At 34.5% G+C, this 72,089-nt stretch overlaps 5 protein-coding genes across 7 annotated transcripts in view; 2 read left to right on the top strand and 3 right to left on the bottom strand.

Moving 5' to 3' along the window:
• The window catches only part of LOC132304488 (uncharacterized), a 16,000-nt gene extending 4,210 nt beyond the window's left edge, over positions 1–11,790 (bottom strand). Inside the window, exons 1-8 of one of the 2 annotated variants that reach the window (XM_059802181.1) lie at positions 10,118–11,770; positions 9,108–9,581; positions 8,701–9,002; positions 3,682–4,407; positions 3,323–3,601; positions 2,912–3,073; positions 1,835–2,773; positions 1,520–1,735 (exon numbers count right to left, since the gene is read on the bottom strand). In XM_059802181.1, coding sequence (XP_059658164.1) covers positions 1,520–1,735; positions 1,835–2,773; positions 2,912–3,073; positions 3,323–3,601; positions 3,682–4,407; positions 8,701–9,002; positions 9,108–9,581; positions 10,118–11,489 — 4,470 coding nt within the window. In that variant the 5' untranslated portion in view covers positions 11,490–11,770. Of the gene's footprint in view, positions 1–1,519; positions 1,736–1,834; positions 2,774–2,911; positions 3,074–3,322; positions 3,602–3,681; positions 4,408–8,700; positions 9,003–9,107; positions 9,582–10,117 lie in introns of those variants that run through there. The other variant, XM_059802183.1, reaches the window with a different exon arrangement.
• A 14,778-nt stretch (positions 11,791–26,568) lies between these two features.
• Positions 26,569–27,139, top strand: LOC132302393 (14 kDa proline-rich protein DC2.15-like). Its single transcript, XM_059799224.1, has one exon. The coding sequence runs from the start codon at positions 26,582–26,584 to the stop codon at positions 26,987–26,989; it is 408 nt and encodes a 135-aa protein (XP_059655207.1). The 5' UTR covers positions 26,569–26,581; the 3' UTR covers positions 26,990–27,139.
• A 5,064-nt stretch (positions 27,140–32,203) lies between these two features.
• LOC132304486 (uncharacterized) lies at positions 32,204–36,741 on the top strand. Its single transcript, XM_059802179.1, has 2 exons — positions 32,204–32,532; positions 34,173–36,741. Exons 1-2 carry the CDS (start codon positions 32,470–32,472, stop codon positions 36,453–36,455), a joined length of 2,346 nt encoding a protein of 781 aa, XP_059658162.1. The 5' UTR covers positions 32,204–32,469; the 3' UTR covers positions 36,456–36,741.
• An 849-nt stretch (positions 36,742–37,590) lies between these two features.
• Positions 37,591–45,954, bottom strand: LOC132304487 (uncharacterized). Its single transcript, XM_059802180.1, has 5 exons — positions 45,759–45,954; positions 42,455–42,828; positions 42,281–42,372; positions 41,698–42,171; positions 37,591–38,855 (listed from the first exon to the last, which is right to left on the bottom strand). Exons 2-5 carry the CDS (start codon positions 42,818–42,820, stop codon positions 37,907–37,909), a joined length of 1,881 nt encoding a protein of 626 aa, XP_059658163.1. The 5' UTR covers positions 42,821–42,828; positions 45,759–45,954; the 3' UTR covers positions 37,591–37,906.
• Positions 45,955–50,088: 4,134 nt separating this feature from the next.
• Positions 50,089–62,654, bottom strand: LOC132304485 (uncharacterized). Of its 2 annotated transcripts, XR_009481599.1 has the most exons (6): positions 62,167–62,653; positions 61,952–62,051; positions 61,112–61,211; positions 52,549–52,637; positions 51,470–51,834; positions 50,089–50,323 (listed from the first exon to the last, which is right to left on the bottom strand). XR_009481599.1 is itself a non-coding variant. In XM_059802178.1 (5 exons), the coding sequence occupies exons 1-5, from the start codon at positions 62,354–62,356 to the stop codon at positions 51,528–51,530; spliced, it is 786 nt and encodes a 261-aa protein (XP_059658161.1). In that variant the 5' UTR covers positions 62,357–62,654; the 3' UTR covers positions 51,098–51,527. The 2 variants fall into 2 exon arrangements, 1 of the variants encoding a protein (XP_059658161.1); XM_059802178.1 differs by lacking the exon at positions 50,089–50,323 and having other exon boundaries at positions 51,098–51,834; positions 62,167–62,654.
• Between the last annotated feature and the right edge of the window lie 9,435 nt (positions 62,655–72,089).

Below are 72,089 nucleotides of genomic sequence, written 5' to 3'. Positions count from 1 at the left end.
AGGATAACCACTAGGCTACAACCCTTGGTAAGTTGGAGAAAATTTATCAACCAAAATATAGGACAATACTTAGATCCTCACTAGTGAGGATCTACAATATCCTCACCTCTTATGCGATCCAATAAAAATAAAACACAGTCATCTTTTGTTAACAAGTCAGAAAAATAAAGAAAGAGACAATAAACCGGATCCTACCCGAATGAGATCAGGTAAAGGGGGTTCAACTTCTTTTTTTTTTTTTTTTTTTTTCTAGGGTTCAACGTCTGGTTCTATTATCTCTTTCCAGCACCAACCTTCAACCCTCTCTCTCCACCATCTTCTTCGTCTCAAGTTTCTAGTCCTGGACATCATCATTCAATTGCCAAGAATATTTGAAGGAGGTATGATCTATTTTTTTTGGTTTACACATTTAAGGAGTCCTATGTGTTAGATTTAAGGATTCACATACATATTCACACAAAACTCAAAAACCTGATTTCTCCTAAGATTATGTTCCTCGGTTTTGATAGGATACTGAAACACCTTACCAGTGCCACCACAACATTACCACCCACCCTTCGGCTGGTTTGTGAACCCACACTATCCTGACTGCCACCTCCCCTAGATTGCTAATTCCATGTAAACATAATACTGCACTATATTCAGTGCCTATTTAAAGAAAATGAATAGGTTCCTTTAGGAATAATATAGCAGACTCTTGATTAATTGAGTCCCTTAATTTACAAGTACTACATATCAACATAAAGAGAGAGAAAATTGAGTTCCTTTAGGAAGAAGATGGTGGAGAGAGAGGGCAGAAGGCTGGTGCCGGAAAGAGAGAGAACCAGATGTTGAACCCTAGAAAAAAAATAAAGAGAAAGAACAAAAAAAAAAAAAAAAAAAAAAAGAAAAACTGAACCCTCTTTACTCGATCTCATTCAGGTAGGATCCGTTTTCTGCAAAAGATGACGTGTTTTATTTTTATTGGACCATATAAGAGGTGAGGATATTGTAGATCCTCAAGTACTGTCCCAAAATATATATATATTATCAACCCAAAAAAAAAATTTGCACACAATTTAAAATTAAAAAAAAAAAAAAAAAGCAATGTCCGAGGACCTGGTTCCAGTTGAATTAATCAGCTAAATCAGTTCAACAGTAACTAGTCTTCAAAATAATAATACAGATCCATCTCAACCAAAACATGGTAGTCAAAGTTTGTCCAAATCCAGCAAAATAAATAAAGTACAAATAAAGTCAAAGCCATACTCTTTATCATGTATACATAGTAGAGTAAGAGTTGGGAGTGTTTTGCAAGTGTTGGTCAACAGAATGGAATTTTGAACTAATTTTCAAATTGAGAACATGAAGAGGAAGTGCCACACTTTATCAGGAGTGTTAAGTAAATTTAAGTGAAGCACTTCTTCAAAATTGTCCCAGCTACTTGGCAAAAAGAATGATGCCAATGACAGCTTGTTGAAAATACCTGCAGTATAACTGCTAAAGAACAAAAACACACAGCAACAACAGAAATTTTTACCTTCAACTCATCACGTTTACGGGACTTCAACTGGGAAATTTGTGTCTCTGCATCATGCAGACGATCCTGAAGAACTTTCTTCTCAGAAGCAAGCTTTGCAATTTCATCATCACGTTCTAAGCGAAGCCATTCAAGTTGATTCTCAACTTCTTGCATATGTTCAGAAAGCTCCTTCCTTTCCCGAGCAAAACGTTCCGTCTCAGCCCTCATTTCAGACTGCCATTTCACGAAGGTATCAATTATAACAATCCCCAGAAAGTTAATTAAAAATTACTTTTCTCTTAAACATATCATCAACTAATGCAGAAAAAGTACCTTAAGACGACTGTTAGTAGCCTCAGAATCGCTCAGCCTTTGTGATATATTAGATTTTTCTTTAACCATATTGGAAATTTCAGCTTTGCTTTCTTCACGAATGCGAAGAATTTCATCTTCACTAGCACATAACTGATGCCAAAGAGCTGCCCTATCAACATTTGCAAGTTCAGCAATTTCCCGCATCATGATCAAAACTGGTCTAATAATTTCTTGTTCTTCACAGACCAAGATTACCAAAATTTCCAAATCTAAATCTACCTCTCGACTATTATCCGTTGTGCTGGTGGTGCGATCGACAAGTCTTTTCAGCATTCTCAATCGATAAGACTCATCAGCATACCATTTAAACAACATAGTGTAAAGTAGCTTCACAAATCCTCTCACACGGGGGTCTCTAGAGAGGGTCAATGTCTCAGCAAGACCAAGAATGGAAGTAAAATCATCTTGTTGGACTCTCAGCTGTTCAATGGTTTCTCCCTCTACTACCACATCTGCATGCTGAAAATTTTCAGCAACAAATTGTGAAGCAAAACTAATTCTTCGTGCAAGGCGTCTTTCCAATACCATGGCTACTGATTGAGCCATGATTGCCCCATGAGCTATAGCTCTCTCAAAAGTTTGGGAGGCTTGAACAGCAAGGCAAGGGATAGACAACATCTCAATCAGGAGATAAATATCAGAAAAATGATGACTAGCACGGAAAGCCTGCCCATCCGCAGCATGCAATCTTTCAGAAGTAGGCCCACTTTCACCAAATAGGAAGAGTCCACAAGGCATTACTGAGCAATTTTCATCAAAATCATTGTCGCAATCAATATCTGTCAAAATAGATTCAGCAATATCTGCACAACTATTTACCATTCTGCTTAAGTAGTCAAGCACACAGGGAGACACATCTGTGCCCAGTTTTTTCAGCCTGACACGGACAGATCTAACCTACAAAAAGGAAAAAAGAAGTTATATATCTTCAAAGGAAAGTATTAAATATAATAGAAATACAGCTAAAATTATGAACAAGTTCGAATTGGATTTTCAGAAAAATATATTTTATATATATACACAATATATGCATACAGCTTCTGGAAGATGTTGGCACTGCAATGCAGCTTTAAATATAAAATCCACAGTAGCTGCAAGAGGTTCATCATTCGAATCTGCCAAAAGTTCAAAAGATTGAAATAAAGCACGTTCCCACACTTCACTGCTACATTCCAATTGGCTAAGAGCACCAAAAACCTGAGGGCCAGAAATTCTATAATTAAGATATAAGAAGTGCAAACATGAACTAAATAAACAAACTTTTGTGTGAACATCAAAATAGAATATAATCAAAATTGAGATGGTTCTTCGCTAGATGTTCATATTTTGTTGGAATACAGCTATGGAAGCACCTCCAACAAGAATTTAGCTGCCACCACAACCCAACCCACCCCCCCCCACCAAAAAAAAAAAAAAAAGAGAGAGACAATTTTCAGATTAACTTACAGGTACTCGTAATGCAGGTTCTGCATCAGGCTTTCGAAGGCGATCTAGAAGTGCACAAGCAGCAAGAGAATGCTCTGAATGCTCAACCAATTTGGGCACCAGAGCAACTAGGTCTGGTTGCAGATGCTTAGGAGCTTTATCCAATACAAGAGCAATCTTTTGTGCAGACTGGGGTCTTCGCCTTGGCTCAGGACGACCTTGTGGAACAGCTCCATCAAGTGTTCTCAGTGAGTTCACAATCAATCCCAGGAGTTCCTCAGACTGATCTGGCCATTTAGTCTGAAATTACATTTTCTTCGATATGTCAATAACAGAAAATAAAAGGTAGGAAATGCACCACTTGAAATAATTAACTGCACCTTGGAGCGAAGAGTAGCATTTTCAAATGAACTAGCAGCAGAAGTCGCCGGTGTACAAATAGACTCTCCAGGAACTGCTTTTTCCGGTGTATCAATCCCATTCGTGTCTGAACTTTGTACAGCAGATGCATTGGTGCTGTCATCTATCCCAAAATCCAATCTATTATGTACAAGGAGCTGTGAAGGTTCTGTTGCTCCATTTCCATGATCAGATTCCAATGGACTGGTTGCTCCACTGCCATCTGGAGATGATTTGGAATTTGTATCAGATGAATCATCTTTAGAACTTCCTTCTGAAGGTTGGCAACAGTCAACCATTTTGTCTAAAAGTATATCAATGATTGCCGGATGAAAAACTTTAACTTCCATCAACAAATTCATCAGACTGGGGGGAGTTCCATCAGTCTTTGTAACCTTCTTCCCATCATTACTGCCAGAAATCTTGGCTGGAAGAAGCAAGCGCTTCACTTTAGCAGGGTCATCAAGATAAACACGAAGTCCAGTTAGAAAACCAGCTATTGCACCAGCATCCATGAGAAGCTTCTCTCTCAAAGTGACCTGTGGCTGTGAAGGATTATCTCCATACGTAAGGTGAAAGCCTGCTCTAGAAAGAAGGTTTCTAAAGATGTCTTCTTCATCCCCACTTATCCCTTCACTTTCCTCGGAATCTATGAGTTCATCAGGATCGGTTGTCAGAGCATCTTGGTCATCTTCAGAAGCCAAAACCTGACAACAACAAAAAAAAGGAAATCAAAGTTAAGATGCTGCATGATATCTGTCTGTAATCTGTAAGAAATTGAAAAGTTAGCACGTGTGTCAAGTATTATAGCCACTTTCATGCCTCACTCTATATTTATTCGTACATAACTGAGATATTTATCTTCAGCTTTAGTTTATCCAACATAGTCGAAAGTGGGATTATTTTCAAAAGGTTAACAATGCAAAGTTTCATAATTTTGTGGCCTTAAGTGAGCATCTTCCATATTTGTCAAACTCCACATTGGTTTGGTCATTTGGGTTGAAGATGTTTTTTCTTTTTTTTCCTTTTTTCTTCTTTTATAATAAGTATTTTGGTTGAGGACATGTCATTAATCTTAATCGACCGCATCTCGGGTGCCAATGAATGCCTTTAGTTTCACATGATTTGGGGTTGAAGACATGTCATTAATCTTAATCAACATCTAAATACATATGGCTTATAAGATAATGGTACCATTTTGTTAGGTTAATAGGACTTAGGTTAGAATATTTCGTGAATCAAAACTAGAGTCTGCACTTCTGTTTTTATTGTCGGTTTAATTAGACATTTAAAAATTATTCAAGCATTCATACATTAGGGTTTCGAGATTTTATGATTTGATCGGGGAAATTATAATGGATTTGCATATAGTGTTTTGAGAAGTACCTTTTCTGAAATTTTTCTAAATATCGATCAAGTCGAGGTACGGTCAAGGACAATTGGAGTCATGTCGATCAATCAAAGTGTCTCTCAATCAATTGAGTTGTCCCATAAAGCAGTTTCTTTTTCAGCTTTAAACACTAAAAATCACTTTCCACAACCCTTATTTGTCTATAACTACACCATCATTTGGCAAATCCTAGACATACAGAAAAAATACATAGACCCTTTTTTTTTTGTGTTGTGTGTGTGTTGACCGGGGGGGGGGGGGGGGGGGGGGGGGGGGGTTGGTGGTGTTAGGAATTAGAGTGCATACATATTTTTCTTTTAGCATTCATCAATTGCATTTGATTGGTGACTGTTATATGAGTGTGTTGACATCATGATCGTTGTGTAGCGGATTCAAAAGAGTTCAACACTAGTTATCATTCAATCAAAATTAGATTGGAGTGCCAGTGACTGGAGATCAAATCAGAAGGAGCGGATAGCTTGACGAGAGGATTGTGTGCCTAGAGAGTCGAGTGGAGAGTGTAATGGATCCGTTTGTATCAAGAGGTAGCCAGGGACTAAGTTACAAGGACTTTTCCAAAGCAGGCGAAGCACCCATGTCTAACACACAATACACGGACATGGGTATGGGTATGGGATATGTGTCCGACACTTTTGCTCCTAAAAACAATCCAATAATTCAATTTTATTATATTATTGAATCAAAACAAATGAAATGCTTACATTAGACACTACATTAATAAAAACACATTATTTTACTCTAAACAATATGAATATTTAGCAATGTCCATGCCTCCTGCTTGGAAATTTAAAACACGTACTCAAATCTAGGTAACATAGGCTAGGGGTTCTAGGAATTGGAAACTGTTAACCTAGTGTAAATCTTTCTCATAGAGTATCTGGTTTACCTTGACTAAGTCCTGTGATTTTTTCCGTTAGGGCAAAGTGGTCGAAAATTTAACTACAAGCATGTTCTACCGCTTTCAATATTGTTATAATGGCTTTCAAGCCTCAAATCAACTTTAGAACAACTCCGTACCTATTTTCACTTCAGAACATCAAAGTTCAAACAACAAACAATATCTGCTCAATGGTAAGGAGGAAGGATAAAAGATGCTTCCATCGCTTGTTTGGAAGGGAAGAGAGGGAGGAAAGGATGAAGCATCCCTCCTAGTCCACCTTTTTTATCCGTCCAAAATTGGACAGAAGAGAGGAGGGAAAGAAATAAAATTTGCTCCATAATATGGAATACCATTTTTACCCCTCAATAATTTTCCAAATTACTTATAAAAAAATATAATTTTCCAAATTACTTTGTTAAACCCTACTAATTTGGAATGAAGATTTACTTTTAGTTAGTTTGTATATTGAGTGTATACTGGTAAAAAATATATATAGTCTCTTCTTCCCTTCCTTCCAACCAAACAAAGAAAGTTGTCACCTCATTTATCCTTTCTACCATTCCTTCCCTTCAACCATACAAAAGCGAGTAAAGAGCACTCACTCTAACAGAGTATCGATGGAGTTTTGGGTATTAATGAGATGTATTACACAAAGACAATGGGGGGAAGAGAGATACAAATAACCACGGTTCTTTTTTTTCCAGATTTGGCGAGCATAAAGAATGAAAAGGTTCATGGAAGCTTTAAGCAAAACCAAAATCAAATTAATATAGCACGAAAGTCGCATTTATTCCCCCCAATGTTGTGGGAAATGCTGATTGGGAGTACATCTATTTTTTTATTTTATTTTACTTTTTTCCATGTTTTCTTTAATACTCTGTGACTGTTGTGCTTTAGTTAGATGGACATCACAGTTCAGTTTGACTTAGGCAGTTTTTCTTGAAGGATATCTCATACTTCGGTATTTGCAACTTCTTTTGTCATTTATAAATTCTAGCTTCTAGTCAAGAAAGAGATCAAGGTTACGTTTAAAATCTAAGATCGTAAAAACTGTATACATAAAGATGTTCTTGTTTTGCCATTTAAGGGATTAATGGATATTATAGAAGTAAACTGCTGTTCAGAAGATGAATCTAGACAATGAACTTGGAATGCGAATTTTCTAACTTCCTCCACTTTCAAAAAGAAAATGCAGAAATTTAAAAAGAAATAGATATTTCTTACATGATCACAAGTGAATAGAGAAAGCATATGATAAATACAAAGTCAAGTTAATGAATGTTTTTTTTTTGTGGAGAGTAGCTGCAACTGTATAAATTGACAAGATGAAGGGCCCATTTGAGGCATTGTCAAGGCTCCACTTGTTTCAACGTAAAGTATTTTTTGAGAAATAATTTTTTGTGTTTTCCAATGTTTGGTTGCAATTTATCAAAAAAAATGTTTTACCTGGTAAAATGTTTTCCATCAAAAGTCCAAAAATAGTATACTCTCCTGCTAGCCATAAATCATGTTACTGACTTGTTAGTTGAAGAGTCTCAAGTCTCTCTATTAACTCATCTGACAAAGTCGATGGGCTCAATGAAAGAGTACGGAAGACACAGTAGTTCAACTTCTGTACACTCTCCAACATTACGATTACCAACCACTGGTAATGTTCACCACAATGGGTTCCGGTGACTGCAACCATGGATTTTGGAATGTAACTCCGACAACAATGGACGGTCTCTTCATCCAATACCGCGAGAATGGATTCCAATGACCGCAACCATGGATTTTGGCATATGACTCTGACAACAATGAATGATTTCTTCGTCTGAGAGAAGATCAACCACCGGTAATGACCGCAATTGATTCTGGCATCTGACCCTGACGACAATGGATGGTTTTTTCATCTGAAAGAAGGTCAACTGCCGGAAAGGACCGCAACAATGGATTCCAACAACCGCAACCATGGATTCTGACATCTGACTTCGACAACAATGAATGGTTTCTTCATCTGAGAGAAGATCAACCACGACTTACATACACCACCTGTTTGATAAAATGCCTCACTAAACAATCCTAATTTGTTTTTGCTGTCACCGGACTCTTTTTTTCAGTAGAAAGGATTGGTTTATGTGGATTAGCATTTTTTTCATCAATGAAAGGATTGATTTACGTGGATGGTAACATGGAACCATGTTGCAGCTCAGTATTTACATGAAAATATTTTCAGAAGAAACTATTTTATGTTGAAACAAACGGAGCCTAAAACAAAAATAATTGTTGCCGGAATACTATCACTGAAAGTGACCCATTATAGGACTACAATCAGGAGTTCCTAGGATGTTTTATTTACTTTAGTTTTCTTTTTCTTTTTTTCTTTTTTTTTTTTTTTGTTTTTTGAGAGGTGGTATGAGAGTATGGAAGTGTAAACAGGTGACTAATAGCATATAATATCTACCTTTAACAATAGGAAGTAAGAAAAGGCAAAAAAAAGTGATCGAGAAGACAATATATACACACGCACGCAGAGAATTTGGTATAATATAATGTTGATTAAGAGAAATATAAGATTAAATCAAAAGAAAAAGAAACAACTTATTTCTTGCTTGATTGATAAATTAATGTTTATGGGTGTGTGTAGCCTATTTAGGGCTTTAGATATTTTACCAAGATACACGTGAAGAAAAGGAGGGCCAACCAACCAATTGGCAAATATATACTAACCTCTAGGTCTGAAAACTCAAACCAAGGGCAGCAGTCCAAGATTTCACAAACAAAGACAACCGTATCGCGAACAAGAAATCCCATATCTGCCTCCAGCATATCAGAAACCTTCATGAATTGAAGAACAGAATTATTCCATGTCTTTGTACATATAGAAGACTCCTTCCACACAGTCTTGGCAGGATTTTTCTGATTCGCCACAGCCATCCTGTATCTGACCCAAAAGTTTTTATCAGGATCACTGCCAGCTGATTGATCACTCTCTAAATATATGCATATGGTGTCAAAGGACTCATACACACCTGCTTCACAAAAAAGTCAAACCATCAACCAATTAAGAAAAAAATAACAACTGCAAGCAAAATTCCGGTGGAGAGAGGGCATGATAAAGAGAAGCATCCACCCACCAATCCGAAGTTCGCATCCACCAGCTTGAAAGAATTTGCTAAAGATCTTTCGGGTTTCCATTATTTCCTTGAAGGACAGGAAGTTCTCCACCTTCCATGTAAATGAACTCCTTTTCCCAACTCCGTCTATCTGAGAACCAGCACTGCTCGATTCAGTGTCCTGATCAGTAAAATCCTGCATTATGGATGTCTCTTTCAAAATAAGAACTTCTGCAGAAAATATAACAGTATCCTGTAGAAGAAATCCAGAATCTTGATCAAATAGACTGGTCAGTGTCACAAATTCTCGCCAGCCCCAGTCTTTGGCCACTTTGGAGTAGCGGTTCTGAGATTCCTTCATAACAGATTTGTCCTCCACCCTCTGGTTCAGAACTGACAACCGATGACTCACAAAACAACTCCAATCACTTGAAGTATTTCGTGAATCTGTAACTTCAAGAAAAACTGACAGATGGCATGGTGGCTGAGACTGCCCTGAAACCATCAAGGACAAATGTAATATTCATCAGATTGACTTCCTATGCATGAACTAAAAGAATCTCAACCTAACTCATAAAAATTCAAGCACAAGGGTCAAAATATTAATAATAAGTCATCAATTCACTTTCCAATGCACAACTTAAGCAAACTGTCAGTCCAGTAATAAGTCATCAATTCACTTTCCAATGCACAACTTAAGCAAACTGTCAGTCCAGTTCATTTAATTCCAAGTGCAAGGGGTGATCACAAAAATGATAAATTAATTGCTATTTATTTCTAATAGTGTAGAAATAATTGTTAAGTAATATACAGCCACAAACCAAGCAACTGCTTATCTAGCACAAAACTAATTTTTTAAGTACAAGGATCGGTGTAAAGATGATGAGCCATATGATCAATATCCATTTTCAGTACAAAAGATGTATAGTTTAAAGAGGAATGGTACGAGACATTTTTATATGCATAATTATTAAGCTATAACCATGAAATTCAGTCAACATACAAAAATCTAACTAGGCAATATTGCATACCTCGCGGGTAGACAATAAGGCGACAATCCCGACTGCCAATTTGAAACCTCCTACTCTTGATGCAAAGCCCTGTAATCTTCCTCTTCTTCAAAATATCCTTCAACCTTGTGAAATTCTCAATTCTCCAGGTGAATTTCCCCACATGCCCATCAGACTTTCTTCCACTATTCCCACTCCTTCCTCCAATCAAACCCCCATTCTTGGAAAAGCTACTGAGTTCTTTAATAACATGAAAGGACGTACTAAACACAGCTGTATCATCCACCAAAAATCCCGACTCAGACCCAATAAAATCCAACATCTTCATATAATCATTCCAACCTAAACTAGTATTGTCCCCGCTTTTGTTATCCGCTGCAAACCGCCCATACGAGTCCCGGTGCATGTGATTAAATCCCTTTTGATTCAACACCGACATTCGAAACAAACACCAACAACTTCGATCCATTACCAATGTCTTCTCAGTATCTTTACTCTCTAAACACATTGACAAATAGTCAACCCCATTAACTGAACTCTGATAAACACTAATTCGTAGATTACACTCCCCAGCTGGAAACATCGGGCTCATTATCTTCTGGGTCTTTATCATATCCCTAAATAAGCTAAAATTATGCACTTTCCAAGTAAATTTGCCACTCAAAACATCACCAACAGGCCCGGTCACAACCGATGATGAAATAGAATTCGATTGTAATTCATTATTATCCCGTGTAAAACTAACAGATTCATTCAAAACCAGTATATCAGCAGTAATAAGTAACGAATCATTATTGAACAAAAATCCAGACTTAGGGTCGAGAATCGAACCGGAGGGCGTGAAATCACACCAGCCGTGAGACTTCTTCTTGCTCGAGAATCGGTGCCACGAATCCCGATGAATCGACTTGGAATCGTCGAAGGAATTCACGACTGCGAGGCGGTAGCTGGAGAAGCAGTCCCATTTAGACGAGGAGGTACCTCGAGGGTCCATGATTTGGAGGTAGATTGAGACGTAACCAGGCAACGCTTGGGAGTCACCCTTTGGATACAGCAAGAGTCGGCAATCGTAACCACCGACCTCGAAGTACTTGCTCCACAGTGCCCTAGCTTTCACCTTGGGGAAATTGAAGACACTCCATTTACAAACCGCCCCAAACTCGCCGCGCCGCTCCACCGTCACCGATTCCTGTCCACCCGCGCCGTCTCGGGACACCGCCGGATCCTCCGCCGCCGGTATCGACAACACCGGCTTTCCAGATTGCGTTCTCGCCGTCGACGATGTCACATGTAGGGACGGCTGCGATTGATCTGATGATGATAACGACGAGGATGAGACTGCTTCAGATGATGATAAGCTCTGCGGCTGCTGGTGCTTGTTTTGTTGCTTCATTGTTCCCGTTTTGTTTCTCTCTCTGTATATATCTATCTATATATATGTATATATACTCTGGTTTATTTGATCAATCAACAATGAATAGGTGTGCATTTATATAGAGAGAGAGAAAGAGAGGCAGAGAGAAGAAGGAAAATGGTGAGATGATGTTGGGGGAGGGAGGGCTAAGCTAACAAGAGAGATTTGGACAGTTGGTCCATTCCCAGTTTATGTATTTTTTTTCATTTTTATTTTTTTTTGAAAAATGATTAGTAGACCGACTAGTTGGAGTAAATTACTCCACGTACTCTTTTAATTAACTACATAACAAATAAGAAAATAGAGTTTTGTACCTAATGATATATAATATAAATAATCATTTAAAAATTATTCGACTAAACATTTCCTTACAAGTCTTTGATTCGGTGTGAATGCAATTTTTTTTCATTAATGTATACTGTGTATTTTCAATATTGTTTTTTTGGATTAAATTTCTTGAATTTTTATTTTACTAGTATGTAGTATGGATACTTCTCTATTGGACACTTATCGAATAGTAGCCTGTGGATACATGCAGAGGTTACTAGAAATATTTCTGAAATTTGACTATTTTATTTTCTTGTTGGACAAGACTCAGGTAAGATAAGGATAATAAGTTTTAAACAATTTTAGGATTCAATGTAATTATTATTTTTAGAAAAATGTGATTCAATGCAATTTTAAATATATTATAGGTTAGTTAAAAAATAATATAAATTTTAAGAAAGCCAAAATAACAAATATATTGTTCTAAATTCCAAATTAGTAATTTTATTCATGATTATATAGATATAATGGCAAAAAAATATAAAATATTATATTACTCTGTATTATTATTTTTAAGGTTAATTTAATAAATAAATAAATAAAACATTTTAGGAAAGCCTTAATTACTATAATGTAAACATTAAAAAATAACTCCACCCAAAAACAATTTAGATAAAAGTAATTACAAATATGTCAATTGTTCAAATGGAGACCAAATTACCCCTAGACCCTTACTTCTATTTCCATATCATATCTTTATTTTATAGGCCAATCTAAGAACAATTACTAAGTTCGCTTCACGCTAGTGACAACGACCAAATCGGTGAAATTACAGGGATCCAGTAATGACCTTCACGCCGGCGAAGACAAACCCATCTTAAAAGTTGCTTGTTATATGTTTTACATTATTTAATAAAGGTTTTATATTCCTGCAGTAACTGTTTTATTTTGTTTAAGCACAAAATTTACATTATTCAGTAAAGATTTTATATTTTCAGTAAAGGTTTTACATGCAGTGAACATTTTATATATATAAGTGCGGCGAATGAGATCCATTGATTCCACCGAGTTCCGAGCAAACAACAACCAATAAGCGATAAAGATCAAATCGGTGAAACTATAGAGGCCTAGTTACGACCTTCTCACTGGCGAAAATAACCCCAACGGTGAGCTCTGACCTACAAAGTTCCATTGATTCTGATGGGTTATGAGCAAATAAAAACCAACCTTTAGTGACCAAATCGAACGTTTCAGCTGTTGGGAAACGTGCAAGTTTTAAAAACTTTTCGAGGGATTTTGATTCATAGATCTTGATTCATCACATAGAGACAAGTTTTACGCAAAAATAAAAATATGATGTATCATTCAATTAACAGATTGAATACTTACATCAAAGGTCTGAGTAAACCTTTAAAACTTTCCTCCAAAGTGAATGTTCTCACTTATTGTAGATCCCTTAGCAAGATGCCTTCTTCTTGGATCTCCATCTTCTTGGTAATTGTTTTGCCTTTAGGAATCACTCATAAGCCTCCATGAATGACCTTGGAAAACTAGGCTTGTGGGAGCCTCCATTAGATGAGAACATAATTCCTAATTTTCTAGAGAGAGAAAATAAATTCCTTTTTCCTTCTCATTAAAAATCACCCTCTAAAATATACATAGACCATGTATATTTATAGGCAACATAAAAATAAAGAAAAGGAAACAACAAATCATTCTCCATCTCTAATTCATATGTCTCAAATCTAATATGATTCCAATATCAAGTTGGGCTATGAGTGAGAATCCATTGGGTCTATTATTTTATTGGCTACAATGAATTAATAATTGGCCCAGTCCATGGACCCAATTCAATTAATTCATAAATTAATTTCTACTCCACTAAAAGAAATTAATTGAACTCCAATTAAATAATAAATAACCTCTAAGTCAATATTGCACTTTGACCCCTCTATGCATAATTAGTTATCGGATAAATAAAGCCATCAATCCGACTACTTAATTAATATATCTATTTTGGTACCTCTGATTATTTCTGACTCGATCACAATAAAACATTTGTTTGACAAAAATAATAATTTAAATAAATAAATATATAATAAATCATTTTTGTCTAAAAACACACGAAGGCCTTCGAATTTACTTTGTGATCAACCATAATCAATACAAAATAAATACAAGTAGCAATGATGCAAATATTGAAAATATAACCCTCTAACTATTAATTACATAACTACCCAAAGTGTCGGTCTAAGGATCCCGAAGAATCCGCCGAACAAATCAAAGTAATTATTAATTAATAAAAGAGTCTATACTTTTCTCATGCTTAAGAGTCAAATGCCATGACGGTGATAGGGAGTAATTGCATACGACGGCTCTCACAATATATCTCAACCTAACGCGGATCCAGTTCAAGTCTTAATTAATTATGAGTCCATCCATAATTACCGGCTATGAACAATTTATAATTACTATTTATATATCATGCATTGATTGCCATCACATACATATATATAAATATTTCTTGTAATTACATGGACACTATCAATTTCATAGTGAATCGAAACATAATACATTGAATTCACCAATTATATAAATCATAAATATTTCAGATATGTCAGGAACATATGTCGCTATAATCCAGATAGAAATTTGCTATGCCAGGGCATATAAATCCCAACAGCTCCCACTTGCCCTCATAGCCAATTCAAATTGCACCTAACTCCAATGTTATCCAGATGATGATCAAAATTATTGATCAATGACACCTTTGATAATGGATCAACAAAGTTGTATTCCAATGCAATGTTCTAACTACAAGTGCATTTTCTTGCCGGACAATATCATGTAGAACATGATACTTCCTCTCAGTGTATCTTGTTCCTTTATGGAACCTTGGGTCATTGGTTTGGACTACTTCTGCACTATTGTCACAACATAGCTCAATAGGCAGGCTAGTATACTCCACAACCTCTAAATCAGTGAGATCAAACTAATAGGCTTCCTTTGCCGCCTTTAAGGCTGCAATATATTCCACCTACAGGTTTGAGTCAACAGTTGAAATCTGCTTAACAATCTACCAACTGATCTCCCTTCCATTAAGTGAACATACACTAAGTCATGAACCTCATAGTATCTACTTCTGATTGAAAATCAGAACTAGCATACCTGACTAGAACCATATCATCACATCCATAAATGAATATGATGTCATTGGTTCTCCTTAGGTACTTAATAATATTTTTCACAATAAACCAGTTGTCAAGTCCAGTATTGGACTGATCTCTACTGACTATCCCTACTATGTAGCGGATGTCCTGTTTGGTATAGACCATGGCATATATGAGACTCTTATATGCCGAAACATATTGTTCCAGTCTCATTTGCTCAATCTCCTTTGATAGTCTTGAAAAACTACTTACTAGAGAGAGCCATCCATATCAATAAAGTAAGAACTCATTCTTTGAGTTATGCATACCAAACCTGGTCAAAACTTTATCAATGTAGGATTATTAAAATAAGCCTATTTTCCTTTTAACCTGATCTTGCAAAAGCTTGATCCTAGGAATCTAGCTTCCATCCTGAAAATCCTTCATTTAAAAGTAATTGAACAACTATCTCTTTATTGATGACAAAACTTCCACGTCATTCTAAATGAGTAGGATGTCATTAATATATATAGAATTAGAAAAATAATGACATTCCCTTGTACACTCATGATTTATTCACTAAGAAATCTTCTGGTATCTTTTTGTAGATTAACTTGTCTTCCATAGGAATCACCCTACTAGAAAGTTCTACAAGATCCCAGAATTTATTAGAATACCTAGATTCCAACTCTGATTTTATAGTAACTCACCAAAACGATCTGTATCCACATCGGTTCACGCTTCCGTGTAGCTTACTGGGTCCAACTCATGTTTAACAGGGTTGTCCATAATGGTCTCACCTAAAAACATGATTCTGTCAAATTGGATGATAATCCTCCCACTACATCAATGTACCGATGCAAGAATCTGTGTAGTTGATGATGCTAACGCATCAATAGGGAATTCATATATTATTCTCGATCTCTATAATAAGTGTGTTCACATGTGGTACATCTGGTACTCATACCAAATTCTCTAACATTATGCTACTAGGTATGTGATTCATAATATGATTCTCCTATAGATAAACAGTGAGTGAAAACAATCAACTTTTATCTTTGAGATCATAAAATAATCCATCCTAGTGACATTTAGAGTAGCTATCAAATCTAGCATGCCTATGATCTGCTTCCAACTTACTTGTCTATATCAAGCGCACATGTGCAAGACTACCCCATATGTGCATATGATTCAAACTAATATTTAGTAAAAAACACAGCTCAACGGTATCCTTGAGACAGACTAAGATGGAATGCAGTTAATAATGCGCATCGATGTCATTAACGCTAAACTCTTAAATAAAAGAGATAATGCAGCATAGCTGATCATAGATCTAACCATGTTAAGTGGAATTCTGTTATTCCTATTTGACACCTAAATACATTTAGCGTCAATTACGGAAAACTGGTACATAATACCCTCATTGACCATATAGTCTTTGCACTATCCCAAGAAATACTCATATCCTCGATCAGATCGAAGTGTCTTGATAAGTTTACATAATATGTGTTCCACATCAGTCTTAACCTTCTCAGAAAATACCAAGAGTTTAAGACTTGTGTTGCATCAGATAAACTTATCCAAAACGTGAGTAATCTTGCTTGGATGTTCATAAGACCACACGTGTCAGTGTGTACCGACTCCAATTGTCCTTTATGTCTATTTCATCTGGCTGATTAAGCCCTAAGAGTTATCTATCCTTCAAAACAGGGTTCACAAGTTTGGTTTAGGCTCCCCTGCCTCACTAGGTAATTAACCTTCTTTGACCAATCTTTGAATCTTATTTTGATTGATAACAACCCAAAAATAGACATTAAAAATACAATGAGTCAGGAATAACAATTTTTCTCTTAACATTCAATCTAGAAGATGCAACATTAGTTTCTACATCCTGCAAATCTTAAGAGTTTGTGATTATAGTATATTAACCATCTTTCAATACACCAGAAGCAATCGCATATCTATTTAATTTTATAAAACCAGTTTTACAAAATAACAACACAGTTTTTATAAACCAAAAGTGAAATAAGAATGAGATTGCGTTTCACTTCTGTGCATAAAGATAGTTCTCTAATACTAATATCCTCATACTCTCTAATTTCAGATGTAATACTCCCACTGACTTAACTACAACCTTGGCATCAAGTCAAAAGATAAATATATATCCATATCATCAAGGCTTCTGGATTCCTGAAATCCTTACAATAAATTGCAAACATGTTTAGTGGCTCCAGAATCTATCCATCAGGAATTAATAGACGCAACCACATAACATGGCTCAATGATTAAATATATATTTTCCTATGCCACGTCATTGCTTAAACAGTTCGTCCTTTAGTGTTTTAGTTAGCGACAAAAGAAACAGTTTTCTTCGCCCTCAACATACACTGCCTTATTCCCTTTAACCTTTTTGAATACCCATGTTTTGTGCTAGTCTAGTCCTATTATCATCCTTCTTCTTTGCTTTGCCCGTCCACTTGGGCCTAGAAGAAGATGGTATAGACTAGGTTAGATTGATAGGAACGCCCATACTCTTGATTATCCCTTCATCTGTTACCAATTTTATAAGAATATCAGCGAGTGTGAACTCAAACTGATTCCTTATTTAGTTCACTCTAACAGAGTCGAACGAGTTTGGTAACAAGGCAATAATCATGTCAACTTGAAACTTACCACCCAAGTCAGCCTTATTGATCTCCAGCTAATTTTTAAATAATAAACAATCATTTTTCAAAATTTGATTTCATACTGGAGTTCCTTAGGCTATCTTGATGTTATTCAAGTCTGACATAGTACTTTGGCATACTCTCTATCTAATCTCACCAAAACATCTTATTAAATTTTAACATGATGCTTGAAGAAAATAAAATAATGTAAATGTTAGCTTTGGAGGGTATTCGAGGTAAACTCTAGAATATTGTACCAAGTCATCTCATTTGCCTTATTTCACTTATTCAAAGCATTAATGTTATCTTGGGTATCTTAAAGTAAAAGGATTAGGTTTAGAAGTAGTAAATACATTTGTACCCTTACATTGTGAATTAAAATATCTAAGTTCCTTTCTCAGTCAATATTAATGAGATCCAGTTACATTTAATATGTAAGCAAGCAGATAAACTGGATTAGACATAATTAATCTGAATATAAATGCATTCATACAATATGCAAGGTGAATTATTAATAATGTCATGCATATTTAAAATTAAAATGAGCTTGTTAACCACATAATACAATTAATCTCAATCGAACAAGAGATCATTATCATTATTGGTGAACAATCCCTTTTAATTAATGCGGGTCCCTCAACTCTGTAGCATAATAAATCAACCAATCAATATGTCAATAACTTATCCTGTTGGAGGAGTTCATTATTACTATTATTGAGATTCATTTGCTATTAGGCGAGCACTTCCATTAAAATAATAATATGTGGGTCCCTTAACCACTGCATGAAAAATCGAATAACCAATACGCCAATAATTTATTCGGTTGGTGAAGTTCATTATTGCTATTGGCAGGCAAATCCCATCATTTCCATATCTCTTAAGACAATGCCTTGTCTATCTATATGAAATGATTTCCGATTATGTTTAGCCTTTCTAAAATCACCTAGTATAGACCACTCCGTTGGGGAGCTAACACTATTGATTTTAGATTGAGTGTATAACGTTATTAAAGCTCTAATGAAAAATAAAACATTAAATATCTTGTCATTATAATCTAAACTCTTTAAATCATGCGTAGGGCCTTATTTTTAAAGATCTAATTACAATGATCATTTAATATTATTATTTTTATGAGATAACCATTCTTGTAATATTAAGACTCTTCAAATCATGCGTGGGGCCTTATTTTTGAAGACCTAATTACAATGGTGTTAATAACGAAGGCCATGGGGCAATGTATAAAAATCCCCGCTCCCACTCAATTTTTAATCATCCATAATTAGGGTTTTCATTTTATTCATTTACATGATATAATGCATGCAAAACGTCTTGATTTTAATCCAATTAAATTTAGAAAATATTTGGACTTTAAACGATTCACTAATATTTAATTTGAAGCACACTTTAAAAATAATTTACAAAAAATAATTTTGCGTTTCCCAATAAGTGCCCTCAAATTAATTAGTAATCAGATCCAATTAATTTTCATAACTTAATTAATATAAATCAAGCCATTTAAATAAATATCATTGATCCAATGCATGAATAATAATTAATTAACAATTATATATTCCATGCATTTCATACATCGCATAAATAAATAAATGACAGATAAAGCAAATAAAATGGCCAATGGAATCAGCTTTTAATATTTAACTACTCTAAGTATTCCGGGAAGATCATCCATCGGCTTGCAAACACCCACATAAGGCTGGAACGCACCGGGAGAAGCAAAACACCAATTGGAACGCGCCTGGAGGGCCCCACATGCGCTTGGGGCATGCTGCAGGTGAAGACACGCGCCCCACGCGCTGGCACGCGCCTGGAGCGCGTGGGACGCGCCCTCATGCGTTGGCACGCGCGTGGGGTGCATGGGACGAGCCTCCACGCGCTTGCACGCGTGTGGAGGTCATACAACCTTGGCTGGCGCGTGCAATGCACGCGCTAGCATATGTCACCTCCTGGCGCGTGTTCCTCACGCGCCAGGCTCACCCTCTATGCACCATATCTGATTCCAGCCTCCTCCGACGCCTCTTCTCGCCGCCGGCGATGCTCTGGCCACCGGAAAAACGCCGAAAAATTCCAGAAAAATTCCTAGAAAATTAAATTAAGCCTCAAAAAATTCCAGAAAAATTCTAAAAAATTCGGAAAAATTCCAGAAAATTACTGAAGCATAATTTAACCCTTTTGGACCTTCTTGAAACTTCATAGCATCCTTTGATGAATATTCCATGGCTTTAAAAATATTTACAACTTGAAATACAATGGGAAAATAAATTACATCATTGAACTTTCAAACGGCTAAATCAAAGCCTTAATTACATTCATCCAAAGATAAAATTAAATTAATTTAACCTATAAGCTTCATCCATGGCTCAACCATACATCATCATTCATTCACAATTATTCATACATCATCATGTATCAAGATATATCAACATATTAAATCATACATCAACATACATCAATAAATAAATATATATGCATATCAAAATTGGATTCATGAATGATGAATTTTGATAAAAACATGATCTCTAGTAATGAATCAAACCATGCTCTGATACCACTGTTGGGATTTTGATTCATAGATCTTGATTCATCACATAGAGACAAGTTTTACGCAAAAATAAAAATATGATGTATCATTCAATTAACAGATTGAATACTTACATCAAAGGTCTGAGTAAACCTTTAAAACTTTCCTCCAAAGTGAATGTTCTCACTTATTGTAGATCCCTTAGCAAGATGCCTTCTTCTTGGATCTCCATCTTCTTGGTAATTGTTTTGCCTTTAGGAATCACTCATAAGCCTCCATGAATGACCTTGGAAAACTAGGCTTGTGGGAGCCTCCATTAGATGAGAACATAATTCCTAATTTTCTAGAGAGAGAAAATAAATTCCTTTTTCCTTCTCATTAAAAATCACCCTCTAAAATATACATAGACCATGTATATTTATAGGCAACATAAAAATAAAGAAAAGGAAACAACAAATCCTTCTCCATCTCTAATTCATATGTCTCAAATCTAATATGATTCCAATATCAAGTTGGGCTATGAGTGAGAATCCATTGGGCCTATTATTTTATTGGCTACAATGAATTAATAATTGGCCCAGTCCATGGACCCAATTCAATTAATTCATAAATTAATTTCTACTCCACTAAAAGAAATTAATTGAACTCCAATTAAATAATAAATAACCTCTAAGTCAATATTGCACTTTCACCCCTCTATGCATAATTAGTTATCGGATAAATAAAGCCATCAATCCGACTACTTAATTAATATATCTATTTTGGTACCTCTGATTATTTCTGACTCGATCACAATAAAACATTTGTTTGACAAAAATAATAATTTAAATAAATAAATATATAATAAATCATTTTTGTCTAAAAACACACGAAGGCCTTCGAATTTACTCTGTGATCAACCATAATCAATACAAAATAAATACAAGTAGCAATGATGCAAATATTGAAAATATAACCCTCTAACTATTAATTACATAACTACCCAAAGTGTCGGTCTAAGGATCCCGAAGAATCCGCCGAACAAATCAAAATAATTATTAATTAATAAAAGAGTCTATACTTTTCTCATGCTTAAGAGTCAAATGCCATGACGGTGATAGGGAGTAATTGCATACGACGGTTCTCGCAATATATCTCAACCTAACGCGGATCCAGTTCAAGTCTTAATTAATTATGAGTCCATCCATAATTACCGACTATGAACAATTTATAATTACTATTTATATATCATGCATTGATTGCCATCACATACATATATATAAATATTTCTTGTAATTACATGGACACTATCAATTTCATAGTGAATCGAAACATAATACATTGAATTCACCAATTATATAAATCATAAATATTTCAGATATGTCAGGAACATATGTCACTATAATCCAGATAGGAATTTGCTATGCCAGGGCATATAAATCCCAACATCAGCATCCCAACCCGTGGAGTTACAACGAATAAATCGGTGAAGAGGTATAGTCATCCAACCAGATTGCTCCATTTAAGATCCATTTTGAGAGTTGCTTGATGTATATTTTACATTATTTCAATTACCCGTTTTACTTTGTTTAAGTACAAGTTTTACATTATTCGGTGAAAAAAAATATAACAGTGAGCTTAATTTCGGTGAGCGACTAACAAAGCATAGTAATGGTGTGCCCTTGGTATGAAGAGATAAGGTGAACAGTGACAGAAAAAGTAATAGATTAGTGAAGTAGATTTATGAGATGGAAAGAGAATAATGGTTGTTTAGTAAATTACATAAGGTAATTAGGGGTTATTTGGTCTCCATGTATTTGTAATTACTCTTGCCTAAAATGTATTTTGATAGGGTTATTTTTTAGTGTTAAAAGTCTAGTAATTAAGGTTTCATGAAATTATGAAACATAGAGGGGGTGTAAGTGGAATATAAGCAAACGTCAGGGGATGTAAGTGGAATTAACCCTATTATAAATATTATTGGATATAATGGTAAAAATAATTAAAACTTTATATATATTTTTTTAATGTTAAAACTTTATATTTCCTTCTCTCCTGACTAATATAATAAATTATAAACTTATTTTCTTCACTAAACAAAAAGAAGAAAATACACAATCTCTTACCTATAGATGTCTCATCTATCCGTTCTTCTTTCTTTTCCATCCAATTTTTTTATTTCCTACTGAACAGAGCATTAATCATATTAGGAGTCTAGTAGCAACTGATGCTAGCAAATCTATACAATAGAATTATGCATGGAGAGGGTTGAGACTTGAGATACTCATCTATACTTTTAAATTTGAATAATGTGCAGTTACGAAAAAATTTAGAGCAAATTGTTTCCAAGCTCAACACTTGTTGCCTTTGCATAATTCAATTTTTTTATTTTTGAATATTAGCCTGGTCAATTCAACTTGGCAAAGCTAGGTAACTAGACCTATTAATGAATCGAATTTTAATCTGAATCCGATTCGTATCGAAGCCAATAATTAGGATACGGATTGGAACATTCAATGCGATAACCTATTAGCAATCTGGATTCGATAATCCGTAAGTAAAACAAATCGGATATGGATTGTGGTCAATCTAGTTTGATAATAATTCAATTCGAGATAATATATTATAGGGTAAATTACATTAAACCACCATTTTTTATCTGTGTTTTTCACTAAATCCCCCTTTTCTATTTTTTTTGTCAAAAAACCCCCCTCAACTATTAGAGGGGGGTGATTTAACTAACTTCCGTTAATTAACTATTAAAGGGGGATGAATTAATTCTCAAATATATATATATAGCAAATAAATTTCAAGAAAAAAAAAAAAAAACCTATTGGAAAAAAAAAATCAGGCATTATTTATGGTAGTATCCCTTTAATAAATCTATATAAAATGAAAATCAATAAAAATCAAATAAATGAATGCACAATATAATTCTCAAATATATATATATAGCAAATAAATTTCAAGAAAAAAAAAAAAAAACACCAAGATTTTTTTCCTAAATTAAAAAAAAACTAGATTTATATTAGTCTGAAGGCTAGATGGAAATGAAAATATATTTAAATAATATTTAATGATACATATTATATATACCATTATATTATGATACAAATTATATATAATATTATAATGATGTGTAAATAAAAAAAGTTGAACAAGAAGAAGAGTACATGTTGTTGCAATGGTTTTTTTTCCAATATAAATCTATATTTTTTTCTTGAAATTTATTTGCTCTATATATATATATATTTGAGAATTATATTGTGCATTCATTTATTTGGTTTTTATTGATTTTCATTTTATATAGATTTATTAAAGGGATACTACCAGAAATAATGCCTAATTTTTTTTTTCCAATATAAATTTAGGTTTTTTTTCTTGAAATTTATATATATATATATATATATATATATATATATTTGAGAATTAAATCACCCTCCTCTAATAGTTAGTTAACGAAAGTTAGTTAAATTACCCCCCTCTAATAGTTGAGGGAGGCTTTTTGACAAAAAAATAGAAAATGGGGATTTAGTGAAAAATACAGATAGAAAAGAGGGGTTTAATGTAGTTCACCCTATATTATATAATATGCTATAAATATATATAACTAAAAGGCCTTTGGTCAAGTAATATGACTTTGAGGATGAGGAAGGAGGTTCAGGCTTGAATATGGGCAAAAGGGTGTGTGGATTTGCTTTACTATTAAAAAATAATACTCCCTCCATCCCACAAAAAATGTTATGTTTGAGGAACCGTGACAAAATAGAGAGGGGAGAAGAAGAAAAAAATAATGACAAGTAATATTGTAATGATGCGTAAATATTATAATTATTACTCCCTCCGTCCCACAAAAAATGTCATGTTTGGAGAATCGTGAAGAACAATAAAGAAAGACAAAATAGAGAGGGGAGAAGAAGAAAAAAATAATGATAAGCAATATTATAATGATGCGTAAATATTATAATTATTATAGTAATAATTATAATACAGTAATAATTATAATATTTACGCATCATTACAATATTGCAGTAATAATTATAATATTTACGCATCATTACAATATTGCTTATCATTATTTTTTTCTTCTTCTCCCCTCTCTATTTTGTCTTTCTTTATTGTTCTTCAGGGTTCCCCAAATATGGCATTTTTTGTGGGACGGAGGAAGTAATAATTATAATATTTACGCATCATTACAATATTGCTTATCATTATTTTTTTCTTCTTCTCCCCTCTCTATTTTGTCTTTCTTTATTGTTCTTTTCCCTTCAATAAAAAGTCAAATACCTCATTTATACTCTTATTTATTTATATATTATTTTTCTTCTTCGGGTTTTCTCTATATATATTTTCTAATCATTGTTTGTTAATCTCTCTATACATCGAATTTATTTAACAAAAAAGAAAAAGAAAATTTATTTTCAGATCAGATATTCGATTAATAACAAATGGATATATATTGAATTCTAAATAATCCTTCAATTATTAGATTGAATCGGATCAAACTAACTCTTATCAAATTCTAACCGAATCAAGTCTGCTCCAATCCAAATTTGATCCGTTTACAGGCCTAGTAAAACATCCATAAAGTACAACCATCATTCTATGAAATAGCTTCATTACTTAAAAGACAATTTTACTTGATGGTTATCCCATCAATCTTGCATATTTTGACAATATGACACTTATTTTTTAGATCATAAGATGATTAAGATCCTTCATTAACAAATAAATAAATGGTGACAGGTGTTAAGAATTTATATTGTCAGACATTTCTTTTAAAATATAACATCAACAAATACACACATCTACACAATTGAAAGAAAAAAAGAAGAAATTCACGCAATGCAATTCCCATGAACTCTTGGGTGAAAAGTTCACAAAATCATTGACTCTGGGCTTTAGAGATATACTACTTTAGAGGAATCCAGGAGCCCATCATGCAGACTCCATAAGGCCCAGATTAGCATGGCCCATTCAAAAGTGTCATGTATCCTCAACCTCACACAACCACCATTTTGTGTATGCGTGTGTAAAATTAGCAACCATAGACTCAATACCATACCTTTAATAAAAAAATTCATATATATTATATATATAATTAAAATTATTTTTTTTTTCAAATAAAACTTTACCCTTTGTAAAAAAATTATGATTTTTGAAAATTGACAAATAATATGTATATGTATTTAGTTTTCAAATTTTTATTATAAAATTGGCAAATTCAAAATTTTCTGGTTTTCAATTTGTATTTTGCCAATTTTTAATGTACCAAGTATATGGTAAACATGAAATCATAAGGCAAGTCAAATGTCTGTTATATCTGCATTTAATAGCTGATGGTAGTTTTCCCCTAATAATGATTTTTTTTTTTTTTTCTTTTCCGGTAAGTCAATATATTGTACCTAATAATAATTTTAATGATATCAATTCCACCAAATTTACTATGTTTGGTGGACATGGAATTAGAATTGATGAAATTGAAGAAAAGCAATTCAAAAAATTGAACAAATTTTTTTTTTTCAATTCCAATTCCAATTCCAATACTCTAATTTCATGCTGCCTAAGATATTATAGTCTCCGTAAGGACATTTCTAGCATTAAGATAAGATTATTTGAGAAAATGAGATTATATGAAAAGATTGACAAGTATTATAAATTTAATTTTTTTTATTAGTGTAGGATTGTAATACTCAGATCTTAATGGAAGTTGGGTGTAATTTACTCTCATGTAATACGACGTCTAATTCCTAAGATCGACTTTCGATATTTTTGCAGTCCTATCAATCTTCAATTTTTGGGCCATGTTGCTTCAATAATTGAAATATGAGTCACAAACTAGACAAAGGACAAGACAAGGAAACACAAGGAGGACTTCATAATTCCAGAGTTGTCCCAACAACGAAGCTGGCACCCATTTGTGAGGTCCAAATCAATAAATTGCCTAAATTGATCTTATATGCTCCCTCCTAAGTCCTATCCAAATTAGGCAAATTAGTACTCCATGGTCTGTACCCCATTTTTGGCCTCAAACTCTTGGTTCCATTCCCCTTTAAATCTCTACGATGAGTAGTTCGAAAGTCGAATCAGACTACATTTATATGAGTATAAAAATGACGATAATTTTCAAGCACATCTAACTATTTGTATGTGAATAAAAAATAACGTCATAAATATTATCAGTTTCGAGTCTCTATCACAACCAAGTCTGTTAATGAATTTAGGAATCAATCTATGCCAAGAACACCGGCATGGTCAATTGTGATCTACAGTGACATGACAAAGTACTTGTAGATAACTACTCCACAAGCTTACAAAAATCCAATCCAACTTGTACGCACATTTCATCTTTTTATGTTCTCTTCCACTCAATCAAAATCCCAATGGCCCAATACCCACCTCACGATTTTACTTAAAAAGGGCACCATCCCTTCCATAAGGCCCCATACCCTAAACCAATCTAGCTAGCCAGCCATGATTACCAACAAGCTCTCTGTTGCCATTTTAATCTTCTCCCTTCTCTTTTCCTCAGCATTCTCAACATTCTCTACTGACTGTATCCCATGCATGCCCAAGCCCAAGCCTAAGCCAATGCCACCTCCGAAGGCTCCCCCGGTGAACCCTTTTTGCCCTAGGGACACCCTGAAGCTCGGGGCGTGCGTGGACCTCCTTGGGGGGCTGGTTAACATTGTCGTTGGATCGCCACCTTCGAGCAAATGCTGTGCTTTGCTCGAAGGCTTGGCTGACTTGGAGGCCGCGGCTTGCCTCTGCACGGCCATTAAGGCCAACGTGCTCGGAATTAACTTAAATGTGCCTGTTACACTTAGCTTGCTCCTTAGTGCATGTGAGAAATCCATTCCTCCGGGCTTCCAATGCGGTTAGGATCGAAATGGTGGTTCAAGAAGCCAAGTTGATCAGCACATTGTGTTCTTAACTTATTCAATTGTGTTTTGAATATGTTGTTGCTGTGATTAATCATTCAATTTGTTTGCTTTGTTTTTTTTGTTGATTTGTTGTGATTAATTTGTTCCAATAACCAGGCAAACTTGTTTGCCTTGTTGATGTGTAATTTGTTTCATATATGTTGTTGCTCTGATTAATCATTCAATTATTTTAATAATCCTCTGGATGCTTTGCCTTTTTTGGCCAATTATGATTTGCAAAAAATGTGCGATTGTAACCCATTATTATCATGAAAATTAAACAAATTAACAGGTAAAATTCTTTATTTTTTTAAAATAAAAAAAATTATCAACTCCTCTTCCACGTACAAAACTAATTAGATACCTATCTCATAACATAAAATTTGTCATACTATTATCAAAACACGTGATTTAGTGATATCTTCTCTTATTTCAAAGCTGAAAATAGAGGGTTAAGTCTAAAGAGCATTCAGGAGTTATTTTTCAAAAGAAAAAAAATTACAGTAATTATAATTTAATGTCACATGATTCACATCTTATTGCTATATGTATATATGTATGAAAAATATTAGTTGTTTCTCCATATTTATCCGTAAAATATTTTACATTTATCTTCCAAGACAGAAAAGCAACTCGAAGAACTTCAAATTGACTTTAGATGATACCATTAATCACAAGCCAACTATTTTAGAGAAGAAGAATTAATTCTCCAATTCTATGAGGGCACTGCCAAAGAATTTTTCATGAAGACACTGCAAAGCATAAAACAAATTTTCACTAAGTTTAGACATGGCACTGTGTTATTGAGTAACAAATAATTTAATCAGAGTAGCAACAACCAAATATATATGCAACTTTATAACAATGAATCATTTCATCCCTCTTTAAAGAAAAAGAGGCTCAAAGAAAAATAGTACGAAAAAGAGTTACAAGAATTTTTTTTTTTGTACCTTTTGTATTTCATTATTTGTTTAATTAATCAATTATATTTTGTCATATAAGTAAAAATATTTTATTTTTATAGATCTTATCACTTCGTATATATAATTAATTAGTGATACCACGTCACTAACACTATTAGCGCAATTAAAATTTTCTCATATCCTTAAAAAAAAAAAAATCAAATTGTCTTCAAGTGTCCATGAGACCATGACCCTCTATCTCAGTATAAGAATGCACAATAATTTGGTTGGGTTGGGCCCGTTTGTGCAACCCAATGTTCAGATCAAGTCCAACCATTTTATATACCGTATTAGTTAGGCTTGGGTAGTAGTTTGAACCATAATTTAGTTTGGGTCGGGCATGGAATATTCTAGCCCTTGGACCTAGTAAAAGAACTCCAATACAGTTTTTAAAAATTGGCTCCCTGGATTTGCCATATCATCATTTTTCAAAAGTTACGTTAGCATTTTTAAGAATCACATCAGTATTTTGTAATCTTCAAATTTTAGTTATTGCATGTACTCTGTGCATTTTCACTCTTCAAAAATATTAGAGTTAATTACACTCACACTCCCTGAAGTTTGCCTTATTGAAAGTCAGATGGAAGTTGACTCATTTTTGAACAATAATCACCCCTCAGGTTTGATAAAGTTGACAAAGACACCCCTCCCACATCTAATACATAATGAAATAACATTATTGCCCCTTGACTTGATAATTAACCTATTTTGACCTTGGAATTACATTTTTAACCTTTACTACTCATTTTATTAGACCAAACCACCCTTACCCTTACCTTCATATCATAGACGCCGCTGCCACCACTCCACAACTGCCGCCAATCCCATATACATCCATCACCAAATCCCAGCTTAATCAAGTCCAAATCCACATACAACATACAAAAATAAATTCTATAGACAATATATATATATATATATCCCATATTCAGAGAGAATCAAACACAAATATATATATACACACACACAACAAATTATATCAAGTCAGAGGTCTCTGAAATTTTGGTGGAATTGGGTGCCTGTGTTTCTTTGTATATGTAGATTAGCAATTGTTGATGGTGGTGGCAGTGTGTTGTGGGGTTTGTTTGGGTTTGATGGCATGGTTGAGTATAAATTATTTGAGTTTTTGTGTGGTGGTGGTGGAAATGGAGAAAGGCGGTGGCAATTGACTATGCCCGGGAATAACGTCGACTGCGAATCACACTGCTTACGCTGCAACAATATTGTGACGACGCCCATAAAGATGACGACGTGGGTTGGTGGTTGCGTTCTGAGTTTGTTGGGAAGAAGATGAAGGTACATAGGTGGTGCAACCCCACGCGCATTGACGGTGAGTGGGGGTGTGTGATGCCCCTTCCGGCAAAGGTTGGGGCCCAAAAAAGGGTGATCCAACCCAACAGTTCCATCCCCTTCCCTTAGATGACGACGATGTTCTGAAACCTCCGGCGCCGAAATTCAACTCAATTTGAACTGACTGATTTGGCTCCACATCATACACGTTTGTTGCTCGTCTTCAACACAGATAAGAACGACGATTTGTTACTATTAAGGCGGCGGTTTCATAAGTTGGCCATGGCGGGAGGAGGTGGTAGCGGCCATTGTGGTGAAGGCGTATAGGAGTTTTGAGAAGTGGCGTTAGTAGTGGTGGCCGAGTTTTGGGAGGCGGCAGTGGTAGGTGAGGGTGAGGACTTGTTTGGCTGCAATTTAATACTGCTGAGGGGTATTTTGGTCATTTAACTACTCTGATATTTTAGATTAAGAATTATTATTTTATTGAAGGGCAATAGTGTCATTTTACATCTTTTTAGGGGTTGTTTGGCTGCAATTTCTGATAGGAGGTGTGAGTGTTCAAAAAGAGGCTAACTTTCATCTCGCTGTCAATAGTGTAAACCTAAGAGGGTGTGAGTGTAATTAACCCAAAATATTAATATTTTCATATATTTTAAATTTTTAATAAATTTCTTTTAAAACTTTTTCTTAATGGTTATATTTCTAACGACTATATTACACAAAAAAAAAAAATTAAACAATACAATATTTATTATGAATTATAAAAAAATAAAATAATACAATATGATATGAATTTTTGAAAAAATAATAATAATACAATGCTTTAAAAGCCTTTATACTACTTTTCTCCATTTTTTAAACTTTTTTTTGCCCAAAAAAGCCTTTATGGCAACGGCTCTTTGGTTCAATTATGTTGAAGAAAAAAATATATATACAAAAAATTGGTTTTTGAAAAAAAATTTCACAACCAAACACGCCCTTCAATTAAGTTTGGGCTACAGTATTATTGGGTTACAGTTTTTTGGGCCACAAAAATTAAAAAAGCAGGCGGGCCTGCAGTCACCAACTGAGTCATCCTTTTTGGTTACCCATTCCGCAACCCAAATTTTTGGATCCATCAATTGGAGACTACCTGCATCCCTAAATTAAACCCAAAGTCGTTAAAACTTACACCATTGGACCTCTAAACCTACTTTTAAATTATAGATTTTCTTTTATATATATATATATATATATATATATATATATATATTATAAAGCAAGAAGGATTAAAAGTTAGATTAGTAAGTATAAAGAGTCAAAACCTGGCACTCTTAAAATTTATCGGAGGCACTAATACATTAACAAAAAACATATTTCAAAAAAAGAAAAAAAAGAAAAGAAAAAAAGAAACACACTTATACACTCATAAATAAAAATTACAACTAGGCTATATAAACATATATAAATTAATAAAATATATAAATATATATAATTTTCATTTTCTTTATACAAAGAATGTTCCATCTCATAGATTGGGTAAGAGCACACAATGGGTCCATGACCAAGAAAGGTACAAAATATCTAGACTTAAGCTCTGATATTTTTGTACAAAATAGATATTCTCAAGACTTTAATAAATTTCCATTTTTAAGCTTGTCAATCCAAATTTTATTGTTGGATAATAATCTTAATAATAACCAAATCAAGAATGTTTTCTGAACCACATGAATTATAACTAAATTTGAATACAAGTTTCACGTGAGAAAGCTTTTTAAACATGGTCACACGTGAGTCACAAAAGTGGCCTGGTCTTCCATGGTTAGAACAGTTACACGCGTCAGGCATTCCACCACATGCACCACAATTCTAGCCAGCTCATCCACTAAAGCTTCCATTTTAAGAATTTGATACTTATTATATATTTATATAAGCTGATTAATTCAGTTTATATGGATACTTATCTGAATTTATTTCATCACAATCAGCAACGGAGGTACGATTTTAAGTGAAGAGGGCACACTGTCAGAAAAAAAAAAAAAAAAAAAAAAGCAATACGGAATATCTATATATATATATATATAACAATTATAAAATTTATAAAGACAAATAAGAAGAAAATTATTAAAATATAGGAGGAAAGAAAAATGAGAGAACTTTAATAAGAAATAATTAAAAAGTTTTAATTGAGGAAGAAAAACTTGACTTTTTCTATTATGAAAATTTAAGAAATATGAAGAGTAAAAGAGAGAAAAAAAAAAAAAAAAAATTTTAGGAACTACAAATTTGAGGGGGTACTATATAAATTTTTTCATATATATGAAATTTTTTTTTTTAAATTACCACATATATTATAGATTGTCGGTCAACTCAGGGGGCACGTGTTCCCTAGGCCTTAATTGGCTCCGTCCCTGATCATAATTGATATAGTGACTAAGAAACATAATATATATATATATATATATTTAAAATTTTATGTATTTATTTTTTATTATATAGGATGAAAACAAACTCATGCAGATATATATTTGGATTATATAGAGACTTAAATCATTACTCTTTCTCTTTAAGATATGATAAAATATAACGGATTATATAGAGATTTAAATCATTAGTCTTTTTCTTTTTAAGAGATGATAAAATACGATTTGATTGTAGCTGCTTACATATTTTTTATTGGAATAAAATTATGAGTTACTTGTTAGAGTCATCTAAATAAAAAATTGATCTATGTAGCATTACTTCGATCATAATTATTCTGAAATCAATCCTATTATAAAATTATAATTTTTTAATAATTACTCAATTTATGAAGAGACTACAAATGTTTGGCGGTCGAGATGTTTTAAGTTACCAACACCACCAAAGACTACAAAAAAAATAAAAAATAAAATAAATTATTGAACCAATTTTCTATAAAAATTAATGACAAATCATATATCAAAGAAAAAACGTAGCACAGCGCATTCTACTGTCTTAAAGATGACATTAAGCGCGGCGCAACTTAGCCTGTGTGAACGGTGATGCTAACGTCAACCTATCTATGTTTCCCTCCAATCCAATCCCTTCCCCCACCTTCAAGTCTCTCATTTCTCTATCTACTTTCTCTCTCTACATCTTGTAATTCTACTGATCTGTTGTATTACTGAGTTCGATTTGAATATGTGTGTATATATTTGCGACAGAAAAGATGGTTTGTAGGTAAAAAATGGCGTTGTCAGCTGTTCTGCACGCCAATCTTTCAGCCACATCTTCTCTCCAACAATCCAAGGTACTCTCTCTCTCTCTATATATATGTATGTTTATGTATATAATATATAATACATTTTCTCAGTTTTTATTCTTTTGGGCAAATAACAGACTTCGTGCTGAATCAGAGAACTTGATTGACTTGTTAAAATTTAATGAAAGAATTTGGAAAAAAAAAGAAAGCTATTTCTTGATTCATGTAATGAAGAAGCTTCCTACTGACTAGTGTTTTGCACATCAAGACTTGGGAAAATTGTAATAAAATTTGATGTAAATTGGGATTTTTAGGGTTTTAAGGTAATCTTTGAAAAACAATTTCTGAGTTAGGTTAATCTTTAATTATTTCATTGGACAAAGGGGATTCAGAACTTTATTTTCATTTGCAATTGTTAAACCCTAGGAGTTGCAGGGCTGTCTATGGCTATGTTCTTGAGGGCCTCCGTTGAATTCATGGGCACCATGAGATATACTTTTTTGAGTACTGTGTGTGTGTGTGTGTGTGTGTGTGTGTGTATTTTTGCTTCTTGAACTAGATAAAGAGATAATGGGCTGTTTTAGGTTTTTCATCTCAGCCTTTGAATTGGATTATCCCTGTGTCACTGTTATTGGGGCTTAGTTTGAAAGCCTTTGGAGTTGGATCCTTTTAGATGGTTTTTGGTGACAATTGGGGGTAGCAGCTTTGGAGATAGCCATTGATGACATCCATACTTTCAGTACTAATTATGTTATTGGTTTTTCTTAATATGAAAAAAGGGGTTATTTTGAATCCTATATCTAGATATTGTTGATCATGAGTTCTGCGGATTGAGTAATTTTGCTAGAAGCTGAAATACTACTTAACAAGTCAGCCCATTTATTTCATTTTCGGTTGATGATGTTATCGTTGCTACTAATGCTTTCTATAGCTTGAACTCAGCTTTGCATGACTATCTAATTGCAAAAACCTTGAGAATCTTTTTGTGATGTTGGCAAAATATTTTATGTAGTAGGGTCTGAAGGAGTTATAGGTTCTGCTACTTTCTTCTATTCCTTCTCTTCAATTTACAAATTTTAAGCTCACTCACTGTCTCTGTCTCTCTCTCGTGTATGTGTAGTTCTGTGGATAGACTTCCACAGATCAATGCTTATATCAGCGGGTTTCAATCTCCCACATAGCATGTTAAAGGCCAGATTACTCTCTCCCAATATTGCTGGTATTCATATCTTTTAATTTTTTTTTTTGAAAGGAACACAATTAATTAGAGGGGCTCCGATGCATTCAACAACAAAATTTGACCAAAGTTTCTCGTAGTTGGGACAAGTCTGGAAAAAACAGTTCTGATAATGGTTAAATTTGTTACTGGTTGGCTCTTTTGGAATTTATATTTAAATGTTTTTGCAGATTTAAGCTGGAAAATTTTCAACTCCTAAAATATTAGATGATAAATATTTGGCTCACTCTTTAAGTTCATATATCCTGTCTTCACATTGCTTGCCATTTCCCTTGTCACTCAGCTTCTTTCTTTATGTACACGTCCCTTTTAGCTCCTTTGACTGGTAAACTAGTGCATTTTCCTAAAGGATTAGGTCATTACCATACAAGTAAAATGTTTGTGCATTTGGCTTTATTGGTTTCTTAATAGATATATGATTAGTTTTGAATTGGTGAAATGTTTTCTGCAGTTGTTCTCTCTTAGGCTCAATGGCAAGGAAAAGAGAATAGCTCTTATTACAGCCCCCAAAAGAAAAGGGCATTCCTCATGGATTATTAAATCTGTCTTGGATGACAGGATGTCCAGCTTCAATGGCAATGGGGCAACTGAACCTGCAAGGATTCTTCTGGAGAGGTTGTTTGCCCGGACACAGAAACTGGAACAACAGATGAACAGAGATTCTCGTCTTCCTCAGGATGCTCAATTGGGGCTTAATCTTGGAATCCTGGAGTCTGATCTTCAGGCTGCTCTGGAAGCCCTGCAGAAGAAAGAAGAAGATCTACAAGATGCGGAAAGAAAGGTCCTATTGGAGCACTCTGAATTAAATCGTGCAAAGGAGGAGTTGGAGCGGCAAGAGGAAGAAATAGCAGCTGCTTATTTTAAGCAGGAAAAACTAGAAGAGGAGCTGAAGCAGGCTAATCTTAACTTGGCTTCACAAGCCACACAAATACAAGATCTAAAGTTTCGACTTAAGGAGAAAGATCAGGAAATTTCTGCTGTGCAATCTGCACTTTCTTTGAAAGAAGATGAAATGAGCAAGATGATAAATGAATTCACGAAGATGAGTGAGGAAGCTGCCAATACAGAGTTTGAACTTGAATCCAAGGCTCAGCTCCTGAATGAAGCCAGTGAAATTGTGAAGAAACAAGAAGTTGAGCTTCAAGAACTCCGGCAAACAATCCAAGTGAAAGAAGAAGAGCTAGAAATTTCTGAGGCAGTGCGTAAACTTGAAGAGGAGAAGCTAAACGTTTCTGAGGCCAATTTGGAGAAGCAGACAATGGAGTGGCTTTTAGCACAAGAAGAGTTGAAGAAACTTGCAGAGGAAGCATGTAAGCACGCAGGAGAAGGTAATGAAACTTTAGAGGATTTTAGAAGAGTCAAGAGGCTTCTTGCTGATGTCAGGTCTGAGCTAGTTTCGTCTCAGAAAGCTCTGGCTTCCTCTAGACAGAAAATGCAAGGTCAAGAACAGTTGCTAGAGAAACAACTCATAGAACTTGAAGAACAAAGGAAAAGTATCGTGTCTTACATGACAAATTTGAAAGATGCCCAAATAGAAGTAGAGAGCGAGAGAGTGAAGCTTAGGGTTGCAGAGGCTCGAAACAAGGAGCTTGAGCAAGATTTAAGTTTGGAAAAGGAGCTTATTGAAGAGTTACGGGAGGAATTGAATAAAGAGAGGTCATCTCTGCAACAGGCAACTCAAGAGATGTCTTTTCTCCAAGAGGAGGTAGACAGGAGAGATACTGAATTTGGAGAAACACGCAATCTTCTTCAGGTTAAAGAGTCAGAATTGGTTGAAGCTAGACTGGAGATCCAGCATTTGAAGTCTGAGCAGGCTTCTCTTCTGCTTATGTTAGAGGGGAGAGATTTAGAACTCTTCAATGCAAGGAAGAAAATGGAGGAAGTAAACCAGGAAATTGATGATATAAGGATGCTTATGAGCGGTAAAGAAGACCAGCTTGTTCAAGCGACTTCCATTCTAAAGGAGAAAGAGGAACATGTTCAGGCAATGCGACGTGAGCTGAGAGATTCAAAGCTTAAAATATCTGAAGCCGAAACTGTGGTGGAGCGGATCGTAGAGCTCACTGACAAACTGGTTTTTTCCATGAAGGATGAATATTATGATGGAATGAGCTCGTTTGACAACATGGAACACAAGTTGTTGCATCCGCTGTTCGAAAAACCAACCGATGATTTCAAGTGGCAGAAGAAACAGCTTGAAACCGAACTTGAGTCAACCAGAGAGAGCCTAAGAACGAAAGAAATGGAAGTTGTAGCTGCGCAGAGAGCTCTCACAATCAAAGATGAGGAGCTCAAAATGGTTCTTGGAAAATTAGATGTAAGAGAGAAGGAACTACAGAATATGAAGGAAGAAATCAATCAAGATGCTAATGATCTAAATAAACTTTATGCTTTGGCACAAGAAAGAATTGGTGAGAAAAGTATCGGGGACCTGGCAATTGAGAAGCTCCAATTAGAGGCAGCTCAACTGGAAGTTGAAGCTGCGACTTGTGCCCTTCAAAAACTTGCCACAATGAGTCGAGAGCTTTTGAATAAAGCTAGCTTGAGCATTGAGGCGGATTCTGATTTCACTACCTTCCAGGATAATGACTCTGATCCAAGGGTAATTGTGTTTGACAACAAATGTCTGTGCGAAGTTAAAACAGAAGTTGCCCGGCTTACTGCTTTGTCTGAGCAGCTTGTAAAAGATGCTGGTATTGTAGGTGACACAAACTATATAGAGGTAACTTCTTAAGCTAGTGACCGGTCTGTATAGATGTCTAACCGATTTGTATACTGTTGCAGATAACTTGGAAACAACAAAACCGGTGTGGCAACATCATGTTGTTCAAAATTGTGTCTAGTAGTTACTGTATAATGAGTGATTTTAGATTGTGTTTTTACTTTTACATGTTTTCCACGGTAGGATCTAAAACGAAAGGGTTGTTTTTGTTGTCTCTCCCTATGAGTGATGTTAAACATTGTTTTTACTTCAACATACTTCCACAGAAGGAATCAAAATCAGAGTGTTGTTTTTGTTCTCTCTTCCTTTTCCAAACTGGTTTGATGCTACTGGAAATGTGCTCTCTTGCATTACAGCATTGGCATCTGGTAAAGTTTAGAAACAACTTCAAAACTGAAATATGCAAAATCATTCAGTTGGTTTGCATTGTCATCTATCTTGAGGGGGCTCTCATTGTGAGCTTCTGCTTTCAGCCGTTGGATCAGGAGCGTTTGTCCTTTCACTGCAGTTCGTGTTTTCAACCGTTTGGAGAGTTTTCAGTGCCAACATTACATATCAGTCTGCTACAACTTCACATTGAAAGTTCTATGATTTAGACCAAACTCAACCCAATAAAGTCTTTTCTCAACCATTTGAATTAACAAATTCACCATCACATTGGAAGTTCTATAATTCAAATGAAGAATTTCATACCAAACTCCAACTCGAGCTTGTTCTTTTACCATGTCCAAATTCTTGTTTGTATCATGGCTGTTGCTAATGGCCAATAGCTTGTCTCTGAAAAGCCGTAGTTTTAGCCCTGATTATCCATGTCAAACTGGGCGACCGAACCATAGCTACTACGCGCTTGCCAACCTCAAACTGGAACTGGTATGGAAGACAGAAATCGGAATTTTTTCTAGCATTACACTACATCAGGAACAAATCAAAAGAGAAAGGCGAAAATGGAATAATCGCACCGGATCATCAGTCTGAAAGTAGCTTCGACCTTGATGAGATGGAAAAATGTAAGTAAAGTAGTCCCCTGGAGTACATGAGATTAAACTGTAGGTCAAATTTTACCTAGGAAGTACCCTGAAGAAATCTAATTCATCATCTGTCATGAACTAAACCATGACCCTATCAATGGACTGCTTGATACATCAGATTTATTTGGCTGTAAAAGATATAACATGTTTATAAAATAAACTAAAATTGAAAAACAAATTCACAGTAGGGAAGTCGCTGAATAAGTAGTATATATACAGCTATAAAGGTAATCAAACTAACAGAGTCATATATTTACACCATATAGATAATTGAAGGGTTCTATTCCCTACTCTTTTACCAGAAATAATCTGTCAAATGCCCTAAAAGCTAAGAAGCTAACAACTTCCTTATGCAATTCTGTTTAGATTTCCTTCATTTAGGAAAAAAAATTCGGTTTAGATTTTAGCTTTGGGCATCTGAGTTAGGTTAGATAACTATCGAGTGGCACCTGTACCGACACCATCTCTAAAGATGATATTTGCCACCTTTGGAGGAAGCCATGCTGCGTTTCCATCCATATGTTGAGCATCGCACGCCATTGCAGTGTTCTGTCCCTTTGCCTTTGACCTCCCCACTTTCTTCCCAACAAAGAAGCCTAGCTTCATGGCAGTAAATAGACCCAGTGCAATGACAAGTGGCCTAACAGCCCAGTGAAAATCCTCGAGATGTTCATACTTTTTAACCATGCTGGGACAAGTATTAAAAGAAACCACTTCCACTTCAGCTGGATCAGCCAAGAAGCTGCTGCATTCGTCTCCGAATGTTAATCTACCTGGGAAATTAACAGCAAGGCACCCATTTGGTAGGACCTGACAAATCCTCCCAGTGACCCATTCACCACCTCTTTTTCGAGGCCAATCAAATCGAGGGCTGAATACATTTGATTTCAGCCTCACAAACTGGCCCACACAGTAAGATTCTGCCATCTGGAGTTCTGAAGAATTGCTTTTCCAAAGAGTCTCCACTCCAATAAATCCAACAGCGACGCTTCCATCACGCTGGATGGAATGAAGAATACCCACTGGTGAGTGCTTCTTGTCTTCCAGCTTTACACGTACCCAATCCCCCGCAGCCAAGCCAACGGTGACCCGTTCCAATGTAGATTTATGAACTCTTATTGGATCATGGATGCCATGGACCCTCACCAAAACAAACCCATTTCGATCAGTGTCCTGCTCCAAACCCACTAAGGTCCCTTCAGGGACATCCATGTTTTCAGGTTTGCGTGAGTTTGGTGGCTTTCTGGACCGCACCATGTCACCCACTTGAAGATGATCTTTGGAGAGGAACCATTCAGTGTACCCATTGGAATTCGATTTGTCTGTAATCATTCTACTCCCAAGACCTGTCCAGCCGCCATCACGATAAACTGCATTCTGTGAGCTGCAAGTATGATAACAAATGTTAACACAAATGAAAAGAAATGAACAAATAATATGTAGTTTGTTGCAAAATAATTACAATGTTTGAAGTTGAAAATGTTGTAATAAAAATTGTTCCAGAAGAGTATATGGCCAAAATGAATGTTATACCCTCAGTAAGTCAGTCTTTCTGTATCTAACACTGCTCACACTCTCAATGTGGAAGACTGAAAAGTTTTGCCCTGTAAGGTTGCAGCACAGAGTGCACCTACGCAGATTAATATTTTATGCTTGGAGTTCCCTTCGGGCCACAACAAGAAATGCTGAGCTTGTTAGCTCCATCAGGAGTGATGCAAGGACTCATCAATGTCAGTTTTGCATGCCTATAAGCGCGAAAAAAAAAAAAAAAAAGGACACTTACATACTTTTCTTGGTCTGCCACTTTTGTCTACATAAAGCCAAAGGTTAGGTTAGGTCTGCATCCAGTTCACCCCTCCTAGCACCCTTGATTAAAGGGAACACACTAGGTAATGACCCTTATGACCCTTTTACATGTAAATGTTTACTTCACTAATATAGTAGGATTCTAATGAAAACCAACTTTAACACGTATAATCATTAATTTGTGCTATTATTTACTTACCCCAAAACACAAATTGGTTTGTGGAGAAGTTTCAACTATTAGTAGGTGCATGGGGATCTCTTATAGTCTTGAGGACAGATGCTAATGTAATCCTTATGCAGTTGTGCACTTTCCATGTGTAAGTAAAAGTATCATTGATAATGTGATTAGTAGTAAGTGAATTTTTGTCTTTGGAAACCAATGTTAACAAATGGCAAAAGAGTAAGAGACCATTTTGATTTCTCGGTTCAGTTGCCAAGAATACAATGGGTGTGAAAGAAATAGGAAACTTTAATAAGAATTTAAACCTCCAATGCAACCAAACAGAGCAAGTAGTGAAAAAAATAAAAATAAAAAATATTTATATCCATACCAAGAGTCGAAAGTTCATACCCCTTGAGGTTTTTAAATTCAAAATCATTCTCACAAATGAAAAAGAGCATCTGACTTGAGAGATATCTTGATATAAGATACATCAAACTACATGGCATTATAAATATCAATAAACTTACTGAAATCCTCAAAACATAACCAGAGTCCAAATAGTTCACCATTTTCCAGATTTTTGATGTTGTTCTTTGTAGAGAATTGGTTTAGTAAAATTGAGGAAGAAATGAATGGCGGTGACTAAGAATGTCATTAGGAGAATGATTCTCTTCCTCAAAAGATAAACAATTTGTTTAAGGTGGTGGTTACCTAATTCAGATGTGGCAAAGTCTCACATACTGTCAAAGATTACTAAGAATCAATCGTAATCTCAGTCACACGGAGCAGAAGCGGAATTGAGATAAAGAGAGTGGGATTGAACAGGTATAAAGTTTTTGGAAAGCAGGAGTGTCTTCATATAATGTGTATTTGTACTTATTCTGCATATGGTATAATCATACTAAATTCGTATATATCTTTCTGTAGTAATATGTATCTACAAATAATCAGAATAAAGATTCAGATCGATATTAATATAATAATCAAATGGATTTCAAAATTAAAGATAGAAAAACATTAAGGCTATTATGAAATCAAATGAAAATAGATAGAAAAACATTAAGGCTATTATAAAATCAAATGAAAATAGAACAGGAGTGTCTTCATGTTGTGTGTATTTGTACTTATTCTGCATATGGTATACTGATACTAAATTGTTATATATCTTTCCGTAGTAATATGCATGTACAAATATTCAATATAAAGATAGTTCCATATCAATATAACAATTAAATGGATTTCAAAATTTATTTAAAGATAGAAAGTCATTTAGGCTATTATGAAATCAAATGAAAATAGAACTTTCATATAAATATACTTTACACAACCAAATAGAGAGAAAAAAAAAAAGTTTTGATCATAGTAACCCTTTATGGTTTTTATTTATTGAGGTCAAATAGAAAGATATACAGAGAGAAAGAAACATCTTGATATGGTTTTCATTGATTTAGATAGAGCCTATGATATGGAACCTAGAGATCTAATATGAAAGGTTTTAGAAAAGAAATGAGTAATAAAAGTCATGAGTTCAGAAGTTCGCAAAACGCATTGCAAGTATAGTTAAAAGTATAAAAGTCAGGGGTTAAGAAGTTTAAAAGTGTTGACTCTTATGGGTTACCTCTAGTATGATGCAAGTCTAAGTTACGTGGTTATGAGTAGTAACTCCTAATTCATCATGATTAAAGTCTAGGAGTCATGTGATTATGATTAGGAACTACCATAAGGAAGAGAGAGGGGGGTGGGATTCTTTATTTAATTCATGATGGAATGAACGATTGTCCGATGGAATATTCCTGTGAGGATCCACGAATTAGGAGGGTGTATGTGTCCAATAATAATTGGATGTAGAACTCAGACCTCTATTCATGTTCATACTTATAGGCCTATAAGATTAATAGTTTACTGCTTCTCTAATCATGTAATAGATCATTGTAGAATCAACAGTTCACTGGACAAAAAGTCAAAGGCAATCTTCCTTGAATGGTCAAACTCACATACCATTCACCCATGTAACCACTTCCCCTAATTAGCTGTAGAGAAGTTCATTCCGTGGACATGGAATGAAGTGATAACAAGTAGCAACCTGTCTTTATTTCAGTCAAATTCCAAAATGCAGCCCAATAAGAAAAGCATTCTAATCCAAATGCAAAAGGATGGAAAATGCCCGCACCTACTAAGAAACATAAACAATATATAGAAAAAAAATTCTTTCTATTTCTCAAGCTCTAGAAAGAAAACAAAAAAATAGAAGGGATACCTTTTAAAAGCATGCAAGATGTCTTCCATTAAGGGACGACTCCTTAAGTCATACTCAAAACAACCAATAATGACATGCTCAACTGCAGGAGGAAGGCCACTAGGAATTTGCGGTTTTTCTTGTTTTTTCACAACTAAACGGTATATTTCATCAACAGACTTCCCAAACCAAGGCACAACACCAGTCAACATCTCCAGAATGCTGCAACCAAACCCCCATGAATCGGTCTCAAAGGATATCGGTCCTCTTATTTCTGGTTCCCATTGTTCTGGAGCCATGTAGTTTGGAGTACCAAGTCTTCGAGCCATATTTGAACTTGGTAATGGAATTCCCAGCAGTACATAGGGAATCCCTAATTCTCCAAGAACTGCTCGGTCATTTTCATTCAAAAGGAAATTAAAAGGTTTAAGGTTAAGAACCAGGATATCTTTTGAATGCAGCTTCATAATTCCCTGAGCCATATCAATCCCATACCTGTAAACATCACCATAAAATGAGGATTACATGTCACCTTTCTATTTTATACATTAAAGAAACAAGAAGAAGAAAAGATCTAATCCTATCTGTACAAGACAAATGTCACCTCAAAATATCATGCAGCGATAGCTTGCCCCCTTTAAGGAGTGCCATTTTGTCACCAACTGATCCCTCATAGAATTTCATAACAATGCATATCTGAAGGACATATATAACATTGAGCAATAAGTATGAAAAAAAGACTATACTGTATTATCGTCAAATTTAAAAGAAGACGTACCTTTCCACTTATAATTGAAATGCCGTGCAGCCAACAAATGCCTTCTAATCCTTGGCACTTAGAAAACAGATTATCAAGCTTACCTAATACAGCCTTAATGTTATCCTCCTTAATAGAATGCAACATCTTGATAGCCACTTCATGATACTCTTCATAATCTTCAGTTGTTTGATGATGAGTTGCTAGCCAAACATCACCAAAGGGACCCCTACCAATTCTGTGTCTCAGTTTTATTGTTGCAGGGTCAATCCATGGATTGATCAACTTTGGCGATGCTTCAACATTCCTAGGGTGATCAGGATCACCTTCAACAAGCTCAAACTCAAAGGAAGTCGCTGGTCTATTGCTAACTACTTGTCCAGCCATCCCTCTTTCTGAAACATCATGAACTAAACATTGAATGAACAGTTCAACTAAAGCCAATATCACATAAATCATTATGAAGGAAAACTCAAGCTGATATGAGATGGTTGTTTCAAATGGATCAGGGTTAAGATAATTATTTTTGGAAAAGAGCTCATTAAGTAAGGTGTGAGAATGTCAATTCAGTCTATCTAAGGCATAGGCAGATACAAAACTTTTTAAAATCAGGATTCAAGCATACATGAACTTCTTTCGACATTGAATTCATGCGAGAGAAGATTGCAGAGAGACCACAGTTCATGCATCATGAAAGTTAGCCAGGGTTAAATCAACTTGGAAAAAGATAATTATTCGAAGATGCAATAAAAGGTTGCAGAAACACCGTGCTTTACAAGCTCAAGCATCTCTTACTCAGAGAGTGAGATGCTTTAGCATATGAAGCAGAAAGGACCTGATATCATTCCACATGTTCTCACTGCGACTTGACTTCTCTCAGCTGCAATAGGCACCACTTGCAACAAACACCTTTTGAAATAATTTGGAACTGAACATTCAGATTCTGAATTCCTTTGAACACTAAAAAGAACATTTCTGCAAATGGATCTCACACTTCCAAGGTTGGCCATACATGTAGACTTTAACTAAAAATGTTTCAAATTAAATGCTTAAGACTTGCAGGTGAAGTCAGAGGGTAAGAAAGCTGTTTCTCTGATAACATAGAATTCGTTGAAGCCGCCACCATTCATGAACAATAACTTGTGCTTTTAGAAGAGTCGGTCTTAAAATTTCTCAATTAAACAAGTTAAAAAAGGGGATGAGTAAAGGGAAAGAACTTTGAAAACTGAACAGGGTGAGGCAATGATAGATAACTGAGAGAGATCATATATTCTTAAGATAAACTCTCACAATAAAAAAGGACTAGAAGGCAGTATGCATTATGAGCATGCTCCATACCTAGGGTAAAATTTTCGCATATTTTCAGATCAAAAAGTTTATTCGAGAATTTTTAAGGTAGTTTGTTTTTAGCACAAAGAGTTTGTGGGAGTTGTGGTTTTCATTGCCGTGTTATTGTGATGTTGAGGTGGCAAAATATAATTTTCTATTATTACTCATGACTTAATTGAAAGAGAGTTTTAAAGAAACTATGAATCTCTTGATTCTTGAGGCTATTTTGAATTAAGGCTCATTTGTTTCGAAAATATTTTTCTTTCCCAGGTAAATTTATTTATTTTTTATTTTTTTATTTTCTTGTGTTTGGCAAAGGTCTAGGTTGAGGGGCGTGTAAAAAAATTTGCCGAAAGGTAAGGCTATGTTTGGTATGGTGGGAATGAAAAGAAAAGATAACATTAGTTATAAGGGAAAGGGAAGGGAAGGGAAGGATAATTTTAATCCCCTATAGTGTTTGGTTGATTAATAAAGGAAAAGAAAGGAAAGTATAATAATTATGTTTGGGAAAAGAAAGGAAATGAAGGTATTTTAGTAAATTTACTATTATGCCCTTCTATATTTTAAAAGATAAATTTATGGGGCCTCAAACTTTATAGGCCCAAAAAAAAAAAAAAAAAATTTTAGGGCAAATCATTTCAGCCTCCCCAATCGCCTCCATCTCAATTATCGTTCTCAACTCTGAACTTGCCTCTCTCTCTCTCTCTGTGCAACTGCAAACTACAAAATCTACAAGAATCTGAAGTTCAAAACCCATATATTTGAGCTTATCAATCTGTCTGCAAGAATCAAAAGTTCAACACCTATTACCTATACCAAAACCCATATCGGCATATCATTTCAGATTGTTCAAAAAATCAAAACCCATATCTTTCAGTTTCCATCGCCCGCTGCTCCAGTTTGGGTTCGCCATTCGCAAGCTTCAGCCACTGGCCCGCCTTCTCTCAACTCTCTTGCCCCCCTCTCTCTGCAACTACTAACTTGTATGTGTACATGCCCTAAAATCAAGTGTAATCTTGAGGGTAAAATTGGCATCACAAATGATACATCAAGCCTCACCTTCACTTTCCTTCCATTTCCTCCCATTTTTGGGAGGGTAAGGAAGTTACTGTTTCAACCTATTGATAACCTTCCAAAGCCTTCCCTCTACTTTCCTTTCCTTCCAACTATTTTTGCCAAACACAATTTTTTAATCACCCTCCATCACCTTTCCTTTCCTTTCCTTTCCTCCCTTTTCCATTGCACCAAACTGACCCTGAGTTATTTTTGTTAGGTTTTAATATATATATATTTTTTGGTAAATATTTTATGACAACCAAACACCAAAAAAAAAATATTTTAGATCAAACATTGAGCCTAAATGTATGAAAAGGCTTCAAAATGTAGGGATCAACACGAGAAGTATATACATAGACACATATATTCTCCGGCTGAATTCTTCTGGACCCCAAAAATAATTTTTCTGGTAAAAGCCATTGCCAAGTTCCACTAGAATCACGGCTACCTAATTCACAACTTGGCCAAAACTTTACTCTCACCTCCATACACACAAGTATCAAAATAAATCACTGTTAATTGTGGTTATGTTTCAAAACTTCTAACAAATTAATCATCCAAATCATGTTAAAAGCTCTCAGAAAAAATAATCTCCGTTTACTTTCTGTCACTCTCTAAATTACCAGACTCTAATAAATCAGACAAAGTTCAACCAATACGTACACAGAAACTTCCATAATCAGAAGAAATATAATAATTAAAATCCAAATCCTAATAATATTAATATAAACGAACAGGATTTAATCCCTATTCTGAGTTGCTGAGAAAATTAGAGGAACACGTACACAAATAAGGAATCAGGGTTTGAAATTCTGTTAGTTTCCTCCAGTTTCTCAGCAACCAAACAAATGGTAAGAAATAATACATGAAAAATTCACACAACCGACAAACAGAAAATCATTCAAAATAAAACCAAAATATAAACGGAGAAACACTTAACTGATACGTAGAGAGAGCAATTGAAGGAAATGAACCGATTTGTCGACGAATTGAAAACTGATATGTATATATATGTATATATATATAAATCAAACTAAAATTGATTCATTAATGTTCGTGGGAAGCTGTCAACGAAAGAAAATATCGATGAGAGAAAGCGAGAGAGAAGCGGAGTAACTGCAGACGAAAGAACAGCTAATTTATGATCCAGTTCCGTAGCTTACCATCACTGAGGGTGGGCCCATCAGATTCTCTCCTCATTTACATGAGAGTGGTTATTTCCGCCAATTATTATTAATTTTTTTTTTTAATAATAGAATATATTTATCGAAAAATATATGTGTTTGGATAAATAAGAAAAAATGCAAGGAAAATATAATACCGAAAATAAAATAGTGTTAATTAAACTCTTTTTCATATTTGGATAACAAAGTAGAGGAAAAGAAAACAAAAGGAAAGGAAAGAAAAGATAAGATTATAGTTGATAGAGAATATTGTAGCTCAAGTCAGTCGGGCCAACACGAAATTCAAATAGTTTGAAGTTAGCGTAATGCTATTAACTTTTTAAAGTTCAGTAAGTGGTCGGCTGCTTGGCATGGCACCGAATTAAGAATTAGGTGTGACTCTGATACTAACTATAACGGGTGGATACTTATTTATTTACCCCAAAACTATTAAGTAGTCGTATAAACCCATTAAATTATATTCATAACACTTGACCATTAAATGGGTGCTTCGGTCACCTATTTTTCTTCCTTTGCAAGAAATGCTCCAAATGCTTCAATTCTGAATTGTGTTGAATTTTGCACCAACAATAGTACGTAATTTCTTCTCTTCTTCTTCTTTCTATTTTTAATCATATTAGTAAAAAGAATGTTTTAGAAATGAATTGATTTATTTTTATGAGGGACAAAAACAAACAAGAATTCAGAGGGACAAAGTGGTAATAACAAACTCTCCAATTGTTTTCCATAGTTTCCTCCAATTTTTTGAAGGATAAATAAAACATTAAAGAATGGAAGTAGCCAAGTAGGCTACAATCCAATTTTTTTAGCCAAGGTCAAATGTGTCAAATAATAAATACTATTAAAAACAAGATAATGAAACCATTTTGTTAGTCAATCAATTGTAATAAAAGAGACTTGGGCATATGAGAACATCCATGTCTAGTGATAGGCATGTCTTTGTATCGTGGAATGCTAAAATTTACTCTTAACTAGATCTATAGGGACTGTAATAACATTACAAGCCAAAAAAGAGTTCATGAGATCCAACAGAATGTTCAAAATTTTCATCTCCAAAATATATCAACTTTTGTCTCTAAGGCATAGTCGCGTTGGTAGGTAGGGTAGAGCCAGCATATGCAGAGGGCGCACATGCCCCCGCCTGATATAATATGTATGAATTTTTAAAATTATTTATATATATATAGAAATTTATATATTATACCCCCCTAAAAATATTAAGTTTTTAAAATTCTCTTAACTTTTCATTTTTTTCCTCATTTACTTTTTAAATTTCTTTTACAAAAAAGTCAATTTTTTTTTTTTATTCAATCATACCCTAAAAATATTAAGTTTCCAAAATTTTCTTTAACTTCTTCTTTGTTTTTTTTTCCCCTTCTTCTACTTCTTAAACTTTATCTTTGTTTTTTTTTTTTTGGTACTGTGCCCACCGAATTTAAATCCTGGCTCCGAAGGGATTCGGGAGATAAGTCCTTGAGATATTATTTTCGAATCGCACTCCTGATACACGTACTTTACGAATATATATATATATATATCAACCCTTACCAAGCAAGAACGAGACACGAGTCTTTACTCTAAATTTAACAGAAAAATTAACATTAATGCGATACTTTCACTCAATTATAAAATTATGGGCGAATTGCCAAAAAAAGCCCATTTGACTTTCACCCGTTTGCAAAAAATCCCCTTTATGAATATTTTTAGCAAAAAATCCTCCTCAACTATCCCGAAGGGGTAACTTTAACTAACGCCTGTTTAGTAAATATACACTATTACCAAATTATCCACGCTTTCTTAATATTTTTTGGTGACAGCCTAAAATGAATTTTATTTCCATTTGTTCACGATTGGACTCAATCTTTACAAAAGTTATAGAATCGATTCACTGTTTTACACCAAGTAAATCAAAATAAAAGTAAATAAAATAGGATAAAAAATAAAATAAACTTGACTTATAATATGGTTTCACACTGATAGGATAAAAGTAAATAAAATAAATTTGATTTAATATTCACACACGTGTATAGTATTATAGTATACATGATTCAATTATAATATTGAAACACTCTTTACATTCAACAAGCCCCATAAAAATATATAATTCAATTATAATATTGAAACACTATTGTATGAATAAAACAATAAAAAAATTGTTGACGTGGCGAGAGAGTAAATAATAATAATAAAAAAGTCCTTTACGGTTAAGAGGCAATTTCGTCCAAAAAAATGGCTTAGCAAATCATTTAAATGGACATCAGTTAAAGTCCCCCGTAGGATAGTTTAGGGGAATATTTTGATTCATAAGGGTGGTTTTTTACAAACGGATAAAAGTCAAGGGGTGAATTATTGATGGACACGTGACAGACAACTATGCAATTAAAAAAAATCCTTACGAGATGAGCCCCACATAAAGTTTTCTATATAATTCTCTATTTCTCTTTTTTACATTGCCTTTTCTCTTGATAGGTTTTAAACTTTAAATTTAACCTTAACTTGCTGTGAAAAGCGTCCTAATATTCCTACTTTTTCTCTTTTCTAATCTTTTTGGTCCATTCATGCCCTCTCTCTCTTACTACGAATTTTCGTATTCATTCACACTTTTCTTCTCTCATAATAAATTGGATGACGCTTAATGATCCTATAACCAATTGTTTTTTTTTTTTTTTTTTTTTTTTTTTTTTTTTTTTTTTACGTTAGAATTTACCCTTACAAATCTTAGTATATATTTAATTATAAAGAGTGATCATTCTACTTGCAAGAATTTCCTATTTTATACTATGTCTACTAAAAAATGTGAATTTGAATATGAATAAGTCAAAAACATGAGAAACTAGTATAAAGATTAAATAGACTAGCTATATTATTTATTGAAAAATAAATAATATTGAATACAAAATTTTAATATAAGCAATTTTGCATCTCAAAAGGTTAGAAAAATAATTTTTAAACTTAAATGCACAATACGATAAAGCACACTACAAAATTATGTAATGGAGAGAATCAAGGAGTGGCGTGAAAGTATCAAACAATCTTCAGTCAGTTTCATTTCAGTGTTTGTGCGGCTTGTGCCATCTCTCTCTCTCTCTCTCTATATATATATATATATATGTATGTATGTATAACGTATACAACACATAAGTTGGAAGTTGGAAGTTGGAACAAGTTCTATTCTTTTATATCATTATTCTTCATTTTCTTGATTTGAGGGCATATGCCTTGACAACCTTAAGATACAAAGCTCATAAGTCAAAACTAAACAAGAAAATCAGACTCATATAAAACAGTTTAATATACAATACAATGATTTTATTTTATTTTTCCTAACAATCTTCAACAACAATTTTCCCAATAACATGGGGTACCTTAGAATGCTAAACTTGGATGTCTACAATCAATGACCCTAACTGGTTAGGGCATAAAAGCACAGCTAAGCTATCCTTATTTTTTTTTTTTTTTAAAAACATTAAGAAACACAAACTTTAGAAGAAAGTTTGATTTTCAGGGTTGTCAAGAGAAATAAAATAAAAAAAATCCAAAAACCCATTTTCTCATCCGAATTAAGTTCAAGAGTCCCAAATACCAATTACTAAAATGTCATATAAGCAGAAAGAGGCAACCACATAAGACAAGTTATCTATAATTGTTGCAATGAATGCGGACAACTCTTTTTTCACAAGGAATGGATGGAAAAATGAAATGGTTGGACTATATGAAGCTTATATAACAATATATTGTACCAATATTCAAAAGAATAATGATTTGTGAGTCGAATTGGGCAGTTACTGAATATGGGATTCGGTGATTGCCAAACTCGGTCTGTAAATCACTACTCTATTCAAAATGGTTAATACCTGAAGGAATGCAAATGGAAGTGAAAAACTGGCAAGTTTGCCAATTTCCTCTTGGCCACATTATGACCAAACTTCAGAATGAAAATGGAAAATTTTGGGATTTACCATCAGAATTTGCTAAAAATTCATGCGACTTTATGCTTAACAAGTAACAGTTCTTAAGGTAATGCAACACACAAGCAACTAAAACGATACCAGCTGCATATGCACAAATGATCAACAAGGCAGGAAGTAAGCATTCAAATGAAAGAAATATATATATATATATATACGAAATTCTCTGTGTCACCTCTACCATCAAAGAGTTGTATGGCATACAATTGTACTGATGATAATGAGGATCCAACTGGATGAAGACCTGGTCTGTTACAAATATGTGTGTGTGTGTGTACATTTTTTGGATAGGTAAGACACATACTCAATACACCCACTATTGTTCTATTGGGGACTTCGGCCATCAACCTCACCTGAAAGTTGAGATTATTTAAACAAAGTGAGTGCCTTCAAGCTTGAACACAGACAATGAACAAATAATTTAAAGTTCAAACTAACAAACACACACACACAGACACAGACACAGACAGAATATAATATAAGGAATTTGAGCAAAACCCACAAATAAAAATACCATGAACAAAGCTAACAAGAACATTACGTGACACTAAAAGTTAGCACCATTTCAGAAGAATCAAAACTAAGCATGTCACAAGAATATACGGTATTCCTCCAGTACACATAGTTGTGCAGTAAACAACAGAGTTCTTTAGTCATTCATAATCCAATCTATTTATCAAGGAAACAAAAAATATAAATAAGAAATTACTGGTTGTTTTGAATCAATTCAATACCCTGTCAATCAAGTCGCATTTGACTCGGTTCAATATCCTACAGATAAACTGAGTTGAGACGAGTTATGATTTGTTTGGGATTGACTTGGTAAACTCATACAAGTGCTTAGACTGTGATTGTGTGGGATGAATTATATCGGTGAGTGTCAGATTTGGACTCTGGACAATCCGCGTAGATTTGGCCGAGTCTCAAAACCATGGTTATATTATAAGGATTTACTACTTTATTTATTTACTTACTTTTATGATTCAACAGTAACGTACGTAAGTATTGGCATTACTGATGTGAGTTCGAGACTTATAGCAGCCACTTTGTGAAATTTCAAATGTTTCTGTCACAAGTTCTCCCCCCAAGACCAGATTGAATAATGCCTTAATCTGGACGTGGTCTCGTAACAAAATGGAAACTAAAATTTAAGCTTTTAGCAATAACTCATTGCTTCCAACAATGTTCTTTATAATTTTCAGATATCTCAATGTCTTGAAAAATATTTACAAATACAAATATTGGGCTACTTTTGTCACAATTGCAGTTGAGTCTCACCCTTCTCTTTGGTAATTAAGAGAATGGGACTATCAACATTAACAACAATGATACCATTGCTGCCATGAAGGATGGATTGAATACCTATGGAACCAATAGGAATATTCCTATTAGTTATTTCGGTAGGTAATCAAAAAGGTCTCAAAGGGGACAGCTTTCATAGCTTGTTGGAGGATCAGAACAATAAAAATTTGGAGCTCCAATGAGATTTGAGTGCGTACCAAAGTTCATATTCCAGTAACTAGTTCAGGCAGTTCCAGCGATGCAGGTGTAAAAACACTAAACCTCTTTCCGGGACTCTCTTCGATATAATAATTTCTTACAGCAATGCCTGGAAATCTTTTTAAAACTCCCCAAGAAACCATCAGTGAATCTTGATGGCAAACAACGGGCTCCAAATCTCCTTCGCGAGCTTGCCAGACTGTGATATGAGAACCACCCTCCCAATAAGAGAGAACAATTAAATGCATTGGGTCTAACACCATCCTCAACCTGATTGTCATATTGCAAGTGATCTAGGTTTTCTTGATCATCACAGCCATCTTTTTTCTCGCCATTATGTTCTCTCTCTTCACAGCTGTCCGGCCTGCATGATGAAATTTAAACCATGAAGTTAGTCCCATTATCATCATCTACAGTTTCAACAAGTGCTTGGTGAGTATCCAAGTTCTTAAACTACGAAATCATTTTCCAAGAACTCAGCAGATCACAGAGCCCCAGTCAACTATTACAGATTCTCCGACCTTCTGACAGGAGCTTTACTTTGTCAGGAGTCAATTTTCTTTTTATCAATAAAATTGTTAAATAAATAAAAAGGGACTTTAAACATATTTTGAGCCAATAAGCTGGCAGATTGTCTATAGAACAGGATTCTTCTGCAATGGGATGCTTAATGAGCAACTGGAAACGAGAGAATCCTGTTTAGAAGCCATGTGTACAAGTATGGATAACAAGCACTTAGAAACTTCTTTAAGCCGATGTCCAGCACACCAGGTCATCATAATTACGACTTATTCCCAGTGGTATACCTGCCTGTCTATCTTTTGCTTTTAACTGAGATGACAGTTGTAGCCACCTGGTTTTGAATTTTTGTGAATTGTGAGTGAGATTAAACAAATGGCAGGCCAGTAGTGGTGACATGTGAATTGTCATTTCTGTCTAACACTTGAACACGTTCCCCATTCCTGGGTATCAGTTATATAGACTGGCTGTAGGGCAACAGTTATTAACGTAGTCAATAACCTATGACTGCGCATCAAAAACTAGAAAACAAGGAAAAGGAAAAGCTAGAGAGCCTCACATCCCGGGTTGTTCCGAATCAGACTCCTGATCACTTGATCGGCTCTTTATAAAATTGTAGTTAATGGAGACATGCCGGATAAATTGAAGCTGCAAGTGCCAAGAAAAATAAATATTAGCAAACAAGAAGAAACAAGAAGCAGAGATCTTCTCTATGAAACGTATTTTGGCTTCACAAACAATGAAAAACATGAACATAATAAACATCCATGAATTCATAAAAGGAAAGGCAAGGAATAACAAGAACAAACTGCAGTGACATCTTATGTCCAATAATGGCATCAAACTGAATAAAAAGAAGAGCAAGAATAAATCAAAGCTGTGCTCAACAAGTATGCTACCAGAAGGTGATCCCCTCTACAAGGTCACGCAAACTAAGATTATTTGTGTCCTTTGAAATTCACTTATCAGATTATTTTTTAAGCAAAAACGATACTGTTATGTCAATAAGACTTGGTTGATAGCTTTCATACAAAACGGAATCTGTAATCTTGATTTCTAGGTGTTTTTTTTTTTTTTTTTTTTTTTTGTGGTAACCTCTGCCCAAGAGCACATGGGAGAATTCAAAGCTTCAACGAGGGCGAAAGGGTTAATTTAACTCAAAAATTGGGCACTCACCAACTTAGAGTTCATATGCATTCAACTATTTTATTAAGCCTGTTAGATTTTTCAAATTGCATGTTTTGGTTTTCAAAGTTGTATTTAAGAATGCATTAAACCATTTTTGGAAAGTCAAATCCTACTAAAACTACAACTCGGAGTTCGATCGATCGAAGTTCTTGGTTGATTAATCGCAAGTTGCAAAAAAGCAGTTTCCAAATCTGATTTGTACTCTTTTAACACGATCTTCTTTTGCCTCCAGGGTCTATATAAAGACCACTAGTCTTCAACAAACCAACGCTAAGAGAAACAAAGCTAAGCATATATTGAGCAACATATATTTTTCTGAGGCAATTTGGAGTGCATTCTAGCTATCCAATTGCTAGACTTTTTTTATTTTTATCATTCATGGTTCATAAAGCTGGTGAGTGTTCATGAGTGTTGAAACATACAATTCATATGACTTTAGGATTTTAACACAACATCAAGTGCCACACAACTAACCAACAATCAATGTTTTGGAGATCAAAACGGGTTGAAGAGTGGATCTTATGAGGAGCAGATTCGTTGACTGGGTCAAAGGTAACTAGGGGATTATTGGGTTAGAGTTTGGTTAACGTAGTTGTAAACCTTCTGATTGTGGATTTGATCTTCCTGGACTAGATTCTATGACTTTTTCATGCTGGGGCTTTTCACATAAAAAATAATAATAATAAAAAAAAAATGGTGTAAGGGCTTCATTTATCAGCAATAGTAGAGATCGAATTACATGATCTGACATGAGTCTAGGTCAAAAGTAAATAGGGGGTTCTTGGGTTAGAGTTTGGTTAACCTAGTTGTAAACCTTTCTATGATAGTGCATTTAATCTGCCTCAACTAGGTCCCTGGTTTTTTTTCCGTTGATATTTTCCACATAAAAATTGGTGTTCTAGTGTATGGATGATTTTATGCTTTATATTTTTGCACTCTACTTATTTTACATGCCTACTGATATATGATTTAAATTTCTATTAATTGTGAAGTTGAAAATTTAAAATCGATTAACTGTATTTTAACAGCTATTCAGCCCCTTTAGGTCTAGTTTTGGACCTGTACGTACTCCCACATTAGAGCATAACATTACAATCCTACATTCCTGAGACATATACAATCCAACACCTTAAACATCAAACTATTCAAATTTATGTAGTTCGAACTTCTTTCGACTCTCGCAGGTCTGGCAAAACATGACATGAACTTGGGGTGTGTGCCAAGCCATAATTCTTTTGGTCGACCATGGCTAGGGAAGGTTTGTAATAATGCGGAGGTGCAGATCAAGCAATTCTAAGGAGGTACCAAGGACTTAATATTTCTCCCAGTGCTCAATTGTGGAGTAGTGATGGAGAACCGTAGGTGATAGGTGGATCATTGCAGTAAGAATGGGCTTGTGCACGTGATGATGGAGAATCATAGGTGATGGGTGGATCATTGTGGTAAGAATGGGTCTGTGCATGCTCCTCCCATTTCCCATGTTGTGTGTATATTGTCCGATTTAAACTCTCTCGATGCCCACAGTTTTTCAAAATGCGCCTACACAGGTATGACCCTTATAAGTGGGGGCAACTTCTCCCCCCAAGCGATGTGAATACCCCCCCTAGAAGTGCCAGCAACTTCTTTCTCCTGTTGGACCCAACATCCTTGCTGGCTTGACCCTCATGGGCTTGTGCACGTTCTCTTATTTCTGGTTGATGATTGACTCTGATAGACCGATACTATCTCTTAGGATCCGGTCCACGCTGTGTAGATACTCTCCGCTTTGCGCTACACAAGTGCTCACAATTTTCAAAACGTGTCCATACAGATAGGAGGCATTCCCCTTTATAAGTGCCAACAACTTCTCCCCCCATGTGATGTGGAATGTCACAATCACCCTCACTTGAGACCCAGTGTCCTCATTGTCCTGGCCCTCATGAATGCACACTCTCCTATTTCCAGCGGGGACTAGCTCTATCAGGTGCCTCTTTCCATGAGCATTGAGAAAAGAGGGGCCCTCTATTATGTGATATGTAGGGGAATTTATGCAATTATTTAGTAGGACACATTCTTGTTGTAATTTCCAAATCCTAAAGTGCAATTGCAATAATTATTGTAATTAATTGGATATGATAGAATTATGAGATAGAGGAGTGCGTGCGACTGTCCCTCCACAGTCGTGCACTGTGATTGGCTAACCAATCACAAACTTGACAGGTTCCTTTTTCTGTTTTTTTTGACTTCTTATCAAATATTTCTTATACACTCCCTTTTTAACTCACTTTTATAATGGTGGTACTTGTAATATTATACAAAAGTAATGGTATATTTAAGAGTGATAGTAATGATGATCTTATTGTTTATACACTCACTTTTTCAAGATATTACAAGTATTATCATTATAAAAGTAAGAGTAATACTCTCACTTTTATAATGGTAGTACTTGTAATATTTTTAAAAAGTGAGGGTATAAGAAAATTGTGATAAAAAATCAAAAAATGAAAAAGGAAACTTGTCAAGTTTGTTATTGGTTATCCAATCATAGTGCACGACTATGGAGGGAAAGTCGCGGGCGCTACTGTCCCTAGCACTCCTCTATGAGATAACACAATCAATATCCAATTGGAGCTAAGATAAGGAAACTCTTTGGATCCTCATCTCTAGCCGATTTATTTAAAAGGCGATTATCTCTCTTATGCTTTGTTTAGTAGGAAGAAAGGAAGAAAGTGTGGAAAGAAAATAGGAAGGAAAGAACAAACTTTCTTTATTCGATAAGGATGATACAAGGAAAGAAAGGAAAATAGGAGGGATGTGCCATCCTTTCTTCTTTACAAATTTTCATCCGTCCAATAATGGGTGGAAGAGAGGGGGGAAGAAAGTGGATTATTGTAGAAGTTTTAAATTAAATACTATCCTAAATTACACAAGTTTTAAATTACAGTACTATCCTCTATGAATTACTGGACATAATGGTAAAAACAAATTAAAATTTTATTAATCCTTCTCTCCTAACGAATGAACTCATTCTCTTCTCTTTTATCCAACCGAACAAAAAGAAAGAAGACAATCTCTTCCCTAGGGATGTCTCATCCATCCCTTATTCTCTCCCTTCCATCCAATTTTTTTCTTTCCTACTGAACAAAGCATTAGGTTATTATTCTATTATCAAATATATGAAAAAATAGAACACAAAATAAGAGAGAGGTACCATGTAGGAAAGTGAAAACGATTTTGAAAATTTTTCAGAATCTTTATCACGTGATTTTCGTCAAATCAACATTCAAAGGATTTAATTTCATACCTTCAAAGATTTTATGTTCGTTTGATATACAAAACAAGGATTAATCTCAGCCTTGATTACTAGAGATTCTTCACCCCATGTCCTTTTAACAGATATTTAGGCTTGTGGGAGCCATCTCTGTATCTCATACTCACTCTTTATATTTCTATATTAACAATATTTTATGTATGTTAACCTCAACAGAGACCTACGAGATAGATATATATCCCCATCTTATCAGATAGGGGATTAAAGGCTTTCCTTATCCTAGCTTTAATTGGATAGTGATTAAGTTATCTCATAACTCTTATCATATCCAATTACTTACAATAATTATTACTACTTTATTCTAATTGCTCTATAGAATTTAAAAATTACACCAAGGCTCCGTAGTATTAAGTAATTGTGTATATGCCCCTCCGCTACCAAATATCCAAGAGCAGCCATAGAGGACAACTTAATACTATCCCACCTAGGGTATAAGCCCCTCCACTATCAAATATCCACAAGTAGCCCTAGGAAAATCAAATATTGTCCCACTTAAGGCTTACTTATATCAAGTTCTTGTTGTAATTTCCAAATCCTAGAGTGCAATGACAATAAAATATTGGTAATTATTGTAATTAACTGGATAGGATTGAATTATGAGATAACTCAATCACTTTCCAATCAGATTTAGGATTAGAAAACCCTTTGATCCTTATCTCTAGCCCTTCTGATAAGATGGTGTATATATATATTGATTTCTCAGGTCTTTGTTAAGAATAACATATGTGATATATTCTTAACAGAGAAAGACAGAGAGCGAGTCTAAGAGACTCCCACAAGCCGAGGTCATCTGTTAAAAGGACATAGTGGTGAAGCTTCACTAGTGTTCAAGGAAAGCGATTAACTAATCTTCCAAAGGTACTAGTTCAATCTTAGTGGCTTTGATTTGATGAAAAGTCACGTGGTAAAGATCTTGAAATTTTTTAAAACCGTTTTTGTTTTTCTTCAACTGGTATCAGAGCCACCCACATGTTTTTTATCGAATAATTGTGATGATTTGATTTTTGGACAGTTGCCTATGCATGCATGGATGTTATTTATGAGAATGTGTTGACATTTGGAGTGGCATATGAATTAACGAACGGATTCCATTAATAATGCTAATGACTACAAACTAAAGACATAACAAAGGTTAAGTGGGATGGTATTGGATTACAACTAGAATGTTATAGCTAAAGCTACAGAATGAGGCTATAAGCTACTGCTAAGGCTATAAGACTAAGACTAGCCTATGAAGGTTAAAAGAGACATAAAATCTATAAGCTATGGAAGACAAGATAAAGACATAGTTGTGAGTTAATGTCGGGAACCCTAAATACTTCCCCTATCTGTAGCTTTCATTGGTGCAGTTACGTGCAGTTGAGAGCAATTATCTCTATTGAGGTGGACGGGTCCTCTTTTGGCATGTATACCATGACTTCAGGCTACTCTTCCTTATCTGTTGGAACATAGGATCATGTTCTTAGTGATTACCTGATTGAGCACATGTCCAGTGTCTTTGATCCACTATTCTAGAGAAGTGGGTTGTGGATGAAGTGGGGCAATTGCTTAACTGACCACCAACACTGCTTTGGTTGATTTTACCCCCACTTTGCACACTATAATTGCTTACTCAATGTTAGCAACCACAATAACCATCTACAAGTCATTAGAGGTAATTCCAATTGACCGATCTTAGTTACATATGTCCAGCAAATTGGTTTTTCTAGTCACATTTGTTTTTCTCGGTCTTATCTAGTCTTCTAGTCTGCTTGCTCAAGAAATTAGTAAATGTTGTAAGACCATTGTTTTGGCTACTGTCTATCAATTGGCGTATAATATTCACCTCATAGCCTTCAATCTTAAGTAACTGATCTGGTTCAAGCTTGGGGTACCAATGAAGTTATGTGGTCCGTTTCAGCACATTTTCACATATTTAAAAAGTTTGTGTACTTGTCATTGGTCTATATTCTTGTGAACAGACTGATGTTAATCTTTTGGTGTTTAGCGCTGTCTGACCAAAGCTACATGGAATACCTCAGTCTTTCATATTTTTCCGAACATTTCTCAAGTGTTTAGGTTCAAAAAATTCCTAGAATGCCTAATTGGTCTCATATATATCATGCTTCTATCGATGGAATTGTGACACCGGGTGTTATGATTGGAAATTCCTGGACCACTTTACTGGCACTCCATGTACCTAAATCGGTCTGATCTATTTGACCGATTTTCTGTAATGCTTCACTAGTATTTGTCTTTAAACCGATAGCCCCCTAAAGACCAATCTCGCATGAGTTCTTATTTTATCAACTGGTCTAAACCCAGTTTGATATCACACTTGTTGCTTTGGCTTAACTTTAACATATTGTCTCACAACTTCTTGAGCCATATGATCATCTTTTTAAAGAACAATGTTAAATAACTTTTCTATAAGGGAAATGATTTAAAGTCGAAGAGTTTGGCAGAATTCTTTGACCGAATGTTTTTAATTGGTCAATGTATGCAATATATAAGGAAGTGGGACCCCCACTTGCTTATCTCTTGTATAAATGACCAATCAAGGGCAATCGGTTAAAGAATTCTGCCAAACTCATCGGCCTAAATATCACCACTGTTTCTATAATTGGAAATTAGTCTCTGTTCATCGATCAATATGGCAACATGGAGCTTCCCACATTTGGGTGCAAATACATGTACACTGAAAAAAAGGAAAATGTAATTCTTTCTCAGAAGAAAGAAAATTTCATCCAATGTATTGACAGAATTAGAATTTGTTAGCAAACAGCATCTGTCTGCTGAAGACCCAGTAAAAACCCAAGCCATTGGTCTTCCTGAGGCGTAAAGGGTCCAAACATCTTAAGAAGGGCCATCCTACAAGGGATGATGACCTTTGGCGAATTCCAGGGACCCATTGATTAGTATACCTGAGGCATGAAGGGTCAAACCTCTTACAGAAAGCAATTCTATCCATGCCTTAATCAAGGGTCAGGCTACCAAATTGTGCTACACACATATTCTATCTCCATCCATTTTTAGCTCCTCACCAAAACCACAGCCTGCATCTCATAATGAGATTATCACGGGAAGAATATCACCTCTTATGCATATGTACATTGCACTTTTTACCAGATACCCATCAATAGCTCCTATGGAGCTCTGTTACATAGAATTTTAAATGAGTGAAGCTCCCATGCCTGTTATCACCTAAAAAACATATCAGGTAATTCAAGTTTATTATGTAATTGTAAATAAAAGTTTACCATTATTTCTTATTGTGCTACTTGTGTTATATTGAAAATGAGCGAAACCAATTATTGAATACTTTACACCAAAAAATAAAAGAATAATAATAAAAGTTATCAATGTTGCCCTGTCCTCATATCAAGAATCGAGGATTTAAAATATCCAAAGCTTAGACATGTACCCATACCAAAAACATGTACTTTAGTCCATGTAAAGTACATAAGGAGAGCAATGACAAAAGCAAAAATTGATGACAAACCACATGACAAATTTAACACTACACACCATTTGCCATATTTTGTATGAAAAACTTTTCTTTATAATTCACAAATACTACTATTATATGAGGCAAGTGATTGTATTCATGCATTGCACATGGAAATTCTTACTAAAACATGTAAGTTTTTTCCCAGTGAATAGGAAACAAGTTGATATAAACAGATTTCTAATTTTCAATTATTATTTCTATCCTACTGAACCTTGCAGTCCTAGTTATACTCGTCTATCATCTGTTATATTAATGTAATATTTTACTAATTTGTTAGATTGGATGTTATATTTGTGTTTCTGTTTCAGTGTAAGGTCACTAAAGAAGGTCCTTTTCCTTTCTCCTTTAGCCCCCAAGGCTTTGCAGTTTCACTTCTCTAATTTTTTTTGGTAGGGATTATATTTTATATCTTGTGTGGATAGCTGTAGACATCCATATCAGCTCAATTCAATGAACAAACAAATTCCATAAGCAAGTTCTTTCTGTAGACAATAACCTTCAGTGAGACGATAAAGGAAATGATAAAATTTAGTGATGCACTGAAGAACATTCTGCTGCATATGATGTGCTATTTCTTTTAATGAATAGAGTGGTTTGTTTTAAGTGATATAAGGGTGAGAAAATTTGGGCATGAACAAATATTTCCTTCTTATGTTTCTTTGATATAATTAATCTTAAAAAAACTTAAAAGTATTTATAAAAAATCTAAATCAGGAGAACCCATGTTAAACACGGGCAAGAAGCTTCTGATTTCCTACAAAATAATTAAGAAGCCAACATATTCATGACAAGACCAGTTCAAAAACAGTTAAAAACCAAACCAATTCTTAATCAAGTCTCAAATCAAGTATAAATTTGAAACACATGAGTTGAAAATAAAGTACTAAGTATGCATTCAGGAATGGAAATATGAGATGCATGAAGCATTGCGAGTTCCAACAGAACCAATTGGCAGAGATGTAATATATAAATATATAAGAACGTGCAATATGCATACACATGTAGAAAGGAATTTGTAAACTATGTACAACTGAGCAGATAATAATAGTTGGAATATCTCTTCGATATGGAATTGATGTGTATATTTATATTATTTGGTAACAAAAAAATAATTTATAGAAACACAACGCTGACCTGATCACCATCCTTGATCCCATAAATTATAATACAGTCCCTGTCAGTAAGTAGCTTCTGACCATCATAACATAAGCAGAAATGCCCCCACACGTGCGGCCTCCGTGTATAAATTTGATTTAAAAACCAAGTCAAGATAAAGAATACAAGTGAGCATTCGATAAACAATTGGAACATTATATCAATTTTCTTGAAAAAAAAAAAACTTAATATATATATATATATATACAAGTGTCCAGTTATGAACTTAAATACAACATCACCATATTAATTGTATTAGGAAAGAACCAACTTAAATAAGACACTCTACAGATACCTATTATCAACTTAACCAGCAAATAATGATGATAAAATTTGACAAATTGAATAAAAAAACCACCAGCTGTCTAGCTGAAGTCCTATCTTCTGCTCCATTGCTCCTCTTTAAGGAAAGGTGCACGGTTTAAGTCCCAATATAAGGACATGGAACAGCGTGGGAGCTTATGGGTAAGGGGCCATTATCTCCTTGTGTAGCCATACCATTGGAAATAGAAAAATAAAATAACGCAGAGAAGTACTAAATGTCATATCAGATCCCGATGAAAATTGCATGGTTCCATTTTGGTTTACGTAGCATTTTAAATAACAGAGTCATTGTGTAGAGGGCAGCATTACAAATTTAAAGCCACTATTACAACCAATGCTGTTGGATGAGATTAGAAATTTCATGGTCATTTACTAGTATTTTGTTTGTCCTTGGTATAATCTTCACATTTCAGCTAATTTTATGTAAGCCTTAATTTTATTGCTATTTTTATACCAAAAATAAAATTTTTTTAAAAAAGAAGAATAATTCCATACCATGAAATCTTGCCAGGTCCCTTCTTCGGCATATGATTGAAGACAGCCTCCACGGCCAGCTTCAGCTCTGCAATTGTAGCTGTCTTCGCAACTTCAATATCTGTACAAATAAACATATCAACATATTCAAATCGAAATTCAAATTAGTGAAATTTTATAAAATAAAAAAAAAATTATAGATAGAGAAACTTCTAAAGAGAGAGATAGAGAATTACCGAAGGAAGAGTCATCCAATTTGAGAACGGTGAGCTTGAGGGGTTTCTGAGGGAGCTTGTTGTAGGAGAGACTCTTCCGAGAGAGACCATCGATGAGCAATAACGGAGAGAGAGGACATACATAGGACGATCGATGCCTCTCGAACGAAACTCTAGGAACAAAATCATCGTTGTGCTTGATGATTTGCATAATAGTAGTAGTCTTCAATCGTAACCCTAGAAGCGATCCGATTGGACCATGATTCGATCATAAAGTAGCATACTCTTTTATAGATGATGAAATGGAGATTCTTGAGAGAGCACAACACGCATCGGTTTTTTAACGAAGAGTTTGAGTTAGAGTTAGAGTTAGGGTTAGGGTTTTTTTCCTTTTTTTTGGCACCTGATTCTGAGCTTCTGTCGGGACGATTGCTTCTCTCTCTACTCTCTTCCCATTTTGTGCCTTGTGAGGGAGAATACAGTTTCATAGAGGGTTAACGGTCTCCACTCACTCACGCGCCTTCGAAGTGTATAGTGCTTAATTAGCACTGATCTCCCTAATGTTTGCCCTAATACCACTGGACTATTTTTAAAAAAAAAAAAAATTAAACTGACCTCCCCTTTAAAGGCGTTGACTTACCCCTCTTAACAATTTTTTTCTATAATATCTTCATTCTTAATAATTTCATAAATATTCTTCAAAAAGTATTGGGTGCGAAAGTATGTATATTCGTGAAATTCAATGAATTTGTGTTTCAAATTTTTTCTACTTAATTTATGTAATTTTCAGAACATAGTATAAAAGTATAATAACATATTTTCCTTATGTTCTATATAAGCTCATAGCCTCAGTCAAATCATATGCTATCAAATATTTCTTTACTAATTTTACCCATCGGTTGGTTCAAATCGTGCTTACGGAATGTAAATGAGATTTTCTTGCTCAAGAGCGTGTCAAGACCGTTAAGGTCCAAATTTGTGACGAAGCTGGCTTGGACCAAGGATAAGCAAATATTCTTATTGCTATGATCGCGTGGGCCTGTAGTCTTTGCCTTGGCTAATTTAGGTGCCCATGGAGAGCATAAATAACCTTCCTCTCACAAGTTCTTGCCCCTTCGGCTCTTCTCAGAGGGCTTTGTTGGCTTGCGAGGAGTTATATTTTTGTGGTTTCTAGTTTGAGAGAGAGACCTCCCAACAGTTCTAGCAAAAAGTAACAATCTCGTCATTAACTAGGACAGTGGATGAAGATCATTTACAAACTCGACAGCGGATGAAGATCACTTACAAATTCTTGATCGTGACAATGCTTTGGTCCTAGTTACACTCTGTTTTCAACCTGTAAAGTTACAACTAAAACAAACAATTACAACATTAATGAACTGAAAACAACAAATGCAAGGGAATTTAAGCTACACTAGAACATTAAAACTCTAAAGATAATTGGAGAGAACCAAGGTATACACCTTCAGCTACACTACAGGAGTATGTTTCACCAATACTAAGTGTGGAATGTTGGATCCCACTAGAGACAATATGAAATGTCAGGTGTTGCAGACCTTTGCCAAGGCGTAAATGAGTTCTATTTATAGTTAAGGCTGAATCACGTTCGTCGTTGGATTAGATTCTCATAAACGACTGAGATCAATCCTTGGTTTGCAAATTAGCATTGGGTCGCGTGAGGGGGCAAAAGTTGATCCCTACTGGGATGTCGGGGCTGCCGCATTTAATGAAGGGAAGGGGCGACACTCTTGATGGGATAGCTTGGGGCTTTGTACCCTTGGGTTAGGAACTCGAGTGTTCTACAACTGTTGAGTGTCTGAACTAGCAAGGTTTTAACGTACAACAATTTCAGCTGCAATGACCTAAATTCGCTTTTGGTGACCCTTCTTCAAGTGAAGACTATTTGGAACTCACCATTCTAAACCTTGGTGTTTCAACTCTGACGGTAACATTTGCTTGTGGGTCCCCCCCTCGTTACCGTGCGATCAAATGAACAATTTGGGAGCGTTTACCCATACTACCTTTGATTTTCTTCTTTTCTTAGTATTATCCTTAATGTAAACTTTGTCGCTTTTTTTAACTGGGTCATTTAAAGGTTTTTTTTGTCAATGTCTAAACCATTTTAACCGATTTTTTTTTTTTTTTTTTAATCATTTTATCTCCTATTTGTGTTCCTCTCGTGAATGTAATCATTTATAATTCTATCCTTTCTAATCTTGCTGCAAATCAATCTCAATATTTGCATTTCGCCGTACTCACTCTATGCATATGTGGTAAAAATATGTGGAGAAAAAAAAAAAAAAAAAAATTTCAGATTGTAACTATATATTTGTTTAGAAAAGTTTGGCTTAAACTTGAATCTAGGAATTCACAAACATTATGCATTTAATATAAGATACCCATACCCAAAAAGCATTAACAACATGTATTTGTCAGCTTGGGTCTGATGAACTGTTTTGCCTCCGTCAGTTGGGCCAAGCCCATTTGCAATTACATTAATGTACTTGGTTAAAATTGTTATAGCATTTGCCCTATTTCGATCACAGAGTGTAACTAGGCCCAATGGTGTGAATGTAATTACCCTCTACAATTATATACATTTGCTTAATTTTATAATAATAATAATAATAATAATAATATTCATAACTTTGGCGACTCCAGTACCCAAGGGCCGGACCTTTCTTGTACAGAATTTAACGGGTGAGATTGCATCATCAATAGTGGCTCCCATTTATCAATTTAATCTCACCCGTTAAATTTTGTACAATAAAGGTCCAACTTCATAGAACATCTTTGTCCCACTCAAATCATCATCAATTGTCCAAAAAAAAGCAAGTCATATATAATGTCCAAAACATCTTTAGTAGACTGACCATTCTAGTTAATTGTGTCCCAGGATTTAAACAATCAATGAATCTAAGGTTTTGGATTCATGCATGAACCAACCTATATACTACTAATCTCGAACGGTTAAAGATCTCAGTGACAAGTCATGTCAGAGCTTCAAAGTTCAAACCCTAGCATTAGATTCTGGAAATGGTGGGGGCAGTTCTTTTTACTATCGTCCGCATGCACGAAGTGCTAGCCGAGGCTCTTTTCTGTAGATCAATCGTCCAGTCCCTTTCTGGGCAGTGATCATGATTTGTATCGAGTTCGCTAGACCACATGAACATGGAACGATTGCATTTAACTTGACGTCGCACATGTTACTAACTTAGCACAGTAACAACTCAATGTTAGCCGACAACTTTGCATTTTCTAGGCCATACCTCATTTTAGTCGGAGTCTTACTTTTTCTGTAACATTTTTATTCTCCTATTCATTTAAAATAGTATGGTTTTTTTTTAAAAAAAATTGAAATTTACTCTAATTTAAAATATAAAAAGAATGACACTAGGGTTCCGTTTGTTTGGATGTAAAATATTTTTTAAAATTATTTTTTTATTTTTTGGTATTTGAATATTATAAATATTTACAAAGAGAAAAAAGAAAAAAAATTAAAAACCTAATAATAATAACTTACACATCAATTTTCAGCAAGTTATTTAATACGTCCCACCTGATAGACTCAACCTAGACCTTTGCCAAAAAAAAAAAAAAAAAAAAAAAAAAAAAAAAAAAAACTTTTACTTGAAAAAAAAAAATCTTTTTCGAGTAAAATATTTTATGTCTAAACAAACAGGGCCCAGAGGTATTTCACAAAAAAAAAAAAAAAAAAAAAAAAAAAAAAAAGGGGAAAGTGCCTGTGAGCCAACAAGACCAGTTGGCTGTTGTAGTCGGATGCTGAAGCAGAGCACTGGGAGTTGAAATACAGAGATGAGATGACGTTCAAGTTTCCGTTATAACGGCTAGTTTGAAATATCAGTTATTTGCTTGGGCTCAACTGTTTGTTGATTAAAGTAGTAATCTCATTTGGTTCGGGCCTTAATAACGGGTCAGACAACCTGTTTTTCCTGCATCAGTTGGGCCAAGCCCATTAACTCATTTACAATTATATTCAATCTCATTTGGGTGGGGCCCACTCAAACACATTTTGCCCCGTGTGCTCGAACCCTCCCCTTTTCTTTGACGATGAAGGAGTGATACTATTGAATTAGAAGCCCTTTGATCTTTAATGGTCATATTAGACTTTATTTTGACCACAGTGTGTAGTTAGGCTTGATATGAGGAGTGTATAATTTACCTTTTACAATTATATACATATTTGCTTAAATTTCAAAAAACAAAAATAAAAAAACTTATGAATGCAAGCACATGCTGCACATGTCACTCAAATCATCATTTGTCAAAAAAAAAATGCTACGTGTTTGATTCTGTTGTTGCTTGGTGTCCAGAACATGTCTAGTAAAACTGACCATTAATTGCTAATTGTGTCCCAGGAATTTGGACTTCTTATTGTAAACTGACCATCCTAGTTAAATGTGTCCCAGGAATTAAAACAATCAAATGAATCTACGGTTCTGGATTCATGCATGAATCAACAACCTATACTAATCTTGAACAGTTAAAAAGATCTCAATGACTAGTCATGTCAAAGCTTCAAAGTTCAAACCCTAGCATTTGATTCTGGAAAATGGTGGGGGCAGTTGTTTTTGGTATCGTCCACATGTAGTGCTAGATGAGGCATTCTCTGTAGATCCATCGTCTAATCCCTTTCCGGGTAGTGATGATTCGAATCCGATAACTCGATTCATGAACCTGCAGCCTAATAATAAGTTCCAAATGTCAAAAATCCAATGCAATATCATATCAACCCTAGCTCAAACCCTAGTTATAATAGCTTCGTGAAATGGTGGGTACAACCTATTTATATGATGCTTGATATATGCAGTGCATGCAGATGCATTCGCAGCTAGTGTTATTATATATAGTTGGTCCTAGACGGAAAATGTGTCGCCTTATGGCCCCATTGATGAGCAAGTGATAACCCTAATCACAAAAAGTTTTAATTTCATGAGATGTTGTTGCTTTCTTACGCGTGCGCGTCGAGCATATGGACTTGCTAGGGCAATTTAAGGACATATTCTATCAATAATGTTACAAACATTTATAGATGTATATATAAAAGATGGTTGCATGATATATATATACATATAGTGGTGAGAGTGAGTGACGAGTCTTTGGTTGAATGAGACATATATGAGATATAATATGGTATTAGAAATAGTTTGAATTGTATTTGCAGTATGGGTTTGGATTTTATGAAAGATTGGAGTTCCTTATCTTGAATTAAAGCCAAAGTGGAAGCTTCCTTTAATGAGTTGGTTCTCTATTGGGATGCCTTTGTTCTCTAGAATGGGGGAAATGGGGACCTCTTTCAGAGATAAGAACATGAAAAGCATCCAACTATCCTTCAAAAGCCATTTAGGGGGTCTACCATTTCACTAGGAATCTTATTTAATTTTGGAACCATAAAAAAGGTTTAGTAAATGTGGAATATTTGCTATGGATAGGAATTTAGGAGATGCAATTGAACTTTTTACATTTTTTTTTTAAAATATATATATATTTATTTGCTTTGCAGTAGGAAATAAAATATTTGGATGAAAGAGAGAGAAGAAAGGATGGGTGTGACATCTTTAGGGAAGAGATTATTGTATTCCTTTAGTTTTATTTGGTTGGATGGAATATAGGAGAATAAACTCAAAATTTATTGATTAGGAAACTCAAAATTATATTGATTAGGAGAAAAAAGAAAGAGAAAGTTTTAATATCTATAATATTGTAATTTAAAACTTATACAATAACATATGACATCTCTACGAATAAAAAAAGTTTGTTTCTTTTATCATATTTTTTCTTTTATAAAAACTCACTCCACTACATAATATGATATTATCCACTTTGGGCTCAGGTTTTGTTCTTGAGTTTTACCCTAAAAGGCCTCTTACCAATTAGAGATAACATCACCACATATAAACACTTCACATTTCTTTTATCCAAACGATGTGGGATTGTGTACCCGTAACTCGCCCAGTGTGGTAGCTTGTTAGTGCCTTGCACCAGCCTATATTACACCCGTCCATAAAGTCGTCACAATCCACCTCCTAGGAAGCCCGGCGTTCTCGTCGGCACACTTCCAGCCTGGTCAGGCTATACCATTTCTGAAGAAAGCATTAGGGTTTTGTTAGGTTGAGAAATTAATGCTCATTTATGAAATTTTGTTTCTTCCATTGTATTTTCTTTTGTACTGAAGAAAGCATTAGGGTTTTGGTAGGTTGAGATATTAATCATAATATTTTTTTTTTTATGATTTTTTTTTCTTTCTTACAAAGCAAAAATGGTTACAAGTTAAATTACTAAATGCAGAGAGTCGAAACCTGACACTCTAAAATTTATCAAAAGTATTAATCCATTAAATTATGGAGGCATCTACCATTATGGGTCACTTGCAATGACAATAACATTCAATCAACTTTTTTCTATAAAAAAGAGAAATAAATAATGGGGCTTATCAGGGGTCTAGTGAACATGTATACATAACAAAAGTACCTAAGAAAGTAATAAAAAATCAATTGTGGGAACTTCAACAAGCATCAAAATATGCAAACGTTTGCAATCATGAACATTCGAAAGACTTTAGTATTAAGTTTATGGGCCTAGCTGGATGATTCAAAATCAATACATAATTAAACTTGTTTTTCTATTTTTATTTTAAGACAAGGAATATATTCGTACATCCACTATTTTTAGTAGGATTTAAACTTTCCATTTTATATTTTGAAAGGTAAGAAAATATTAATATGTTATAGGTTTTGGTATAATAAATATCACAGTTCATAACAGGCAACTGTGGTACCTATGTTTCGATTCCATCACTACAAGTGAGGATATAAATAATTAAATTACACTTTTTTTAACAATTATTTGGTCAACATTGATATGAATTTAGGGATGATTTTGTGAAAATTGAGTAACATTTTCAAATATTAGGTACCGAACTGCAAGTGGGTTGGAAAATAATGAATGAATGCCAGCTAAAGATGAGAGAGAGTTAATAATAATGGGGAAAAGTGGTAGCTATGTTTATGTGTTGGGATCCACCAGATGGGATGCACGTGCGATCCAGCAGATTTCAGATGGGACTGATCGTGTTGAGAGTACTAGTTATATATAGCTGGTTTCAATGTCTGTGTTTACCACCAATATATGGAAAGCTCATGGACTAGCTTGTCGTGCCACCATGCTGCCCACCACGTGAACTCCACAAGCTGTCCTTTCCTTTCTTCCAAACAATATTCACTATTCACTTATTAATGTTCTATTGAATCTATTCTTTATACATATATATATATATACACACACACATATATACACATATATATATATATATGTAGATGTGTTATTTGTTGGTTGCTTTGTCTAGGGTCATTCCCCCCACCCCACCCCTCTTCTATTCTGCTTTGTATTATTGGTTAAAATGTTGAATTGAACTCCGACAAAAGGAATCATAGTTATTTTAATCAAGAAAATCAAGAGAATACCTAGAATCTCTATTTTTTATATATCAAGAAATCAAGAGAAAAGTTTCGAATCATGTTATTATTATATTTGGAGGAGATCAAGAGAATGTTTTTTTTTTTCTTTTTTCTTTTTGGGTAAGTGTAATTAATATCTTGAGATGAGTTCACGGACATGCAAAATAATGACAACCCATATTAATCATCATGTTGCTCATAAGTATTAAAATTGTCATATATATCATAAACCTTAAATATTTTTAATTGACAAAAGACACAAGTTAGTTTGGTAAGAGGTATATATCTTAAAGGTGAATGGTATAAGCATTTTGCAGTAAACCTTTCTTTTTTTTAAAAAAAAAAAATAATAATAATAATAAATAACCCCACAACTAACCAAGAGGGATTACTTTTATTAAAGTATTCCCTCCAAGTCAATTGGGTGTGGGGAGGGGAGGTTTTATACAATTCTTCCATCATGAATCTTATTATATATATGTATATTATGTTTTTCTTAAATTTAAAGTATGATAATACATGTAATTAATAAATACACGCGCATCAAATTCCCACAATTGGGTGAATTGCATAAAAATTCTTTTAACCTCGGAGGGGTATTTTTAACAATAAGTCAAAAAGTAATTGAAGATATTTTTAACAAAAAAATATCTAAAAGGAAGTTCACTGCAAAATGCTACAAATCAGATGAGGGTTAATGCAATTCCCCTTATCTTAAATCGATTTCGATTTGGGTTTATGAAGTCGTGACCCGATATTAACCTAAAAAAGAGAGGTTTGTGTGGGTTTTGACCCATTTCTTTTTAGCTCCTCATGGACTCAGTTTTAGGACTCTTACGTAACCCGACATATAAGGGTGACTAAAATTTGAGGTGTGGTATGAGAGGACATTGGAAACCACACATTAGAGACTAATAAGAGTGAAAGTTTGGGGCTGAAACTTATAATCGCCTATTTTATTTTGCATAGTGAAAAATCTTTCATTGAAGATGTACATATACTTTAGCTAAACCAAATATATCTTTGTATTCTTTAATTTTGTCATTGGTTTGCGATTTCCTTCGTGCAAGAATTTCAATTGCTCCAGCTTATATGCGATATTCTATCAAATGGTAATTAGACACGTCTATTAACTATTTTGGCGTGAGAGAAAATAAAATAGGGGGTAAATTACATTTACCTATTCTAAGATTTGGTTAAATTACTCATAGGTAGACCGTTTAGCGTATATTACATTGACTTTTCTTAAATTCATTAGCCAACGACAAGAAAATAATTTTGAGTGTGAAAAATCAGTCATATCCTTGTATTATTATAATATAATATATTATATTATATTTTATACAAGGGAATGGTAAAATTTTCATTTTATAAATTTTAATCAATAACTCCGTTGAAAAGAAAATACTAAATGCCCTGCCGACCATACTCCGTACATAACACACATCAGGAGAGGTTGAAGAAATAAAAACTTTAAAGATTACCGTGGTTTAATTTGTCCAGACCTCCTGAAAGTTTCCCGTAATACACCGTGAAAGACTAACTCCAAAACAAAAAGAGGCATCTAAGTCATGGAATACGCGTCACGAGACATAATTTCTAGCCGAATTAATGATTTAAGTTGATGATGTTGATGAAGAAATGTTGAGAGTAGTACCAAATTAACGCAATTATGGAGGTTTTGAATGATAAAGTGGATGCATCATGCAAAGCTTGACGGCCATCTGCCGACACGTCGCAAATGTTGAAAATCAAATCCACGTTTGTGGAATATTTTGTACTAAAAGGAGGGTTTTTGATTAATGGTAAAAGATTATTTGACACAAAAATCATGATTAGATGGCTAATCATGATTATGTTTAGGTAATTTTGTCCCTATCTTTATCAAAAATCTTCAAACCACGTTGTGTTACTGTGTCTCTTTGATATAGAATAAAGCAAAACCTAGTAAACATAATGTGGCTTTGCGTCACAGATTAAGTAAAACTATTCAATTAGTGGCCCATCCGCTAGTCTCACCAACTTTCTTTGGTTTTAATCTGAAAAGCTTGAATGTAAGTTTATGTGTGTGTAAAAAAAAATAATAATAAAAATTCAATTCAGGTGATAAATATAGATGGTTCAAATCGAGGAGCAAAGCATGAAATATATATATTTTAAAATAATATGCTAAATCAATTACTAATATAAGAAATATAAATACTTCACCAATATAAGAACTAAAATATTATTTGGAAATATGTTGAAAGCCATGCATGAAAACTACATCCATTGATTTCATAAATTACAGTAATAAATTTAAATAAAAAAAGAGAAAAAAATAACATACTAGGCAAAAAGAAGAATTTTAAATAGTAGGAGGAAAAACAAAAGAAGGAGAAGAAGAAAAAAAAAAAAATGAGAACTTTGAAAGGAAAAAAATTAGAATTTGACTGAAGAAGAGAAATTTAACTCTTAGAGGGCATT

The sequence above is a fragment of the Cornus florida genome, unplaced genomic scaffold, assembly GCF_030987335.1.
Source record: "Cornus florida cultivar Cherokee Brave unplaced genomic scaffold, ASM3098733v1 CherokeeBrave_3.0.0_Hap2_Chr04, whole genome shotgun sequence".
Lineage (NCBI taxonomy): Eukaryota > Viridiplantae > Streptophyta > Magnoliopsida > Cornales > Cornaceae > Cornus > Cornus florida.
This window is presented reverse-complemented; position numbering and strand designations above follow the sequence as displayed.

Bases quoted from the DNA above. Each gene is read 5' to 3' on its own strand.
- LOC132302393 (XM_059799224.1), top strand. From the start codon at position 26,582: ATGATTACCAACAAGCTCTCTGTTGCCATTTTAATCTTCTCCCTTCTC.
- LOC132304486 (XM_059802179.1), top strand. From the start codon at position 32,470: ATGGCGTTGTCAGCTGTTCTGCACGCCAATCTTTCAGCCACATCTTCT. The intron at 32,533-34,172 runs GTACTCTCTCTC...TGTTTTCTGCAG, and splicing joins CTTCTCTCCAACAATCCAAG to TTGTTCTCTCTTAGGCTCAA.
- LOC132304487 (XM_059802180.1), bottom strand. From the start codon at position 42,820: ATGGCTGGACAAGTAGTTAGCAATAGACCAGCGACTTCCTTTGAGTTT. The intron at 42,373-42,454 runs GTACGTCTTCTT...TATGTCCTTCAG, and splicing joins TTTCAATTATAAGTGGAAAG to ATATGCATTGTTATGAAATT. The intron at 38,856-41,697 runs GTATCCCTTCTA...TCATACTTGCAG, and splicing joins ATCTTGCATGCTTTTAAAAG to CTCACAGAATGCAGTTTATC.
- LOC132304485 (XM_059802178.1), bottom strand. From the start codon at position 62,356: ATGCAAATCATCAAGCACAACGATGATTTTGTTCCTAGAGTTTCGTTC. The intron at 52,638-61,111 runs GTCAGCGTTGTG...TGGCACTTGCAG, and splicing joins GGATCAAGGATGGTGATCAG to CTTCAATTTATCCGGCATGT. The intron at 51,835-52,548 runs GTGAGGCTCTCT...TTCATCATGCAG, and splicing joins GATTCGGAACAACCCGGGAT to GCCGGACAGCTGTGAAGAGA.